The following is a 72,089-nucleotide window of genomic DNA, read 5'->3' on the forward strand; positions in this document are numbered from 1 at the left end:
TCCAGTAGTAGAGGAATTGTTTGATGACTTAATGGGGCTAATTATTTTTGAAGATTGATCTCAAGGCGGGATATCATCAAATTAGAATGTGTAAAAAGGATGTGGAGAAAACAGCTTTTAGAACTCACGAGGGGCATTATGAGTTTCTTGTCATGCCTTTTAGGCTCACCAATGCACCATCAACATTTCAAGCTTTGATGAATAGTATCTTTAAACCTTACCTACGCAGGTTTGTCTTAGTCTTTTTTGATGATATTTTAATTTACAGCAGAAGTTTGGATGAAAATCTTCAACATTTAGAATGGGTGTTAGAGGTGCTGCGAGAGAATAAATTATATGCTAATATGCACAAGTGTGGGTTTGCCAAAATGAAAGTGGAGTATCTTGGCCATATAATTTCGGGCAAGGGTGTAGAGGGTGATCCCGAGAAAATTAGATCTATCAAAGAATGGCCCGTGCCCACTAATGTCCGTGAAGTTCGTGGATTTCTTGGGTTGACAGGATATTATCGAAGATTTGTAATGAATTATGGAAGTGTGGCTGCTCCTTTGACTCAATTATTGAAGAAAGGAGCTTATGAATGGACTGTTGCAGCTGCTGAAACTTTTGAGAATTTAAAGATGGCTATGATGACTCTCCCAATCTTAGCACTGCCAGATTTTTCCTTACCATTTGAAATAGAGACCGATGCTTCTGGATACGGGGTAGATGCTGTCTTAATTCAAAATCATCGGCCAATTGCTTATTTTAGCCTGACATTAGCTATGAGGGGTCGTGCTAAACCAGTTTATGAACGGGAATTTATGGCTGTAGTTTTGGCTGTGCAATGTTGTAGACCTTATCTTTTGGGCAGGAGGTTTGTAGTGAAAATTGATCAACGATCATTGAAACTTTTATTGGAACAAAGGGTTATCCAACCTCGACATCAGAGGTGGATTGCTAGGCTTCTTGGCTACAATTTTGATGTCGTGTATAAACCGGGACTAGAAAACAAAGCAGCAGATGCCTTGTCTCGTGTTCCCCAACTTAATCAACTTACTGTTGAGATCAGTTAAATTGGCAGTCCCCAACACTGAAGTTGACCCTAAATTAGTCCAAGAAATTAATGGGATGGATCTGAATGTCTTGTTCAATGATGAAGATATTCTCCCTATTAAAATTCCCCTGGATTTGCCTAATGATTTAGTGTCTATAGTCGGTGATTGTGGAATCATTATGGCTTAAATTAGATGTGCAACTGCCTTTTCCTCCTCCCAGTCATTATGAAGGTTGTCTCCTGGAGCACTAGGAGTTTGAACGACTCCTCTAAACGTGAAGCACTTAAAAAATTCATCAACTATTGTAGTCCTAATGTAGTCATGATTCAAGAATCTAAGAAGGATACCTTGAACTCAATGCTAAGTTTGACTGCTCCCTTCGGAGTGACAAGTCTCGTTTTTCCCCTAGTGTGGAACGGGGAGGATTCCTCCTATTTTCAAAGCCCTCATCAAACTCAATGCTATGTCTAGAACGCTAAGAGTAGGTGGTCTGCTTTTGGTTAGGCCAAAAGTGAAGTTTCCCTTCATTTTTTTATGGGATTTTTCTGATGTATAATGCATATGTTCTTTGTTTTTTTTAGCTCTTAATTGTCTCGCTGTCTTAAGTTTTACATTTGCAAATCTCTCTTTTCTTTCTTTGGTACGCACACAATAACCGATGGGGTAACCTTTCTATGGTTCTACACTTAGTTTCTAAGTTTGACTGCTCCCTTCGAAGTGACAACAAGATTTGTTAATGCCCACCCTTTCTAAAGGGATTTAGTTCATTGTGGCTAGAGAAGAGGCTCCAAACTCATGTTTGACAAGACAAATTTGTTAAAACCATCTCAATTTCTAAAGAGTACCTCCTATCCTTTTTTAACTCTATCTAGGCTAGGTTTGGACTAAGCGCATCATAGGTAAGTCATGGCAAAGAAACAAAGGAAGACAAAGCTAGAAAAGTATCCATGCACTTATTTATTATATGCATGCAATCAAGCATTCACAACACACATACCATTTTCTCAATCATGCATTCACATCTCCATAAGATATCGCTAAAAATGGGCTTAAACCAAAAAACACTGGCAGCTTATTCTCAAATTTCAGCACATATACTCATCAACATTCAGAATTTTACATCACAAACCCAAGCTCAGTGATCAAGGGTTGCTAGTCATGCTTTTTATGCAAGATCTAAGTAATCTAAGAAGGTATAGTGCTCATTATTGTAAGGAAATTTTTTTTTAGAAATTTTGAAGGGCAAAATTTGAACCTCCAAGTTTAGACTAAACATGCAAGCAATTGCCCACCCCCACTTAAAAAATTGCAAACTTTTGAAAATCAAAATAAAGGGAGAAAAATAAGGGAGAACTTTGGACTCCCCTGGAAGGATCGACATCCTTGGCTTTGGTTTGAAGCTTGCATGGATAAACCTCTTCATTCCTTTTTCATTGATTATTCATCCTTGTTCCTGAAAATCAAAGAAAGTTCTCTCAATTTCATTTATTACTAAAATTAGGATAATTATATTAACTGTATTTTTAACACTTTTGGTAGTTTATGTTTTGAGTGTATTTTCAATGGTATTTTTATATAAAGTACAAAGTTTATGGGTATTCTGTATAATTTAGCCTTGAAATTTCTCAGACATGCATCAAATCAAAATTTCAAAACCATCGGTATACTTATGGAACCTCTTTAACAAAAAAAAAAAAAAATCAAACCCATGAAGTCTAACTAACCGAACACAATTAGATTTCTAGTAGCAGTAATTTACCACAGAAACATAAATTAATAGTTAGAAAATAATTGCATGGCATTTCTATAAATTTATCACATGATCTTTCTTCTTCCTTTTTTTCTTTCCTTTTTTTGATAGAACTCTAACTAAGTTAGTTAGGCTTCTACATGTAGCAGTTAATTAAAATAGAGACAGAAACTATAGATTAACAAACAATTGGAAGGCCTCTCGATCAATTTAATACACAATAAGTTCATACTTGTGTCGTTTTGGAAGTATGAAAAACGAAAAATCGCTATTTTCCCTAAACGAGAAACCTCTTCATTCCTTTTTCGTTGATTATTCATCCTTGTTCTTCAAACCTCAAGCCTTAAAATTGAGGCAGTAGAGGAAATTCTCTCAATTTACTTCAAAGGAAGGATCATGTTCTCTCCTACAAAGGGTGTGTTTCTAATTTTCATAACTTTATGACTTAATATGGCAATGTTGTATAATGCAAATCCATAATAGAAGAAACACCATTTGCAGCACAACCAAGAAAAATGAAGATTGAATATAATGTAATGCAATAAAATTAAAATACTAAAGAATCTTGTGGTCCCTTCCTTTTCTTCTTTGTTTTTGATAAAGTAACTGCATTTATCACACAAACAATTAGATAGAAGACTTAAAACACTAATCTGCATCGGACTAAGCTGATATTTTTCCTCTTTCTTTGTAAGTTAAAAACCACATGAGTTTGACACTGATTACTACCACCACAAGTCATTTAACTTCTTCAACTGCCTCATACTTTTCACACGAAACTGCGTCATACAAATTAACCCATAATAAAGCTACCCAAATTCCAAACCCCATCCGATTGGTTTCTGAAATCAGTAACTCTCATGGAAGGAAAAACTTGGACAGACTGATGCATAAATTGAGAAATGAAAGTTTGAAAAAGATTCTTACATCTTTGTCTATTAGAAAAAAATCGATTTCTTGCAGTAGAATCGTTGTTCCCTGCCATTCTCAAAACAGCCTGAATAGCCATGTTAAGAACACCGAGCCCTGCACTGAAGTTGAAAGAGGAGAAAAAACAGCATGTTGAAACAAATGAAGGTTAAACCAAAAGGATTGAACTATAGTTTCCAAAGTTTTCATTTCTCTTATATTCACGTAATAGTAATAGTAATAGTGATAGTAATAGTGATAGTAATAGTGATAGTAATAGTGATAGTAATAGTGATCAAGTAATAGTTATAGTAATAGTAATTCTTCTTTCAAACAACCACTTTTGTTTCAACAAAGAGGACAAGGCTTATGATCCCTAAAGAGTTAGCAATATTACTATTTGGAGAAAATGTTAAAGTTAAACAGCTGACAATGCCTTCCAACCCCTACCACTACTATCTTTTGGTTAACAAAATCACTCAATGGCCGCCCTTGAGCTCTCACATTTCCAAATAGTTCAGCGAGAGCAACACCAGCAGTTCCCTTTATGAAATGAAATAAACAAAAATGAATGTCCTTTTAAGTAATTATCAACTGCATGAATACAACATGAACTACCCACTTGTATGTCATCGTTGAACATGCAGAACCTCTTACGATAACGTTGTAATGTTTCAAAAGCCCATTTCATTTGAAAATCCTCAAACTGGCATCATTCAAAATCAAATTGCGAGATTACGATACTGATTACTGGCAGTGAACACAGTTAAAAATTTGATATCTTAACCAATAAACCTGAAAATAGCTTTAGGCCAACATGTATGCACGACTTCCATAAATTCATCAACAATAGATAGATACTCTTCTCCCTCCAATCTAGGTATTCCTATTCCCTGAACTCCAAGGTCACCAAGGCCAAGAATACGACTTCCATCTGTCAAGACAATCACGTCAACCTGTAGTTGGAAGAAGAAAATACAATGAACTTCAAATATGGTGTTGCTGGAAATTAAAAGGGATTTTCATTTTTATTTTGCTCAAAATCAATGCTCTTGAGCTTTTAATGTCCAGAGGAATGTGAAAGTTTCCCAATATATCGTGTATGGAATTTTAAACTTTTCAAAGAAAACAAGGGTGATCAACATACAAAAGCCTCTTGTGGATAGAAAATTAATCAAACGAAAATTCGATTGTTCTGTAGCAGTTTGACTTTGTTGTCAAGGAAATTAAGAGTGATAAGAAGGCGAAGGAGTGACTTTAAGTGGTGGCAATTAGACAGCCAAGCAACTACACTCAAAGTTGCAGGTCGAATAGGCAGCAGGAAGAAACGAGAAGAAGAAGAAGAAGAAAAGTTTTCGATCTATCAAACGTGATCAACATACAATAGAAAGTCATTTAAATTATCCAAATATCTTTTGAAGTAATTTTAACAATTTCAAAATAACTCTTAATCATGCTCTAAATATGGAATGAATTATCTATTCAACTACAAATACAAAAGTTTTCCTAAATCACTCTAACTAATTATACAAATTCCACAACACATATATCACATGCTTCCCAAGAACCCACAAAATTATTCAATGCGGCATTTCATCAAACAGCTGGTGGATGGGGACAACAAAAACAAGTGTTTAACAAAATTATCTTAGAAACAAACACATTAATATTACCTGAAGATGGAACTCCAATTGAACAGCCTTGAAAAAGTGATGGAAAAACAAACAGAACATAAAGATTGTGGGACTCCTCAACTCCAATAAATCCTGCAATGGAAAAATGGGTTAGAAGAAGGTGGAAAAGCATAGTAGAGGATGATGATAATGAAAATGGGTAGTAATGTTTTTCAGCAGCTATCTTTTTCTTTTCTTTTTTTTTTTCATGTAGTTGATGGTTGTTCTTGATTGTCTTTATCTTTATTTATTTTTTCCTTTTTTGCTTTTGGGAAAAAACAGTTTGTTGAATAAGAGGTGATGATGCTGGTGAGGGAATTTATTAAAGTAATGAATACTTTTTGGAGGACTTAAACAAGTAAAAGGACGAAATGTATAATTAGTTAGAGGAGGACTTAAACAAGTAAAAGAACCAAATGAAGCAAGCTCAAGCAACAAATTTTCTGTTAAGTAAGCATAAATATTAACTAGAGACTTAAATAAAATATTTCACCACCACCACCGCAACAACAACATAAAACCCAAATATATCGCCATTGACAACAGAAACAGATCAATATAAGCACAATATATTACATGGAAAATATGGAGATAAACGACATGAAGGTTTCCCTTTCACTTACAAAGAGAATCATTAAGTAACTTCTCGTTGTTAGTACCAATATCTAGCATTACTGGAAGAATCTGTCAATTAAACAAGAGTAAACTTAATGAAATTCAAAAAGTGGGGTTAAGAAAAGTTGCTAAAAAAATGTCAACATTAAATGATATTAGTATTCTTAGATAATCTACAAATTTCATGAAGAAAAGACTGCAGACTTGAGAGTTACCCCCACAATCAGGAATACTTGCTGGAACGGGAAAAAGATATCGGCAAATTCTAAACACGGCACACTAAAACTCTCACTCTCCTGGTTCATGCCTAAAATCACATGTACATGTCAATGCTGATAGTGCCTCTTTCACTGAAACAAACCAAATTTCAGTACCAACTAAGATTCAGAAAATAAGGTATTTAAGATGCAGAAAATAAGGTATTTAAGATGCAGGAAATAAGGTATTTAAGATGCAGGAAATAAGGTAGTTAAGATGCAGAAAATAAGGAAACACCCCACATCACTACAGTGCATAACAAATCTATCACATAAGCACAAAGATAAATACTGAGTGTATTAGTTGAAACTTAGCAAAAACAAAAAGGACATAAGCTTATTCTCAAAATTCAGAATCTCATGTCACAAACCCGAGCTTTGCTCAAGGGTTGACAGTCATGCCTTTTATGCAAGATCTAAGAAGTTATGATGCTCGTTATTGTAATGAAAAACTTTTGAAAAATTTTAAAATTTGGGCAAAATTTGAAATCCCCCAAGTTTAGACTAAACAAGCGAGCTATTATCCACCCTTCGCTTAAAAAATTTCTTGGAAGTAGCCCAACATGAGAAGATAAAACAATCTGAATGCAGACGATCCTATAAACAATTAAAAAAATAGCCACAACTGATTGAAATCAAGTTGGATAAACAACCATTGGATGAAGGGAGGGCGTTGAGCTTGTCTAAGAAAAACATACTCTTTGAGGGTTTATGCCAGCAACAGCAACATACATATCCAGCTTTCCTGTAGATATTCCTATTCCCTGAACTCCAAGGTCACCGAGGCCAAGAATACGACTTCCATCTGTCAAGACAATCATGTCAACCTGTAGTTGGAAGAAGAAAATACAATGAACTTTAAAAAATATATATATCTATAAAGCATAACAATTATCCCATTGCTGAAAGAAATAATATTTGTTATGCTATGTATATAATTCACAAATTAATAGACCATCATCTCAATGTACAAATTGTGTGAAGCTAAGGTCTCTTAAACAACTTAAAGAGGATTGAAGAAGAGTACCAGAAGTTTTTCATTAGCCATCAATCCAGGAAATAAATGAAGCATCAAACTTGTCTAATAAACTGATCTGGGTCGTCAATATGTAACACAAATTACACAAAAATCTAGGGAGGGGATATGATTTAGATACGTAAAATACTTAGAGGTTTGAGAGAGAATCAAAATAACTTATTGCATTCACTAAAGAAATACATATACAAGATGTTCTTGTAAACTTAATCCTCAATTTATCCAAGACCCAATTAGAATGGTTAATCGATTCAATAGATGTTCTTGTAAAAGAACCAAACTGGAAGTTTTCCAACAAATATGCGAGTGATGAAACCATAACAACATAACTATCCAAAAGTGAAGTTTCTACTCATTTTTTATGCGTTTTTTTCTGATCTATATTGCATATATATATATATATATTTTAGTTCCTAATTGTCTCATTGTTTTACATTTTACATTTGCAAGTCTCTCTTTTCTTTCTTTGGTACGTACAATGTGGTAACTAGGTCTTCCTAGATCCGGTGGGGTAACCTATCTATGGTTCTAGACTTAGTTTCTAAGTTTGACTTCTCCCTTCGGAGTGACAACAAGCCTCGTTTTCTCCTACTACTGTGGATCGAGGAGGATTCCTCCTCTTTTCAAAGTCCTCAATCAAACTTGACGTTATGTTTAAAACACTAAAAATAGATGGTCTAGTTTTGGTTAGGCCAAAAGCGATGTTTTCCCCCAAAAGCTCTAATAGCTAGGGAACTCAACAGGTTCTACTTGACCTAACCGACTTGACTCTATATTTTTTATGAGCTTTTTTTAATGCATATTGCATATGTTTTTTTTTTATAATTGTTGATTGTCTCACTTTTTTATGGTCTGCATTTACGAGCCTCTTTTCTTTCTTTGTTATGAACTGCGGTAACTAGGCGTTGCTAGAACCAATGGGGTAACATTTCTATGGTTCTACAATTAGTTTCTAAGTGTGATTGCTCACCTCTAATTTTCAAAACACTTAATATCTAAGCACATACAATGTTCACCTAGAAAAAAATGAAAATTGTTGTAGTTAAGATCAAAACTAAATAGTTATGAAATAAGACATAAGAGATTTGATTTTAACAACCTTCCCGTTGTACTTGGGATCCACTCTGGCTTTGTGCTGGAAAATTGGTTTGGAGCTGATTGTAAGCTTTCAGTTGCTCTTCTGTAACCTTTAGATACTCTTCAAAGCTATAAGCTTTGCTTCCTAACGAAGAATCTTCTACTATTACAGTACATAAAAAAATTATATTTCATAAACCCTGTATCATAATTGAGGCTGATAGAATGATTATTCTATAACCCTACCGATAGTTTCATTCTTAACATTCATAGACACGATGTATGGTAGCTATCCAATTCTATTTCATGTTCTCGAGAATGGCTCGGTTTAACAATCATGTTAATTTTTTTTTCTATTTTAAAATAATAACGATGCTTACTAATCTTTTTTTTTCCATTTGGCATTCTACTTTTTCTACTCAACTTTCTTTCCCTAGTGATAACAAATAATACGAGTGATAAAAAACTTAATCACTCACTTGGTTCAGCCACCGAAAGCCCTTCTACTTTAGAAATAGAATATGGGTTTGAGTAGGTAGATTTACTTGCATTGTATGTGCTGTTCATTGAACTCTCAATTTCATCGAGACCAATTTCTCACTCAAACATGGTCTTGCATTCTCTAGAAACGTCCTACAAACAAAAATGAAGAACAAAAAACTACAATAAGGTCTATGAAAAAGTTATAAAGGAAAATCTCAAAAACTGATATGTAAGTCATAACAACCTTAAGTTCTCTATCGTGGGTTAAAATGCACGTAAGGTTTTTCCAAGACTCCGAGCAACCAGCATGTAAATAAGTTAAGTCAACTAAATTTGCTATAAATTTACTCGTATTAACATTATCATTGTTATAGACTTGACAACTTCAAATTTATCAATATAAAATATGCTTTAACAAAACGTACCTTGAGGTTCCTCCAACCTTATTAAAAAAGCAAATAATCCAACAATTTAACAAATTTATAGTGCATATTATGTATATCAATTGATCACAACAAAATAAGATCGAACAAATATCCATGAGTAATATTTAGCCACCAAATGAATAATGATGAAAACCTGAAAACAAAACCGAGAAAAAAAAGGAAACAATTCATCAACAAAACAAATTTAGTGGACTAAAAAATTGCTTACCTTATTACACACTTCAAAATATTAAGAAAAGTGGAGGGAAAAAACCAACCAATAATCAACAAATAAACTTCAACACAAATAGCCATAAATTTTCTTCTTTAAAGGTATCACAAATAAGTCCATCAGTAATAACAAAATAAAAAAGGGCAATGTGCAATTGAATTCTGCAGTCGTAAAGCTATGCTAAAGGCAGTATGAAATCAAACTTGAGCACTAACAAGAAAATTTGCAAAACAAAAATTACTAGACATCATTAACTAAAGTACCAGCACAACAATGAATGTGTAACCTCCGCAAGAGCAAACCCGAATGGAGAAGAACATGAAGAAATATATAAATAGAAAAAACATAAAAGACAAACATGAAACACATGGAAATATACAAAGGGGATAAATAAAAGTACAATTATAAAGTGATGAAGCACAAATATAGGTATCAACAGAACCAGAATACAAGTCTTACCCTATCTCGACTGTCGAGGAGTGTTAACCAACCGTCGGAAGGTTGGTTTTATTTTTTAGAAAAAATTAATGTTGTCTGAATTGTTTTCCAAGCCACTAACCAGCCCCTCCTTATCTATGATCGCGCGATCAACTCCTCAACCTCTAATTACATTTAAAAGAGTGATGCGAACATTGTGTGAAATCCCAAACCTTTGATGGATCCCACCATCACTCTCTTTCTATCCCCTTCAAAACCTCATTATTTTCAAGAGAGGCCTCAAAGCTTCTTCCAATTAACATAAAAGAAGAATGAAAGAGAAGGAGAGAAAGGGAAAGTGGTTCAAAAGCTATGGAAAAAAAAAAAAAGAAAATGGTCTACTCATTGGCACATCTTACACAGATGATAATGTTAGGGCAAGGCAATGAGAGACAGAATGCTTTTGGAGCCTTCTCCTCTACTTTCGAAGATTTTAACAAACTAAAATATGCAAATGTTACAAGAAAGATCTTTGGAGATTTGAAATAATCCAAAATAAAGAAAAAGGAAAACCCCAATATGTACAAATTTCAGAATCTAAAACTTGAAAAGTGATTGAATGATGAGATATGTTTGTACAATCAATTATAGAGACAGTGAAATATTAAAAAAAAATGAAACGTACCAAGATAAAAAGAATAGCAACTAGTATTATGACCTTTGTATGTCTTCAAAATACAAACATCAAAATGAATCAAGAGATCTACCACACAAATAATGGTATCAACACAAATAAAGCAATTTTTTAGTAACAATATTTGAGTACAATTAAACTAAGCATGCTATTGTCCTTGACAAATTTACATTCTTCTAATCGAACAAAATCTGACCTTTAAATAGTGATAGAAACTGAAGATGAAAGCAAGTTTAGCTACAACTTCAGACCGTGATATATATGACGGAACCTATAAAAAAAAGAAGAGTACCTAACTATATATACACAGAGGAGATCTGATGCTTACTAGCACATCAGAGGCTCAATCGATTTATATTTAATTGAAAAACAATCCCTATATTTTAATGCATACACATTGAATAGCCCCTGTTTCAATCCAATTTACAAAACTACCTCCATAAAATTACATAATGGGGGAAGTTCGACCGGATGCACTGTGCTTTACCAGAACCACATGAAATTATTGGAACATAGTTCATTCAATTAACTTTCTATTCAATAATTGAAACAAATGGAAAGAGGTCAATTGAATATTAAATAAAGATGGAATTAATTGGGAACTCACGGAGTAATGCGATTTGTTCGGGGGCTCACCACTGGAGTTGGAAGAGAGACAAGGATTAGAAAGGAAAGGAAGAGGAGCGTCTGATAATCCAGCGGATTCTTTGATGAGTGGAGTACTAGTAGTAGTAGTGGAGGTTCCAAGGACATTGAAGTCAATCCGGTGAGAGTGAGGGAATCCAGAAGGTTGAGGTTGAAGAGAGTAGAAATTGCAACCAAAATCGGTGACGATGGTGGAATCGAAATTGCGAGGGAAGAAGAAAAGAGCATCACAGGTCGAAGTAGAGGAGGAATCAACACTGGAGAAAGGAGGAAGATGAGGAGAACCTGCCATTAATGGAAGAGGGAGGAAGTGAGAGAGAAAGGAGAGGGAATTAATTAATTAAAGAGAATTAGGGTTTGAGAAGAGAAAGGGAAAATGGAGTGTACGAACAAAGAAGAAGAAGAAGAAATGGAAAGGACGCGCTAAGAGAAGAAGATGGAGATGGATCGGTGAAATGGGTATGATAGGGTTTCTTCCTTAAAGAAACGGAAATTGAGAGATAGGCCTTAGGGTTTTGAGAAGAGAAAGGAAAAATGGAGTGTACGAAGAAATGGAAAGGACGCACTAAGAGAAGAAGATGGAGATTGGATCCCCGACTAAGAGAAGAAGATGGAGATTGGATCCCCGACTAAGAGAAGATGGAGATGGATCCGCGAAATGGGTATGATAGGGTTTCTTCCTTACAGAAACGGAAATTGAGAGATAGGCCAAAGAAGACAAGAGAGCAAGAGAGAAGGGGGGAGGAGAGGGAGGAGAGGGAGACTTGGCCGTTAGAGAAGAGGAGAAAGAAATTTGAAATGAGAGAGACTGTACATGTAGGGTTTTTATTAGATTTTTTTTTTGAAATCTTGCTTAATTGGATTTAGAGAATTTTGTGTATTCGGTTCACCGAATCTTATTAGCTGTCCATTGGTCCATTGTTTTGTCATTTTTTTTTTCAACAAACAATCATATTTTTTTACAATATAGGACTAAAAAAGATAACTAATATATATATATATATATATATACACATACAACAGTATTTAGTTAAATTACAAAAAAAATCTTTTGAATTTTGTAGTTTGTGTAAAAAAATAACCTTAAACTTTGAAAAGTTAAAAACAATTGTTTTCAACTTTTAAAAATTATTCATAAATACATCTACATACTTAGGATGAAGGTATTGGCATGCTTCTCTAAAAAATCTTTCCAAAAAGATGTCGTGTGATTTTTGAAAAGAAAAATTACAAGCGGGGTCGTTTTTAAACAAATTAGATATATCAAGTTATATATTCTTTTAGCAGAGTCTATACTCTATCTCTCTCTTTTTTTTTTTTTTTTTTTTTTTTTTTTTTTTTTTTTTTTGAGGTGAGGGAATCAACCTTTCTTCTTTTTTTTAATCCCTTCTACTTTTAGTTTATTTCTTCAATTTTTTTCCTTTTTTCACATATTATCAATCACATCTTACATTTTTCCTTTTTCTTTGGAACCTGCAAAAATAACAAAAACATTTATAATCACATGACTCATGTCACTACATTTTCTAAATTTTAAAAGTAGTAAATTTAAAAGTTGATAACCCTATGATTATTGTCCGATAGTCATCTAATATCACTAATTTTGTCATATTCGTAATATGCAAAAAATAGGTGTCATGAACTATTTTTTCTAAATGTTTTTTTTTTTTGTCATTTGATGCAATTAGTCTTTTTCTTTTAATGTTTTAATTTCTTTATATTATTTGTACTTCTCAACCAAATTCATTTTAATTTTAAAAATCCTAATTTTAGAACTAGAGTAAGTTTCGAATACATCTTCAAAGGTTTAATTTAAAAATGAGTCATTTTGACAAAGTTAGACTTAAACATGCAAGCTAAGTAAGCTATTCACCACCCCCCACTTAAAAGCTAAGCACATATTCATCAATTATATCACAAATATATCCACAAACCTGAACTCAATGATTACGGAGGAGCATACTTTTGCCAACAAGATGTCGCGATCCACGAGATAGGATCCATTCAACAAATTTTGGGCATCTGAATTGGAAACAGATGAGTCCGTTCTCAAGAATTGTAATTGTTGGCATTTCAATTTTATTAACAATAACAACGAGCTAAACAAAATCCTCTATCCAGGACGCACTGATGAAAACTAAAATGTAAAATAAGTACGAAGTAATTAATTAAAACAGAAGACAAAAGAAACCCAAAGTAAGTTGACAAAATGTCCACAATAAGCTTCAAGATGAGTGAGAGGGAACACCAAGAGAAACATGAATAGCCTTGCTAACTTTTCACTACTAGCCAACTACATATTTTTTTACAATACGTGTTAGGGAAATCTTTCCCTTTGCAAAACAGACCAATATATAATCAATCATTGGCTCTTTATGGGAAAATATAGAAGCCCTATACATGTCTGTTTCAAGCCTGTGTTGAACAACTTTTAATCCCCTAAGATAAGGAGATTTATCTGAAGGTTCGAGAATAATGACATGTCCTAAACTAACCCACCATTTCGCAACAGTGAACCAGTTTGATCGTTAGGGGACAACTTTTGATAATAAGCGCACAACCATGCCTCAACTTCAATGTTGCCCAAAAGTAAAGTCTTTTCTTCACAATGCTCCATAAAAAAAGTTCGACTTTCACATAAAGATCTGATTTCTTTTTTATTGCTCCAAGAGATCTAATAGATCTATTTTCACCACGCAAATCCTTTTTCTTATCATGGAAAATGTGTTGGTTGTGCTCAAACCAAATCTCTGCTAGCAACACTTTTATCAAATTAACCCATATTTTTTTTTTAAAAAAAAAAGAGGATATGAGTCTCACTATTATTAATATTGAAAAATGAAGAGACAAAGCTCAATGCCATGAGGATTATACAAAGAGCAATATGATGGAGGATCAACAGACGCACCTGGACATCTCAACTAGGTTGACACCCCTTAGCGCCCTCATCACATCCAAAAAGCGACAACACAAGATCAAAACCAAAAGCCACAAATAGAAGGCTTTTTTGTGTTTGTTTTGCCTTTGGACATTACTCTCTTTGTTATGGGTTTTAGCTTGGTTGGATATGATGAGGGTGCTATGGGGGTGTCAACCTAGTTGAGATGCCAAGGTGCACCCCCTGATCCATGGTTACATGTTCATTGTATAACTCTCTTGTACTATGAGCTTTTGTCTAATTATTATTAATATTTTAATATTAATAAAGAGGTTGTCTCCTTTTCAAAAAAAAAAAAATAAAAATAAAACAAAACAAAAGCCACAAATATAAAACCAAACAAAATGATAAAATAATATGTCCAAAACAAAATCATATATCATAGGTAGCAGGTCGAGAACAAAGAAGAATAAGCCTTGATTGAGAAAAAAATCCCAACAAATATTGAATGTTTGGAGAAGACGGAACCAATATTTCGATACAAAGATAGGCAATAAAAAGGTGCTAAATATTTTTCATGTTATCAACACAAATGGGGCAGACATGAGGTGAGAGGACATGGGAGGGAAGTTTTCTTTGAAGTACTAAAGCACAGTTTAATTTTCCAAACAACATAATCCATATGGGCATATTTATCCAAAGAGTGAGCCAAATAGCCCAATGAGTGATGGTTTTATAAAACATCATTTTGAAACAATAAGTATTTAACAATTAACTCTTAACATAAATGAAATCAAACTCAAACAACTTATCTCAAACTTTCCCTTTCAGTTGCTATACCTAGAATCGTCGAGATGAAAAACAATAAACTAGGCATAGAAGCCTATCCCGTGATACGATACTTACGAGATGAAACTCTAGGCATCAATTGTGCCCTATCTCGTTATAACTACAATGAGATGGAAAACTAGGCATTCGTACAGGCTCTCGTTCCTTGAGATAGGAAACTAAGCATCTTTAGAAGTCTTCAACTCTTATCTAGTACCAATGATGGAAAGCTAGGTATTTACCGAATATCCAAATCAAATGACCTCTATGCACAAGAAAATCTCTCCCGAAGGGTTGCTATATATCTTAGAATATTTTAGGTATAGACTAAAACATGCTAATATTATTTTCAAGCTTAAACATTTTGAAAACTTAGCACAATCATGATTGCTTATAATTTTCATTAGTAAATTCATCAATAAAAAACATGTTTACCAAAATGTTTCTAAATTCATGCTTTGGAAATAGTTTATAAGTCAGTATCCTCAAATATTCAAACATAAAAGCATGCTTGAAACATTTGATAATAAATTTATGTTTAGAAATCAATTTTAAACTCATTTTTGTCACTTATAGAGAGTAGCTTAGACCCTTGGCTTATAAACTTGTTCGATCTCCTTCAGATCTAAAATAATGAAAAATAATGGGAAATAATTCCATTTAATTCTCATTGATTATAAAAATATCAAAACTTTGCTTAAAATTTCCAAAAACCACAAAAACAGCCCAAAGACATTAGCTTGCGTACAAAATATTGTGGCAGGAGTTGGCATGCGCGCGTAGGGCTTGCCTTGCCATGTCTCGTGCTAACCTCATGTGCAGTGTGTCACAATTACAACTTTTCAAACACGAAACAGACTATTGTGCGGCACTTGTTGTAACTCGATGAACACGTCAGTTGTATGAAGTTCGATACATGATGTAGCCTCCCTACAGGTTTTAAGAGAAATTGGTTTTATTACACATGAGAGAAAAAGGAAAGCATTGGAAACATCGTTAAAAAAAACTTTGAAGACTGTCCATTGCAAAGACAACTTAAATTGCAAAGAGTACCTCTGTGATGAGATTGGTTTGTGGAACCAATTGGGATGGGAAAAAGTTTAGAGATATTTGAGAGAGAAACTTTTTTCTTTTTGCAAAGAGCAATAGTGTTAGCCTTATTTTTCTTTTTTTATTAATTCATTTTTTTAAGAAAATTGTTTTCTTCTAGATATTATAACTCTCTTTCCTTCTTGGAATAGAAAATGAAGTAGAAGAGAACCATGAGATTCTATTAATTTACAAATAATTAAATTAAAATATATTTCAAATCTACTAATTAATTAAGCATTAATCAATTAGTTAATAATTAATGAAATCAAATTTAATTAAATAATATTAAACTAAACTATTAATTAATTCTCCAATTAATTAATAACACTAAATTATTTATCTTATATTTAACTTAAATTAAATTTGAATCATATTCAAATATAAGTTTCTCTCAATAATTTTAATATGAATCCAATTCACATTAAATTAATATTTGAACTCATTCAAATATTTTATCTCTCATAAATTAATTTTGAATCATCCCCAAAGTTAAATTTATATAGTAAAGTTTGATAAACTTTATATTATAATGTATTACTATACATTATACTAATTCCCAAGTTAAATTTAAATATTTTAAATTACAACCAATATAAATAAATCTCATTACCCTTTACGAGCTAGGAAGGGACCTAATGGACCTACAGATCAAAAGCTACAACGATCTAAGATTAATTGACTAAACTCATTAACCACCTTAATCAATATTCATTAGCTGTGTGTACACTCCACTAAAGACTCACAACTGAACTCTTCTCACTATAAATATATTTATGTGTCCACGGATATAGACCAATAATAGTAAGTTAGTCCTTCACGAGTGTTTGTAACACCAGTTGGATCAATTTACCGCTTTACCCCTATGTTACCTCTAATCCTTAAAAACCAGTGCTCCTCTAATGAACAACTTATTTATGATCCTACTAGTAAACAGAAACCCCTCTCATGTCATAGAGAGGGTAAGGGCCCTTTGTTCAAGTTTTAGAGACACCATTTAAGCTAACATTCATCTACTTACCCTAAAGTAGGAAATGAGTGAATTCCATTTTGTGCAATTATAATCCCAAAAACGTCAAGAAATATGTGATTTCAAATAAAAAAACGTTAAATTTTTTTTATGAAAGGCCAATTTTCAACTTTTTGACGTTTATTAAATGTCAAGTAAGATGTATTTTTTCTTGACGTTTTTTAAACATCAAGAAATATCTAATAATTTTTTGACGTTTAAAAAACGTCAAGAATGTTTATGAATTCAACATTCTTGACGTTTTTTAAACGTCAATAATATATAGTTTTCCTCGACGTTTTAAAAACGTCAAGTAATTTTTAAAAAATTCTTAACGTTTTTAAAATGTCGAGATAATTCTAAAAAGTTATTGACATTTTTAAAAACGTCAAGAAATTTATAAAAAATTCTTGACGTTTTTAAAACGTCAAGATAATTCTAAAAAATCGTTGACGTTTTTAAAAACGTCAAGAAATTTCTAATTTGTTTTTGACGTTTTAAAAATGTCAAGAAATTTCTAAAAAATTATTGTGTTAATATTCTTTTACAAAACGCAACATTTCACTTAGATCACTTCCCCTTTTCTTAATTAAACCTAATTCGCCGCGACTTTGTCCCTTCAACACCAAAAATCAAAATCGTCGTTCACCTAACCTTCCCTTCGTGTTCATCTGTGTATTCATCTGCGTTCATCACCGAAAAAGACTTCCCTTCGCGTTCATCAACGTTCACCTTTATTCATTTGCATTCACCGTCTGTCACCGTTCGTCTGCTTTGCGTTCCCTTCGCCTTCGTTGATCTGCGTTCGTCTGTTCACCGTTTGAAATGCGTAAACACGTTCTCTGTTCGAAAACGAGTTAACACGTTCACCATCCTTCTGTCGCATTACACTTTCGCTAAACCTCTATTTGTTTCCAAATCCTTCATGGTTATTCATTTTCTTCCCTTTCTAAAGGTAATAATTTTCCTTTTTTCCTTTGTGATTAAAATTTGTAATTTGTAATTTAAAATTGGAATGCAAAATTAAAGAAGAGGAAATATGCCTTAGAGAATGGAAGAAAGGTTTTGCATTTTAGGCTTGAAAAGGGGGATACAAGTTATTATAATTGTAATATATAATATTTTGAACAAGGCTACCAAGCGTGCGAATATGATTCATTGGTTAGTTTAGGGATTGGAAAGAGAAGGATTGTGGAGTTTGTGATAATATTTTGGTACACGGCAGCTGGAAACAGAGAATATTAAAAAACACATACTGTTATACACAGTCTGATAATAATACGAATCACTAGCTTTTCTTCTTCTTCTTTTTCTTCTCCTTGAATTTTTGTTATGGGTTTTGTATTGAGTTTTGTGTTTTAGATTGTGAAGTATGGGGTAGCTAAACTCTTAATCCTAGGGATAGATGTAGACAAAGTTTATGAATTACTCTTTGTAATGCATCTGATTATTTGCTCTTAATCTTTTCATGTTTTTATGTGAATAACGTTTATAATATCTTGATCACAGATTAATTGTTGATTGGCCATGAACCTTAATCTTTGCATGACTAGAGTAGTTATGAACATGGAAAGAGATAATTAAGGATCTCTAAGGAGGTTGTTGAAAGAAGTGGACCTAAAAATTTTTGTTTGTTAATAAAAAGAAAAATGAACAGAGATTCATCTTCGTCAGGGGTCTTGATGTTTAATTTAATTTAAATTGTGTATGAATTTTTAATTACGAGAATTTTAATATGTTGCAAGAGCACTATAGCCAAGGTATAGAGTGAGGGAGATAAGGTTTATATGTCTTAGAGAATGGAAAGATGGAATTTGTGCTAAAATCATTAGTGTTCCAAATACAATTATGAATTAGGTATAGTTGCATTCCCCCTTCTGGATTGCATAGCACATAAATATACGCATACTGAAAAACAATAACATAAAACACAAACTTGATTTAGTTTCATTCACACTTGTACACCAACATGTTTCAAGTAATGATCATATATTAAAAATCATTTTCAAATTTGGTAATATAAAATGGAAGAAGTGAGACCTTGAGGTTTTGACCACCAATACTATCTAACTGATGAGTTTATGATTTTTGTTTCTACTGTGTTCTTTCCTTAAGCTTTAACTTGTTTTAGGGGCAAGATGGTGAAGGTCTAGTCCACAACCTTTCCCAAGAATTTAATGATGTTTGGGTTGGCCCAATTATTGTTATTGGACACCGTTTTATGGTAATTGGTTGTTATGGTTTTTAAGTGGGGTTTTGATATCTTGTGTTAAAAAATAATTGCAAAAAGTCGAAAAAATTTGTTAAAGATTAGGTGTTTTTAAGTTTGTCATTCCACTTTAATTCTCACCAGTACTTGCTGAATGGAAGCCTCTTGTCTAAGACAATTCGAGTGGAATAACTCTCGTGACTACCACAACATTTGGGAACTCACCAAATGTAAGACTATTCCTTTATCCTAGCATTTGATCTCTCTCTATAATTTGGTTTGCTATCGTAAGTTTGATTAAAATAAATGCTGATAATTCAACTCCAATGTTCTTATTTTCTTAACTCCCATTCAGTCAGTTAGAATCATAACTCATTTATTTATCTTGTCTCCATAATTTGGATTCAAAGATTCATCACAACAATCTTCTCAACAACATTCTTGAAAAGGTATTGAATTTTCAACTGTGTGACCTTTATACACAAATTTCTTCAAAGAAATTTACATTCTTTAGAGTTTAGAGCTTTGAATTCTAGTACAACTTATAAAGCTTTTGATACTTGTTAGACTTTTTTGCTTGGTGCGGATAAAACCTTATTTACATTCTTTCTTTCCTGCATGTTCTCTTTTGATATTTGTTAGACTTTTTTGCTTGGTTGTCCTTAGTGTTTTCCTCTTTAGCTGAAATTTCTCTATCTTGAAAAAAATAGAGCTTTAAAATTCAACTTTAACTTTATTTGATACTATCTTAGTCCATACTTATTTTGGTATTTCTTTCATTTCTCACAAACACATCTAAGAGGTTGCCTTCACAATATGGCCAAATTAACAATATGGCAACCTTTTTCATTGCAAAACATATTAGAGGTTGGTTACTTAGTTAGCCTTATTGGGTAAATAATTGACATTTAGGTACTTTTTAGTTTGTATATTTATAGATGCCAAATCGATATGTGAATTTTAATTGTTGCTTATTTGAAACATTGCAACCATTTGATAAAATGTTGCTATGTGAATCCATCTTAACTTGATATATTATTTTATTTTGGTTTAGGTTGTGGAATCCAAGTTTGTATTTGAAGTCAAATTCATCCAAGATCATTGAGTTTCAAAGCTTCTTTAATTAAGATTTTGTTTCTTGAACTAGAATTGTAGTCTTGTGATTTTTGGAATAGCATAGTTGGATTGGTTTTGTAATTTTGGGATTATCATATTAGGTTGGGGTTGACTGAAGTAGTGTTTTGTATATGACAATATCGAACAAACATGTAAAGTTTTCGAAATGTTCATACATATATGATTAAATGTTAATATATGTTAAAGTTTTGGAATTGTACTCGTGCATATTTATGAGATTGTTGGGCCACACTACAGGAATTATAGAGACAATACAGGAACAAAAATATAAATAAATTATAATTTAGAAAAAAAATGAAACAAGCTTGACGTTTTTTAAATGTCATAAACAAATACATTCTTGACGGTTTTTCAATGTCATTAACAAGTAAATTCTTGACGTTTTTTAAACGTCATAAACAATTGTGTTCTTGACCGTTTTTAAATGTCATAAATTACATTCTTGATAGTTTTTAAATGTCATGAATACTCATTCACTTGACGATTTTTAACTGTCATGAATATTTGTATACTTGACGTTTATAAACTGTTAAGAATCGCTATTCTTGACGTTTTATTAACCGTCAAGAACTTTGACTTTCTTGACGCTGGCTTCAATGACGGTTTTAAAACCGTCAAGAATAGTGATTCTTGACAGTTTAAAAACGTCAAGAGAGTCTGTTTTTGTAGTAGTGAATGATAAGCTTATTGAGTCGGCGATCTAGCCACTCTCACTCGTACAAATCAAAGGACAATCTCTCGCGAACAAGAGTTCATAATACACTCAAGATTAAGACTAAGTTATATAGGTCATCCTAGTGAAATAGAAACCTAACTAGTTAACGTAGTAACACCAAGTGGTTACTATTTCACGGTATGGTCTATTGCAATCTCATTGCATAGGATACTTTCACTCGCATGACAACTACACGAACGCATTGGATCATTGTATTTGTATCAAATACAAAGTGAGTCGTATTCATAATGTTACCAGGAAAAAGGTACCTAGTCTTATCCCTATACTATAGACCCTTTAAGCTAATCTCGAACATTGATCCATGTATGTCTCTACATACTATTCAATACTTATTAAACAGTTTAGGATGTTAGTTTATTGGATTTGAGTTATTAAGACAAAACTAATAATATAATCAATAACAATTATTACAATAATAACACTTTATTAACAATGGTTAATGGATTATATTTACAATCTACGAGTTTTAGGACATAAATTCCAACAAACTCCCACTTGGACTAAAACTCTAGTCTCTTTGGGATGTTCATAATAAAGTAATCCTAGCTCTAACATTGAAAATGGTAAAATGTACAAGTGTATTACATAAAATATATATATACAAATACAATAAACTAGGGCATCCTCATACCCATTACACATCTGCCACTTTTCCTAGATTACCTAATGTACATAACTCGCAGATCTAGACTTTCTAGAAGACCCTCGAACACTTTAGCCATGAGAGTCTTTGTAAATGGATTAGTAATATGCCCCACTATTATCACAATATAAAGTGATGGGGCATGTTCATGTTTGGAACAACTTCCAAATTATGCAAGAACTTCCTCAGCAAAACTGCTTCTTTTGCTGCTTCACAAGTAGCAATATACTCAACTTTCATAATAGAGTGTGTAATGACGCGTGGCTCAGGCTGCTTGATCATGCCAGGACATGCTTCTTGCATGTCCCAAGCCTAAATAACCTCTTTCGCTCAAAACACACGCTCATCTCACCTTGTCATCCTGGCAATCAACCCACCCTTGGCCTTGCCTAGAAATATGATTTTTCTACCAGAAACTTAACTCGACTTTGAAGCTTAAATCAATAAGCTTCCTTCTACAAACTTACTTAGAATGTCATCACTAGCTTACCACAAAGTGTCACTAACAAAATCCAAGTATTGAGTTCTGTAGCTCCAAAATACTCTACATTGTTAAATTTTTTTTTTCTTTTGAAAATGACCTTTGAGTCTTTCTTCACTTCAATTCCTTTATTCCTGGCAGCCTTTCTTCTGATACTAGACTCAATTTAGGAGATTTTTGAAGTAGAGTTACCCAATTAACACAAGTTGCTTGTTAACATAATTCGTCCAAAGTTGTACATATAGTGATCCTTGCATGCTCTTTGGTTGACACTTTTATTCTCACCTCTTACGCCCATACTTGCCACTTTCCACCTCATGCAAGACACTTATTTGGCAAAACTTAGGTATCTTGTATGTTGTCCACTTGTACTCTACCGCACATCTTACCTCATATTGCTTAAGTCATCCTTGGATGCATATCCCTTTTTCTATGAGGGTTCTTTAGTAAATTCTTACTGCCAAGAATGCCTAAGACTTTTTTTTCTCGCCTAATCTCCCAAACATCCCTCAATGCCTTCAACAAACCATGCCATCTTGACTAGCATTTGGTTGAATTGCCCCATTGGCCGCATGGCCTATGTCCACATAGCCCACCTCTTTGTTGCATGACATTCCTTATCCACGTTCTAACTTCTTTAGAGTTTCTTGACATTTCCTAGATGCTTAGCTTCCTTGCCTAGCGCATACCCTTGGTCATATAGCCTTGTCTTATAGAGGTTGTCTTGACACCTTTCGGCCATACCACATCTCAACCTTTGGCCACCCAACATGTCTCTTTAGAGGTTCGCTTGACACTTTTGGCCGCCTAGAGTATGCAACATGCCCTAGACAACACTTAGCCAATTTTCGAACACCCTTTATGCCTTTCTTTGTTACGATGACACTTTTCTTTTGTCATCTTAAAAATATTAACACATCTTTCATAACACTTCAACTAAACTATCCAATCTTAAACCATCTTTCTCCTAACATCAACCCCTAATGTCCTATTGAGTTCTTTAGATGAATTAAGGATTATTAGGTATCGGGGTTTACACGCGAGATGTAAGTCTTCCTCCTTGGAATTACGTATAGTAGTGTGCGGAGGGAGAGGAATGTGATGCAGGTCTTCCTCCTCAACCCTAAGGAATTCTTCTTCGCTAACAATGCCCTTTTGATCGGGTAAGGGCTTGTTCGGTCAGGTCGTGAGGTGAAGGATGTTGTTATAATGATGGGGGATTTGGTGGTGAGAGGATAATAGACATGCGAGAAGACTTGGGTAAGATTGATGAGGGGGAGTTTCAATTTTTGGATGAGGACTGGAATTGAAGGATTTGGATTTTGGAGGAGGCGATGAGAGAGTTAGGGGTCGGATTGCAAGAGGTTTAGGGTCGATGGCCACGTCTAGCTTTCGTCTTTTTTCCTTTTTATACGAGTTAGACGCGTCATCGTGGACCTTTCTCCTCTTTAGCAGTGGTGGCAACGGAGAAGCCTCTTCTTCTTCTCTGCCATTCCATTCTTCTCCCTTAACTTTATTAAAGGTTTTGAGGTGTCTCTCTTCTTCTTTATTTTGATGGAGTGTTATGGTTTGGTTGAGATTCGCCTGAGAACATGCATAAGGGGTGATTGCAGAAAAGCTAAAAGCTTAGGAACCGTCGGAGGAAGGGCAGATCATTAATTGTATGTTACGCCTTCCTCTGACGTGGTGGCAGCAACGTTGAGAATAGATTTAGGGATTCCCGACGTATCATTAATTGCGTGGGAATATGTTTAGGGATTTCTGACGTTTAACAAATCAGGTCAAGAATAGGGTGCTATTCCCGACGTTTTCGTTGTGCGTCAGGAGTTCTCTGTCTTTTTTAACTCCATTCTTTACATAAATGAAACATAAAGAGAAAGAAAATGAGAGAGGGAGAGGGAGACCGAGAGGAAGATTAAGAAGAAGAGGGCATTGTCATCTCCATTGCCGTCCCTTTGTTGTCGTCGCCGCCATCGGTAAGTGGTTTAGTTTAGTTATTTGTTTAGTTTTAGTATTTAGATTTCAAATTTGTTTTAGGTGTTAGATTTTAGATTTCAAATTAGTTTTAGTATTTAGATTTTGAATTAGTTGTAAGTTTTAGTATTGAAATTTAATTTCAAGTGTTGTTAGAATTTTGAATTAGTTGTAGGTTTTAGAAATTTAAATTTGAAGTGTTGAAGTTAAGATTGAAGTGTTGAAGTTGAGGTTGAAGTGTTGAAGTTGAGTTTGAATTTAAAGTTTTCAATTTGAATTTAGGAATTAATTGAAGTTTTTTTTTATAAAAAAATAGAGGATCTCCCGACGCATGGTTCCTAGACATCTCTCGATGCTATATTGACAACATCTTCGACGTTCATACAACGTCAGAAGATGTCTAGAAACTCTCGACGCACAACATTGTGCATCGGGAGTTCCTCTCCCGATACATTTTTCCTGACTTGTGTTCCAACGTATATTTAGTATGTCAGAAAAGCCTTTTCTGATGCTTTTTATATATCTCCCAATGATTTTATGCATCGAGAGAGCCCTCATTTCTTGTAGTGTTAGACAAAGAGCTTCAATGTGGTAGAGGGGAAAGGCATGACACCTTTAGGTGCTTTCATCAAAGGGAGGATTGAGGTTCTGATTATGGCGCTAAGGTTAACTGCCATCTTCTTCTTAATGCAATAAATCATCATTGTGCACTCTAGTGGGATGGTGTTGTTGTCAACCAGGCAGGCGGTTTCGTTTTCAAGTCTTAGTTCTTAATCCTTAACAACCTTTGAGTATTGATGCTCTACCCCAACCCTCATCTAAAACGATAACTAACACAATGGTTTGGAAGTTTTTGTGAAACATCATCTATACTTTTTCTTTAATGGTCGATGAAAAAAAAGTCAGGAAAATGGTATTTCTGACCATTTTAAGTGTTACCAAAATATCACATTTGGTGTAGTATGGTATTGTTTTGAATATTTTTGTAAAATAGTGGATCAAGAAGTTTTACTAAGATAAAGTTTCATGTTGGACAAGAGGATAGTGGATGGGAATTAAGTTGAATGGTCCACTTTTTTTTTAAATCCTTTAAGGTTTTATGAAAACCTTTCACAATACCTTTTCATAATCATTTTGTAAAAATAATATCAAATCATTTAAATATACCGAAAAATTATTTCATTTCGAATAAACCTTTCTTTATGCTTAAAAAATCATTTCATTTTGTCAAGGATCCCGAATCATTCTCTACGCTTGGTGTCATTACCTCGCGTTTAGACTACTGTATCAACAGCATCTGAGAACATACAAATTCGTCTTTGTTGCTCATACCGCTAAGCTTTATACGCTCATTTCAATGCATAAGTCAGCTTCTTATTACCATGTAGTTCGTACACTCCATAGTTGCCTTCACTCTTTATGTGCACACAAAAGTTAGCATCATCTCAAAGAAACATAATATTGAAATCATAGTCATCAAATCAAGCTTTAACATTATAAATAATGCTTGAACACATAACTTTTCATAGAAATCTTTCTGAAACATTCTCATCTGAATTCTTCTTTCAAATCAGTAAAGAGAAATCGTAATAAAGTTTCTTAACATAAATTCTTTTGACTGAAAAGCACTCACCAAACTTTACTAAAGAAGTCCTTCTCACAACCATCTTTTCGCGTGGCTAAACCAACAACACTTTAACATTTCAACAAAACTCTCGTCATCCCCTCCTTAGTTACCTAAATTCTCCTATTTTATAGATCCCTTATACTAACTTAGTCATGCAAATCCTTAATATTTAACCTAGTCATGCTCAAATCCTTAATCTTACATGTTAACCCATGTCAAATCAGATTTGACATTTTCTTTACAAACCTTGCTCCCCGCCTAACCCAAACCGTGAATAAATTCAACCACTTAACATTTCTCGTGAATAACCTTATCGCTTGATTATATTTTTATTATAAGAAACGTTCCACGTGAACTAACCAACTTTTACTCGCATAGAACTCTTATCGTGAACTAAAACTCCAAGGCTTTCCTCGTAGACTTCTTTCTCCACGAAACACTTGGTTCTTCTCGCGAAGACCACCCAAAACTCCTAGTCTAACACTCAAAACTTTCATTTCCTAACTTACGCAAAGACTTTTTCGCTTCTTATCGCACAACTTCTTTCGCGAACTACCCACTTATCGCAAAAAAGTATACTTAACCGTAAAAGATCTTATCACTTAATCTTTCCATGGATTTATTTGAACACCAACTTCTTAATTCTTAGCCGAATTTTACTTCCTTACTCGAATTAGAAATGGGTCGCACAACTTCCTTCGCGAACTACCCACTGAATCGCAATAACGTATACTTAACCATAAAATTTTTTATCGCTTAATCCTTTTCGTGGATTTATTTAAACGCCAAATTCTTAATACCTAGCCAAATTTTACTTCATTACTCAAATTAGAAATGGGTCTCACATTTGGAGTGTAACGACCCAACTTTTCTAAGTAAGTCGAAGTCATTAATTTCAAATAAAGACTTGAGTTTACACAAAATCTCAATCTCAAACAATTTCAAAGTCTCAAGAAAACAAAAAATTTATATCTGGGCCCTATTTAAAATAACCAACACTTTCAAGAAAAATTTACTAATTCGTGAATACAGTTCAACTATAAAATCTTCTAAACAATCTCAAGTACTAAAACAAAACACGTGAAACAAAACATTTAGCGAAAGCAATTTAAAATAACCCCTATGGCAATCACGCTTCCTTCCTGCCCCTCGCCGGTTTGCCGTCTTTATTACCTTTGCCTGAAAATTAAACATAAGGAGGGTGAGTATAAAAATACCCAGTAAGAGACCCTCTACTGGTCCCATCAGGGGAAAAATAAATTGTTAACATTCTATTGGGACACCCTGTACAGTCGCAGTCTTGTGATCCCGTAGGATGCACATTTCAGTCTAACGTTCCAAGGGACGTACATTTCAGTCTAGTGTTCTGCAGAGACACATATCAGTCTAATGCTCCCGAAGGTGCAGAATAATTGGTGATCCCGTTGGACACCTACAAGACACACATCCCAATAAAAGCTAACAATTTTTCCCCTCAGTCCATTCTAAACATCTTAACAGTCATTCATAGATAAGTTAAACATTCTCATCACGTAAACTCCTTATTTAACAGCATATCATTACATCAGTTAACAAGCTAAACAATCATAACCTCCTCCTTAGTCACCAAAGGCACAACCATGACGTTTCTTCCGTTCACAAGCACACAACATAACAGTAGATATTATACATTCAGTCTAGACAACAATCAATCTACTAATCAAATCCACACTTTATATAAGCAACATCTACGAGATTCAGTTTTTCCACATCCTTATCTTTGTACACATACATAACCAGACAGTCACAACATATACTCAACCACAGTCCACATCAACCCATGCACATATATGTATTAATTTCTCCCAGTCAAACATAGCAAACATTAAACTTTAAGTCAATGTCCAAACATACATCATAACAGTCGTCTCTACTCAGTTCAAATATAATAATACGGTCCATACAGTCAATACATCTTAATTAGTCATTATATCTTAATTTTGTTGTTGAGTCGAGTAGAAAATCGCTTACTTTCAAGTTAGTTAAGCTCCTTAACCACGTTGAAGTCTACGAAGAACGAACCTAAACATTAAGACAATTTCTCAATAATTCTCTTCAACGCATCAATCATTTAAATTCAACCCAATGTGATTTTTTTTTTACAACTTACCCAAGGAATTCGAGCGTAACCTATAATCGAACAGTAAACGATTTATCCAACCAATTAATCCAGCAATATTACTTGAGTTTATTTGAGGAATTATCAAAAATAGGATAATTTGGAAGGATCTAAAAGAGTTTTGAGATGAATTTTAAAAAAGATGACTTTTAGGACAAATTAGTTGGAAAAAGTCTATATTACCCTCAAGTTAAAAAATATCCTAAAATCAATTTATGAATCCTCTCTTCTCATTCTCCCTCCGTTTTTTCACTTTCTAAAAATGTTTCATTTTTCTCTCATCCCTCCCTCTGGTGTTCCATTTTCCCTTATTTTCACGAAATTTCCTTTTTCTTCCTTTTCCATTCTTTAATTCGTTTTCTTGAAATTTCTTTCTCAAGCTCTTCCCATGGTCTCCCACCGGCCTTTGAAAACCATTTTCTCCATTTTCTCACTTCCAAAAAGAATATTTCATTTTTCTCTCATCTCTCTCCATTTTCATACATTGTGGGATAAATTGGCCTTCCTAATTCTAAGAGCATGAGAATGTTGCTCTCACCTGCATTGTTGTACATTATATAAAAGTTCTGCACACTTTACAATTTTCCAAGATAATGAAATAAAAATTGCATACCAAAAAACAAAAATGGTATTCATTCCATTATATAAAACTATTTATGTACATAGTTTGGAACATATACAATTCCTTCAAAAGTTGGAACTAAAAGTCAATAATTGGATTGTTGGTCCATAATTGGATTGTTGGTCCATAATTCCTACAATTTTCATACATGGGATTGTTGGTCCATAATTGAAATGCCAATTGTTTTCTAAAATATGACATGTTTTCTTGACATAATGTAGCTACATCTAAACCAGAAGCTTCATATTCGAAATACTTAATTGTAAATACACCACAATCACTATTGTTGCGTTGAAGTGGAATGGAGTCGACAATGACAAGTGGCCAAGGTTCCTTGTGTGTTGATGATCCGCCTCTCCTAACAAAGAATCCAGTAGCATCGAGCAAATTTGGCACCATCTCTTGAATTGGCTCTAATATGCTTCTCATATCTTCGGCACTCGTCAGCGACGGAAGCGAATCCCATACCTTAACTTGACAACGTACCAAGTCCAAGCATAATAGAATCCAATGATTGCCATGGATATTGAATGGAGAGTAAATGTAATCAACATTCACCCAAGGATCTTGACAGTCTTATTTTGATCCGACAACATAGTCAACCTGCTTACTAAATGTGATAAACTACTTACTATAGACTGAAAATGATGAGCAGGGTCAATCTTGTACATGGGACCGTTAGTTGATGTCGAAGCCATACTGAAACCTGCATAAAAAAAAACTAATTAAATATAATTGCATAAGAGACTTACTAAACATGGATGCACTAGCATCTTGGGACTTCTACTCAAAATTTTGGAAGGTGAGAGATAGATGCGAGATGCTGGAAAACTTCAAGGCAAAGTTGCTAAGTCTAATAAAATTGCTAACCCTAAAGCCTTAACACCTAGTAGAGTAGCTAAACATGCATTCTAAACGGTATAGGAAGTTTACACTCTTATATTGGGACTTCTACTCAAAATTTTGGAAGGTGAGAGATAGGTGCTGATAGGTGCGAGATGATGGAAAACTTCAAGGCAAAGTTGCTAAGTCTAATAAAATTGCTAACCCTAAAGCCTTAACACCTAGTAGAGTAGCTAAACATGCATTCTAAACGGTTTAGGAAGTTAACACTCTTATATTGAGACTTCTACTCAAAATTTTGGAAGGTGCGAGATAGGTGCTGATAGGTGCGAGATGATGGAAAACTTCAAGGCAAAGTTGCTAAGTCTAATAAAATTGCTAACCCTAAAGCCTTAACACCTAGTAGACTACCTAGACTAGCTAAACATGCATTCTAAAGATTGTATTCTATTGGAACTACATCACTAAAAACATTAACAAAGTAGAGAACAACAATGCAGCTTATGATAATGTCTTTCAACAAATTGCAAAGGAAATGGTCTTTCAACAATGCAGCTTATGATATTCTATTGTACTGGTAGCTTTGCAGAGTTTATATGAGATACCAAATATATGTTCGAATTCAAGTTCTAAACTCCAAGGTATGGTTTTTCTATTATTACAGTACATTGCAAAGGAAATGATGGATACGGCACTGCCAACGTAGAGGAGTGGATAAGAAATGGAGAGGTCCGGTGAAAACAAACCTGAAATCGAAATGGATGGAAGTGGAGAAGCGTCCGCCGGAGTTGAAGTCGAAAGTAAAACAGAGACCCGTGCAGAAGAAATGGAGACCGTTCGGTGAACAAGTTGAAATCAGAAAAATATAGCGCGAGGAGTCGTGGAGAAGAAATGGACGGAAGAGAAAAACGTTCACCGGAGGCGGGAGAGAGTTGAAGGGGGTAACTGTAAACGCGGGAGAGTTCAAATGCTCTGGTTTACGTTTTTCTTTTGAACGGCCTTCTGTCTTTGGGTTGAAGAAAAGGAAAAAGAAGAAAAGAGGAAGGAAAATAAAAGAGGGTATTTTCGTCATTTCACCTCCAATTTATCCTAAATCTCAACTTTTTTACAATCAATCCTAAAACTCTTTTTCTACCCCATTTTTGGCCTATTTTTGTCAATTCCCCAGTTTATTTTGGAAAAATGACTCTTGGCAATGCAGGAACGACAGCGAACAACCCAATCGAATGGCGTGGGTTTGCTACCTGCGGCAGAACGAAGAAGGAACTCAACGCGCAGAAGGTTGGATCTGGGGTCTTTTAGTTCGGTTCACGGCAGCAAATGAAAACCTGATTGCACAGACGTCAAAGGTGTTATTCGCGGAAGAAGTCGAGCAGCAGCTTTGCGAAGAGACGACGTGCAACGGAGAGACTGTATACAGACGGACGGAGAATCGCGCGGCAGTGCAGAAAACGGAGGAGAAAGGAATGGGCGGCTGCTGGGCTTGGCTTCGACGGAGACAGAGGCGATTAGGATGGGGCACGGCGACGCAGATCTGGACGACAGCTGCAAGGCGACGCTTACAACTTGCTTCGCGAACAGAGATGGCGGCCGACGGTTGCAGCGGCGGCTGGGTATGGTAGAAAAGAAAGAGAAATGGAAGAAGAATAGGGTCGGCGGCCGTGGATCAGAGAAGAAAAGAAGGAGGTAGGGCACGGTGAAGGAGAAAATAGAAAAAGAAAATGAAGGGGAAATGGGGGGTTGCGCGCGGGAGGTTTATGAGATTTTTTCTTTTCTTTTATTTAAATTAAATAATAAAACTAAAATATAAATAAATATATATATAATTATATTATCACATTTTCAAATCTTTTTTTCTCCCCCTTCAACATATTTTCTTCAAAAAATAAATCTTGTACAAATCGAATAATTTTCTTAAAATAAATTACCTTCGAGTTCGGGGCGTTACATAGAGCCTATCGCTTCTTTAAGATACATGATCTTACCGATTCAGAGAAATTAACCACAGGCGTTATTAGTTTTGATGATCTGGCATTGGATTGGTACCAAGCACAAGAAGAGTTTGAAGTTTTTAAGAATTGGGTTGACCTGAAAGAACGAATGCTTGTACAGTTTGATCAATTCGGAGAAGGAACTTTGGTTGGAATATTTTTCTCAATCAAACATAAAACAAATGTAGAAGAATACCGCAACCGATTTGATCGCTATTTATCTCTGGTAACATTTCTTCAAACGATAGTGTTAGAGAAGACTTTGATGAATGGGCTTAGCCCATGAATAAAAATGGAAGTGGAAACCGTGGAACCGATTGGGTTGGCCCAGATGATGAAATTTGCATTGAAGATTGAGAATAAGGAACTTAGTGAGAAAAGAGTGTGGGTTGAGCAGTGCGTTTCATGTAAAACTGAAACTCACCCTACCTATTGTGGAAAACAACAATACAATGATGACTCAGGAAGAAACCAACAATGGAAAGTCTGCTGATGAGAGCTATCACCCTGAAGGGAGTTACTGATAGAACTAAGACATGCACAGCAGAAAAAGAATCAAAATTCTACCCTAATTGGGCTTAATTAACGAGACTAAACCAAAAAATACTTACATTCGAAGCTGTGTTTTATTCAAACAACCATTAAGTTTGACTTAGTATCCTCTAGACTCATAATCAAGTTGTGGGACCCATTGGATGAAAGAACCGGACGAGAGAAATAGATGAAAAAAAATGGGCGTGGTAAATTTTCTTTTTTTTTTTAAAGTAAATAAGAAAAAGAAATTTCATTTGGTGTGAAAGCCTAAATTCAATAGTTAACTCATCAAATGAGTTCAAATGCCCCATTTATAAGGATTTTTCATTCAAAATTGTATGTCCATGCAATACTAAAGTCCAACAACTCAAAGTCCACTTTCTCTACCAAGGACTTGATAAAAAAAGAGAATATGAGTTAATAGGAAAATGAAAGGGAATTCCTTGGAAAGTTGGTTTGTGTGTCATTAAAAGTCAAGGTGGAAAACAAAGTACAACATATGGCTAAATGTGAGAGTAGGCGTGCAAGATTTCTAGGCGACTAAGAAAAGCATGAGAACCTCTAAAGAAAGGTATTGGTATGGCCAAGGTTGTGTGTGTGTGTGTGTGGCTGAGAGGAGTGGTGTTGCCAAGATAACCTCTAAGCACACAAGGAACGCTAGGCAAGATGGACATAATAGGTGGCCAAAGGAAAGGCAAAAGAACCTCTAAGGATTCAATTATGTGCCCAAGTAGTAAGGTAAGAACCTCCAAGAACATGTCAAGGCGCCAAGCATGAAGATTTGTAGGTGTAGGCAAGAAAACCTCTATATAAAGAGTTGTCATGAGCGGCCATTTGAGCTTAGGCGAGATGGCTTTGCTCAATGAGATGACTTAAGCTAGGCAGTCATGTGTACATGTCACATCCCAAACCGTACTGCAATGAAAATGTCATAGTATTAGGAATATGATGTGAGTTTGTTACAAGTTTGAAATTTTCTTATCGCAAAATATTATTCTCAAACTCCTTTTATACTATTAATAAAACTCAAAACGCAACGGTGAGTCAACCTAAACAGCAAGTATAATAAATACCTACCAAGATGTTTATTAATAACATGTGTTTGATACATAATTACTACACTTTGACCAAACAACGAATGCTTAACTCTTTTCAAAACGTCTGGTCATCTCGCTGCAAATCCTTCAACCTTCTTCTCTACTTGGCCTAAACACCTTATCTTGGAAGATGAATTTTTGAAAGAATGTCTAAAAGACTAAGGTTTTATGAAATCCTTTTTGCAATACCTTTTCATAAACATCATTTCGCATAAACAACATCAAATAATTTTATCTCGCATAAACCTTTCTTTATCCTTAACATACTCATAACATAACAATTTCACATAAACACACATTAGTTAACATTCATTCCTTTCACCAAGGATTATGAATCGTTCTCTACACTTTGATGTAGAACATCTCCCTTCTTGATGTTTCTTGAGTTTTATCCTATTGGAGGGGTTTGAATTACCATTTTTATAGTTTAGGATTAGTTATTTGAATTACCAATTTTGTATCTTGAGTTAGTTATAACTAACTCAACTCCAAGTTAAACTAACTCAACCCCAAGTTAGTTTAACAACTCTTGTAATCTCCAGCCCCTATAAAATGGCTTCTCATTTTCCTTAATAAGACATTAAAAAAAAGAGGCATTATACATAAAGATTTTTAGCTTTGCAATTACTGCATCAATTGGTATCAAAGCGTGATCCTAGCTCACTCTTCCCTAAAAAAACTTGGATCCTACCACTCTTATCCATGGACGCGGAAGCCTCCTTCAACCAACGCTTGCAGTTGGTAGAACAAGCTGTTGAAGAACTTCGAAAAGGGCAGTCAGATATACAGCAATCGTTAGTAGAATTAACAAACCTTTTTACCCGATTTCATGTCCAACCTTTAGAAGAAGCAATTTAGCCCCCAAGAAACCCAATTGCAGCAAACCACGAAAGACAAGAAAGACCAAGAAACCCAATTGCAGCAAACCAAATAAGACAAGAAAGACCAAGAAACCCAATTGCAGCAAACCAAGAAAGACAAGAAAGACCAAGAAACCCTGATGTAAACCAAGAACTACTAAGAAATCAACCTATTCACATCCACAATAATCGATTGTATGGAAACAACGTACCTGGACATTTCTTAAACGATTCTAACTCTTCCGATGAAGACAACTGGCTGAACATTCATCAAGAATCTCAACAAAGGCTTGGACTTTGACCATACTTTCAAGAAGATTAAGAAATACGTATGAAAGTGGATCTCCCTACCTTCAATGGTCGAATGGATGTGGAAGTTTCTTGATTGGATCAAGAACGTAGAAATTTTTTTCGACTATGCCAATACACCCGAACACAAGAAGGTTCGATTAGTTGCTCTCAAACTTCAAGGTGGCGCAAGTGCTTGGTGGGATCAATTACAAAACAATAGACGATTATTCGGTAAACAATCTAAAGATTAGCTGAATATCTTATAAAAGATGTTGCCGTAGGCTTAGTGGTGACATGTGAGAAAGTAAGTTGTGTCTTTTATGGCTCTTAAACGTTGAAGTCAATCAATGAGTTCCAAATGCAATATTGGAAGTTTTCTTAAATATTTTGATGCTTTTGCATGTTGTTAAAGAACTTGGTTAGATGTGAGAAAGAGGTTTATGAGATTGGTTACTTACTATTCCCTTTTTCACTATCATTGCTACTCAATAGACATGCTATGGGCTCGTGTTTCTGTAGAATATAATTCAAATGCTCTTTCTCTAGAATATAATTTATATGTTCTCTCTACAAATTTGAAGTAATTTCTACTGTTTCTGCTAATATTCTCTGAAGCTTATTCAAAATGTAGTTGTTTAATGACTGTTCAGATTTAAAATATATTATAGAGTTAAATTTAACACAGTTAATCAACTTAAGCATTTGACTCTGGTGTTCTTAAGATATAAATTCAAATCCCTATAATTTTATCATGTTGATCTTTTCAATCTTCTCACATACCGTCTTCATTTCATAATCTTGCCTACTAGCTGCATATCATCAATGAAATTACCATATGAGTCCACATGTGGAGCAAGTTGTTGGAGATCATTTTAAATGATTAACCAGTCTATTGGTGGTTTGAGTCTTTCCTTTTGAATCTATTGGTTGTTCAATGATCTAATATTAACTATGTTTAGATTTATGGTAATTTTCATTCTTTTACAGCCTTAATAACCAAGAAAAGGTATGCTTTGATAATCTTTTCTTTCTCTTCGGCAGGTTGGTAATGTAAAAAGGATACATGTATACTATGCCCATGGACTAGATAGCCCAACCTTTGTTCGCCGGTGTTATTGGCTCCTAGATAAGTATGTTATGGTTGAAAGAAAATTGTTAAATTGCTTTCTACCAGTTGTTTCAGTGGGGTCTATCCCCATCATGCCACAAGCAAAGAAAAATGAAATTAGACAGTGGCAGTATATCGTGTTCTACTTATATAATTTATGACTTGCTTCTACTTTTTGTTCAGGACCCTTGAACACATTGTCCTTGTTCATTACCGTGAAACACAAGAGGTTAGGTTCAGCACAATGCATCTGCCAGTTACTGAAATATTATCTTGAGACAAACTTTTATCATTTGGACTACTACATATATTTAAGATCTGTTGATTTTTCCTCCATGGTTGCAATATTAAAACTTCATCCAAAATAATGTTGTCATGTGTGTCTTTAAATTTTTCTGGCAGTCTGGCACCATATAGATCTAGCAGTTGTGTATGCATGTCTTCCTCTCTATCCTCCATTGAAAAACTGGATAATTACATGTTTGTGTTTTATTTTGATGATTTAATCCAACATTTATTTATGGATAAAGTCAGCCATAAAATACATATGTTTACTACTGCTTTTTGTACATTTTAAATACTAGATTTCTTGATGATTGTTGTCTTTAAGTTGCTCTTAATGTTGTTGCATATCGAGAAATGCACTGTAATTTTTGTACCAATTTTATCACTGCTTTTAACTAAATCTTCAAAAATCAAGGCACCACCTGGATGTAGAGTGCTATATGGTGATTCAAGTGTTGAGAGTTCTCTTTCTTCTGCTATCCATAAATTTATGGAATGGAAAGGCAATGATCATGACACTATTTTTTGTCAGATAAACATTGGTTTCATATGCTTCAACTTTGTGGTGCTTCACAGCACACGGATAAAACTTCCAAACATTCTGCACCCAATATTACCATAATGCATTTGGACACTTCATTAACAACTTCTTACAATTAGCCTTTCTATATTGAAAATAATTCGTTGTCTTAACTTCCTGTTGCTGCTAGTTTCAGAATTTTCCATCCACATCGTTGAACTCAAATTCTGGTTCTGTCTCTAACCCATCAACTCCGTGGCTTTTATCGGAGGAACTTGATTCCAAGGCTACTCATGTTTATTCTCTTGGTGAAAATGAATTGTCAGGTGATACTGGCCGAACCTGTCAAAAATAAATGAGTCATACTTTGTTTGATCATTCATTTTCTAATCTTTCTTCTTTATACTTTGGTTGTGTAATTTCTTAAAAAAGAATTCTGGTTTATTTATAGTATATTTGGTAGTATGCATGCCTCAGCTCCTTTAATGCATGTCTCTTATAGTATATTTGGTAGTCTTTTATAATGTTACACCCTTATTTTTAATTCCTAAAACCTTTTAACTTTCCAAATTTTCATTCATTCTTTTAGAAAATTATTTTCATTATTTACTTTATGGTTACAAAACCATCCATTAACTACATTAATTAGACAATTCACTCCAATAATAAATAAATAACTTTTTTAGATCTAAGGTCTTTTCTCATTCTACAAATTTAAGAAAGAGTTGTGTATTCCTCCATCCATAACTGATCTCTCTAATGTGTATTCCTCCCTCCATAACTGGCTTACTTTTGATTGTTTGGATAGAAAGAAACAATAGAATTTTTAAGGATAAATCAAGGTTTATTGTTAACTTGTGGGAAGACATATGTAACTTGATCGGAGTTTGGTCTAGGCGTCATTCATCTTGTAACTAATATGATGCTACTACCAACTCTTAACTTTAAGGTTTGTTAGATTAGGTTGTTCTGGGCTTCCCTCTAGCCTTCAACCTTGTAACTTTAACTCTATGTTAATAGATAATGACTCTTATCCTAGGTTTATCCTAGTTTGAAGGATTCGGTTTCTTCTTCTTAAAAAAAAAAGTTGTATTTCGACTACTATTTGGGAGGAAAATGTGCTTAACTAACCAAAAATCTAATGACACTTCCAAAACCAGTCATTTCGAAAGATGTTTCCTCAATAATATATTTATAATGCTCTTCGTTTATAGAGTAAAACTGTAAAGCAACAAAACCATTTTAATTCATTATATATATATATATATATTTATTTATTTATTTATTTATGTATGTATATATATATTTATGTATGTATATATATATTTATGTATGTATATATATATTTATGTATGTCACTACTACAAAAAAGGCCTTTCTTGACGTTTGTTGTTTTTCTTTCTTGACGTTTTTTGAAAAAAAACGTCAAGAAAGGGGTAGTTCCAAAGATAAAACGTCAAGAATTTTTATGAAAAGGCGGGGTAGGTCAATTTTCAGATTTCTTGACGTTTATTAAACATCAACTAATATGTATTTTTTCTTGACGTTTTAAAAATGTCAAGAAATATCTATAAAAATTTTGACGTTTTTAAAACGTCAAGAATGTATATATTCAACATTCTTGACATTTTTCAAACGTCAAGTAATATGTACTTTTACTTGACATTTTAAAAACGTCAAGAAATATCTTAAAAATTATTGATGTTTTAAAACGTCAAGAATTTTTATAAAAAGCCGGAGAAGAGTTATTTTTTAAATTTCTTGATGTTTTTTAGACGTCAAGTAAGATCATTTTTCTTGACATTTTAAAAACGTCAAGTATTATTAAATATATATTTATATATATATAAGAAAATATTGGGTTGAATCCTTCGAAGCCCTAGACTTGTCTCTGCCGCATTCGAAAATGCCAAGTTCTCTCTGAGGATCTCTCACTTCTGTCTGTCCGCGTTCACTATGTCGTCTCTGAAAATGCGTACTAGATCCTTCGCTTTCAGTCGTTCACCATCGACTGAGTACGAGATCCCTAAGACTTCCGCCATCCCTAATACTCTGAAATCGTCATTCGTTGTCCCTCAAAATTGTCGTCCTTCTCTCGGAAAACGTCGTCCTTCTTTCGAGTCTTCATTCCCCTTTATGTCGTCCTTCTGTATTTAGAGGTTATACTTCATTCCCCTAAAACTTCCATTCACTGGTTTCCATATTTCAAGAATTTGAAATTTTTATAGGATATTGCTAGTGGAAATTAAGTCAATTCCGTTTGCTCCCAAGCTACCTCCTAATTATGCTGTCTGGTTGGGAGAAATAAAGTCTTTGTCATATTTCAAGGTAGTGTATGTTAACCAACACTTAGTGCATTTTTGTGTTTATGAGCTTATTTTAGTTAATATGTTTATGGCATATTATACGATGAAATTGTAGTCGTTTAACACAAAATTTTGAGGTTCTTTTTCAACTAATTATGCTTTATCTAATATATTTTTCAAATCTTAAAGAAGAACTTTTGGTTTCATTGGAGTTTATCATTAGAGGCATTACAATATTGGCTGCCTCTCAGTGGGCTATAGGTTTTCCAATGGTCATTTGAGACTGGTTGATAATAGCAAAAGTTAGAGCTTGAGAAGAAGGAGCAAAGAAAGTAGTGAAGACAAAAGAAGAAAGAAAGCTGAGTGAAAAACGAAAATTGACAAGGTAGAGATGTGAGATGAAAATGATGATGAGAAGTGAAGGAGGCACGACACAATACTGGTACACAATAACAAAGCCTTGATAATTAAAAAAAGGATGGTGCCAAGAACATTTAAATACAAAAAAAGAAAAAGAAGGTTCTTGCAAGTGTATTGAGTGAATGGGAGAAAGAAAGGATAAAAAAGGTAGAAAGAGAGAAAGAGAAGTCAAGGGTAGAGATACATAGCTTTGTATATAGAAACTTTATGTTTATACTCCATTATACGTTATGGAGAATATAACATCATGATATGTTTGATTCAATTTGAATGATGCAATTATTTATTTTTCTGCAATAATTCTACTTCTAGAACCTAAATTTTGAAAGCCTACTAATTTTGCAGAATTAATTCAAGACCCCACTTTTGCTCCCCTTCCTACCTATGATTACTTTTTGCTTAAACTTTAAAACTTGTTTGAAATTTTTTGCTGAAACTTGTAAAATTTGTTTGAAGTTCGTATATCTCTCACATATTGCAAGTTTTCTTAATTATTTTATTGAATTTCCTACGACCCAACTTTTCTAGGTAAGTCGAAGTCATTAATTTCAAATAAAGACCTGAGTTTACACAAAATCTCAATCTCAAATAATTTCAAAGTCTCAAAGAAAACAAAAAATTTATATATGGGCCCTGTTTAAAATAGCCAACACTTTCAAGAAAAGTTTACTAATTCGTGAATACAGTTCAACTACAAAATTTTCTAAACAATCTCAAGTACTAAAACAAAACACGTGAAACAAAACATTAAGCAGAAGCAAATTTAAAATAACCCCTATGGCAATCACGCTTCCTTCCTGCTCCTCGCTGGTTTGTCGTCTTTATTACCTTTGCCTGAAAATTAAACATAAGGAGGGTGAGTATAAAAATACCCAGAAGAGACCCTCTACTGGTCCCGTCAGGGGAAAAATAAATTGTTAACATTCTATTGGGACACCCTGTACAGTCGCAGTCTTGTGATCCTGTAGGATGCACATTTCAGTCTAACGCCCCGAGGGACGTACATTTCAGTCTAGTGTTCTGCAGAGACACATATCAGTCTAATGCTCCCGAAGGTGCAGAATAATTGGTGATCCCGTGGGACACCTACAAGGCACACATCCCAATAAAAGCTAACAATTTTTCCCCTCAGTTCATTCTAAACATCTTAACAGTCATTCACAGATCAGTTAAACATTCTCATCACGTAAACTCCTTATTTAACCTCAAACAGTCGTCTTACTCTAATTTAGCCCAAGGTCAGTAAAAAACATTTCATTACATCAGTTAACAAGCTAAACAATCATAACCTCCTCCTCAGTCACCAAGGGCACAACCATGACGTTTCTTCCGTTCACAAGCACACAACATAACAGTAGATTATACATTCAGTCTAGACAACAATCAATCTACTAATCAAATCCACACTTTATATAAGCAACATCTACGAGATTCAGTCGTTTCCACATCATTATCTTTGTACATATACATAACCAGACAGTCACAACATATACTCAACCACAGTCCACATCAACCCATGCACATATATATATTAATTTCTCCCAGTCAAACAGAGCAAACATAGCAAACATTAAACTTTAAGTCAATATCCAAACATACATCATAACTGTCGTCCCTACTCAGTTCACATATAATATTTCGATCCATACAGTCAATACATCTTAATTAGTCAATGTATCTTAATTTTGTTATTGAGTCCAGTAGAAAATCCCTTACGTCAAAGTTAGGGAAGCTCGTTAACCAACTATCGTCCACGAAACAATCCAAATAAGGGCAACCCAAAATCAAAATTCACAAATTGGTTGTGAATTTAAGTGATCCAAAGTTACCTTTCACACCTTCAAGAATAATTGATCAAATTAGTCAATTAACCCATCCGTAACGTTTGAACACCTTGAAAACATCACAACCCATACTTAAATTGTTTTGGAAACGACTACAATTTCATAACTTCAATCTTACCAACAAAACTTCGACGGATCTCAGTAAAAATAGGGGTAGCGGCAATCGATTCTAAACAAAAATCATCGTGCAGACAGATTAGAGTGTACGCCGGTTTGTGAATCGCGGTTAGAAGAAAAACACGCTGCTGGAAGAAGAGGAAACGCGCGGCTGGAAGGAGACGTGCGCGCTGCCTCAAAATCGATCGACGATCTGACGCGGTGACCGGGCTTCACGAACGGAGAGGAAAGGAATGGGCGGCGGCTGGGCTTGGCTTCGACGGAGACAAAGGCGATTAGGACGGGGCACGGCGACGCAGATCTGGACGACAACTGCAAGGTGACGCGTACGGCTTGCTTCGCGAACAGAGATGGCGGCCGACGGTTGCAGCGGTGGCTGGGTATGGTAGAAAAGAAAGAGAAACGAAAGAAGAGAAATTTTGGGGTTGCCGGCGGTAGAAAACGAAAAGAAAAGAGGGACGGCGACTGGGTTTTCGTTTTCGGCTTGGTCTGACCGTCGACGTCGAACGAAAGAGGAAGAAAAGAGAAGAAGAATTGGGCGGTTGCTGGAGCGTGCGGCTGCTAGGGTGAACGGAGAAGAAGGAAAAGATGGAGGACGCACGGGATGAAGAAGGAAGAGAATTTTCTTTTTCTTTACTTTTGTTTAATAAAAATATAAAATAAATATATATATATATATATATATATATATATATATATATATATATATATATATATATATATATATATATATATATTTATAATTATATTAATACATTTTCAAATCTTCTTTCTACCCTTCAACATATTTTTAAAAAATAAATCTTGAACAAATCGGAATAATTCTCTTAAAATAAAACACCTTCGAGTTTGGGGCGTTACAGTGTGCGTATACGCACGCGTGCGTGTGTACATGAGTGGGTGTGTGCGCTTTTTGTGCGTTTCTTCCAATTTTAAAATAATAATTTAATTATCTTGATATTCAAGTCATTAAAATTATTTTGAGATAATGTTATTTTAATATAAAATCTATGGTTGAGATTCTCAAATTCTAAAAAATAATAATTTTGTAATTTTGAAATTCAATTTGGTTATTTTGAAATTCAAATTCAATTAGGTTATTTTGAAATTAGTAAGATTAAATAATGTTATTAAAATGTTGAATCAATTAGTTGAGTCCCGAGATTTTAAGAGAAAAGTTATGATATGAGTTGATGTATCTATTTCAAGTAAAAATTAATTGTTTGATGATATTAACAACATGTATGATGATCTTCGTGATGATTCTAATCATCACAATCTGGACAAGAATGATGACCATCAAAACAACAAACATGTGATCATCCATGAGAATCCATCTGTTCAAGAGTCACATCCTCAAGAATCTACTGTAGAAACTCAACAGTTAGTGTTTAATTCATTAGTTACTGCTTTATATTGTTTAAAATTGCTTAGATTATAAATAAACAACAATAATTTTTTTTCTTTTCTGTGTAGGGAACAAAAATGAACAACGCCTCAACATCAAGAGCAGTCAGGCAGTGATATTAGCATAGATGGCAAAGATGCACATTTGATATTAACTATAAGTAATATAGCAGAAAATATGGAAGGTCATACTCAAACAGAAAAGGGACTGCTAGAAATGATTGAAAATCTTCCGTTGGTAAGCCAACCACTTCCACTTTGTGAGATGCTACCATTAACTACTGTCAAAGGTCTTGCATTAGTTTAATTGGTATGTGTGCCCTAAAGGGATAAAAGCTCTTGGCAGTGAAAGACTTTACAGAACCATTCATCAATTTTAATTTGAAAATTCCAAAATACCAGTACATTGACAATATTTAGAATCAAAGTTCTAAATAAAGAACTAAATATGCTTTTAAATTAAAAGATACATAGAACTTACTCTTGTTGACGTATCTGAATCTATAATCCACCGAATTGGGGACACCACCCGTTGGAGACCTTCCTATCTTCGAAGATGAGATTGGTTTGTGGAAAACAATTGGAATGAAAAAAAAAATTTAGAGAGAAACTATGTAACACCCCTAATATCAAGGTATTTCTCTCAAGCTAAATTTTCAAAATTTTATTAAGATTTTAAGGAATTTGGTTGTGGTGTGGATTTAGCAGGAAGTGAAGGGGGCTTTTATGAAAAAATATACTAATACTAAAGGTTAAATAATAATAATAGAATTAATGTTATTATTAATTTAAAATATCAATTCTTTATTGATTCACGTGCAACCCCATCTCTTTCTCCTTCACTCTTCCTCTTCCCCGTGCCCACCACCACTTGCCTCCCTTAGCCATTTTATATTACTCTTGGACGTCAGCCGGCCACGCCGTCACCGATCGCTTCGTCTCCGTTGAAGTCGAAGCACCGTTCGTCGTGAGTTCGAACTCTCGGCATCGCGTCTCACCTCTGTTTTCCAGCCAAGCTGTGATTCATTCGCGCGTAGCTCCTTCGACGTTCACGTCGCCACATTCTGCTCCAGGTGACGAGGCATGTCACCGATTGACCTATCATCTCACTGACGTTGTTACTTAGTTGAAGCAGCCGTCGACCAGACCTGAGCTCGTCGCGTCTGTCGAAGTGACGTCACGCGGCTCTTCACCTTCCAGCCATGGGTTGTAAGCTGAAGTTTGTTTTTCATTTGTTGATTAGATCTGATCTATTACACGCGTCGATTCCAGTTATTCGAAGTTGTTGCCCCCATTTTACTATAATTTTTGGGATTTTTGTGGTAAGTTGTATTGGTGAGTGTGGTGGTTTTACATTGTAATTTTCCTTGGGTTGTAGTTTTGGATAATTAGTTAAATTGTTAATTGATTCTTGAAGGTAGCGTTTGAGTTCTTTGGATTCACAACTAAATTGTAGATTTGTTGGAGTTCGATTCGCCAATACTTTGGTAAGCTAGAATTTACATTGAGGAAATTAAATGAAAGAAAGTATTGTGAAAGTAATTGAGTTCCATATTCTTATTATTAGGTTTCCTTCGTTCAAGAAATTTGAGTAACATTAAAGTAAGGGGTTTCTATTACTGGACTCTTTGAAAGTTTTGAAATGTGTTGACTGTTTGGATCTCTGGACTTAGTATGGTTTACCAATATATGTAGAAGTAGATATGATGACAAATGTATATTATGTCAGACTAGTATATATATATACACATATAGAAGTAGATACGATGGATAATGTATTTGTAAACTGAGAAAGGTGTTATGTATATATATATATCTTGACTGTCTGGTGTGTTGTTACAGTATCAACTGATTTTGTGATAAATGTCCTTCAAATTGCCTCTGCTTTATATTTTTTTTATTTTGGTTTTCTTTAGTAATTGAGAATGTTTTGGGTTTCATGATTGAGCGACTTTTATGTTCTTGAACTTTCTTTTAAACTTTCAAAATTTTATTTGAAATAGAACCAAAATAAAAACTCTTTAATGTTGTTAAAAAATATATTTTTAAAATTATAAAGTCTTATGGTTAAATGACGAATCTAGTCTTGAAGTAATAACTTCAGCTTAATTCGAAAAATTAGGTCGTTACAATCTATTTTGCAGAAAAGAAAATCATTCATTTTATTTTGGTTAAGAAAAGCTGTTTTTCTTGTACATATTTATAACTCTCTTTCTTTCATTGAGTAGGAGACGGGGTAGGAGAGAATCATAGGATTCTATTAACTTAAAAAATATTAAATTAATAGAAGTTTCAAATCAACTAACTAATTAACCATTAATCAATTAGTTAATAATTAATTAAATCATATTGAATTAATATTTCATTTAAATCTTATTAAATGAATATCTCTCCCATATCTTATAGTTTTATATTAATTTGATTAAATAATATTAAACTAAACTATTAATTAATTCTTCAATTAATTAATAACAAAATTAAATATTTTATATTTAACTTAAGTTAAATTAAATATAACTTTATCTCATAATAATAATTTTAATATGAAACAAATCCACATTAAATTAATATTTGAACTCATTCAAATATTTTATCTCTCATAAATTAATTTTGAACTTTATCCAAAATTAAATTTATATAATAAAGTTTCATTAACATATAAACTTTATATTATAATGTATCACTATACATTATACTAATTATACTAATTCCCAAAGTAAAATTGAATATTTCAAATTAGAACCAATATAAATAAATCACATTATCATTTTGTATCATCCATTACTTTGTATTCAGTCATACTAATTGGATCAACCTAATACATAAAACAAATATAGAAAAATTTAAAAAAAAAAACATGCACAAATAGAGACAAATAGACATTGATAGCTATCTATCTCTATTTATCTGAAACAAGCACACATAAATTGTTATATTTCTCTATCGGATAGACAAAAATACCAGTCTATTTATATCTACCTAAGATACAAACATTAAAAAAAAAAAAACCTTACCAATAAAATTCTTGACTTTTCATGTTATTCTAAATGCAACACGTTCTCAGCCCAAGAATTTAAACAACTCTTCATTGTAAAAGTAGCTTTACTTCTTTCATAACCAACACTGCTAAGATAATCTCTAATATTTGGACAAACTAACTCCATCATTTCATGTGGTACTCAAATTCATCAACAGTGTAAGCATAAGCACAACTAAAGAAATATTTATCAAGTAGTGGATCCTTAAAATGGAGTTTCAAGTTATTTAATAGATGTTTTTGTGCACACACAATATTCAACATCAAGAAACACTCTTAAAACTCCTTTAGGGATCCTAAGATGCCTATCAGAAACAATGACCAAATTAGCTTGCTCTGAAAAACTACCTCATATCTTCTCAAAAACCATGTTCATGATACATCATTTTCAAAACCTACAATAGCAAAAGCAAGAGGGAAGATTTGATTGTTATCATCTTATGATGGGGTTGTTAATAGGATGCCACCAAACTTACACTTCAAAAATGTGCCATCAATAAAAATGATAGGTCTACAATATTTTCACCCTTCAATTGATGCACCAAAAGTCATAAAGTAAAACTTGAAGTGACTGTTATCATCCATCTCTAAAGCAGTGGATGTATCCAACACCAACAAAAAAAAAAAAAAAAAACAGATAGACTGTGATAAATGCTAACATTTGTCTATCTAGATAGACTGTGATATTTGTCTATCTAGATAGATTGTAACATTTGTTTATCCCCATCTATCTTCAAATGAATGTAAATTCGATATATGAAACTCATTATACCTGAGATAGATTCAACCAATTTATCAAAGAACCTTGGAATCAACATGTATGATCTAAATAAACACAATCCAGATCAGTGCCACTGAACACAGGCATTTCAACCTTCTTGAATTTGCTATGATCGTTCGAGTTTTCATCCCTTTCAAACTTGTTTGTTTTACCTTCTACCTTGATTTCCTTCAATGTCTTACCATCACCTTCGATGATACTCTCAATCGTTGGTCCTTTGCTCGACGATCCTTCCATTCTTTCGGAGATTGTCGAATTATCCTTCTGCTATTCCTTCGATGCATTTAGCAACCGTTCTTGTTTTTCCAACTAGATGACCAGTCTTTCGATGCTTTTTGGCAAGGATAACAAGTTTTCTTCAATTGCCAGCAACTTGTGTAACTCCACTTGTATCCCCGAGATTTCCTTATCAGAGGTCTCCAACTTCTCCTCGATCCGTTTTTGTGCTGCTCTATACGTTCTCCCAAGTAAAAACGCTCTGATACCAATTTGTTAAGATACTGTAAATATACGGCAAGTGTATTTTACTTTATTGAATTACCTCAATGAATTACCATATAGAGAATAGAAAATCACTCACATCTACTTCCTAAAGGCACACTCTAGTGAGGATCACAACAAAGAACAAGAAAAACTAAGAACAAACCGCAACCATGAAAATGACCAAAACAAACAATAAAAAGAACTTGACTTGGACCCTCTAGTTCTCCTGAGCACGAAAGACGGCAGCCTCTACTTCTTTGGAATATTTTCTCCCCTTTCTCCCTCCTCTTTCCTTCCTTTTATTTCGCTTTACTAACAAACTAATGGGAAAGATCTCCTCCAATATTCTCTCCTCCTATAATCTCTCCTATATTCTCGTGTGGGTCAATATTACCCTTTTTAATTCTTCTACTGTATTTAAATAATATTGGAGACATATACTTCCTAACAAGAACAAGATCTGAATTTATTATAATGTAACTATAAGAAAATACAAGATAAAACCAAGTATAAAGCACTTGGAACCCTCCCTCTTGAGTACTCTCACCCAAGCCTTATATCACTCCCCAGAATTCTCCCCACTTACCCTCCCTCCATTTATAATAACATGTAACCACCCTAGTTACCACATTTACATAATAACTACTAGTAACCACACTTACACAATAACTACTAGTAACTTCCTAAATATCTAATTACCCTTATACCCCAACCCTATACTAATCTAGGTATCTAACAAATTCCATAACATAATGTATTAGGGGAAGAAGGAAATCGAGGATAAAAACACTAGCTAGCCAACAAATATCTTTCATTAGTGAGCTTGAGCCATTTTACACGTAAAATGGGAAAAGTAAGCCTGAAACCCAAATTAGCCTAATGGTTGTCTTAACAACCACTACCCACCATCACGATAGAAACAACTGAAAAGGAAGAGCATGATACAATCCAACTCAAACATAAGAATTGATTTTGATGTTTAACTAAAAGTAAGCAGGCAATAGAATAAGAAACTATGCCCTTTTAGATCTAGAAGGTTCACAACAATTTCCAGCCTAAGCACAACTACGAGGCAATGGAAGAATAACGGCAAAGGCCTTGTGTGCATGGAATCGCTAACTTTGGTGCAAATGAGATGATTATCGGTATTCGAAGGCCAAAAGGACACATAGAAGAGTGTTCGTCTAAGGTTGCAAGACTAACCCTGAAAAAAGAGCAATACAAAAATTTAGAGTTTTTCGCACTTTTTCTGTGATGACTTGAGTGCTTGTACTCCCATCAGCAGTGAGAGAACCACCAAGCTCCTCAATCATCTGAATCAGAAAACAACTGCACATTAGAGCAGTCACAATTTGGAATAAATAGAACTTTTTATTGTTAGAATCTTAGAATATTTATGAAAAGTTTATGGGAATATTTTTCTTAATTCCTAAATATTTTCCTTTTTTATTCCTCTGTATATTCTATTTATTCTCCCTTGTACCTATTGTATTTTTCATCAGAAAATAATAAGAAGAAAAATATAGTGGTTTTTCTCCTGGTACACAGGTTTCCACGTAAAGTTGTGTGTTTGTTTGTCTCCCTTTCAATATGGTATCCGAGCAGGTGGTCCAAGAAGGTCTTGTGTTCAAGCCTCGCATTGTCGTTTCCTCCCCAATTAAAATCCATTTCCAGTTGTTGGGCCTTTCAAATATTTCAAGCCCACAAGTGAGGAGAGTGTTGGTGATATATAATTGAATTTCTTTCTTTTTTTAAAAAAGGATACGAGTCTCACTATTATTAATATAAAGAAAGAGACAAAGCTCAATGTACATGAGGATTATACAAAGAGAAAAAGGGGAGAGGGAAGATCAACAAGCGCATCCGGGCATCTCAAACTAGGTTGACACCCCCTTAGTGCCCCCAAAACATCCAAAAAGCGACAACACAAGATCATAACAAAAAGCCACAAAAACAAAGACAAACAAAATGATAAAACGAATCTTTCCAAAGCAAAATCATAATCAAAGGCAGCATGCTGAGAACAAAGAAGAATAAGCCTTGATTGATTGAGCAAAAACTGTTTGAAGCAGAGGGCTGATCCGATAGTCCTGATCATCAAAGACTTCAAAGTGGGGATGCTGTAAAGGCTGGCCAATATAACACAATATCCTACGTCGAAGATCTTCTTTTGCATTACATTTTCTAAAATTTCCAATCCACTCTGTTAAAGGCCTTTTCAAGGTCTAATTTAATGATCCATCTTTTCTTTTTTCGGATACTATAGACCTCCACAGTTTCTTTTGCTATTAAAATAGGATCCAAGATTTGGCACTCTTCCAGAAAGCCACATTGTAATGGAGAAGTATGTTAGGATTCTAACAATAAACACAAAATATCCTAACCAAATGGCTAAACAGAGGCAGCACTCTGTAATTCTTTATTTATGTATAAGCCAAAACACATTCAACAGTAGTAGATATGAAAAATAAAGGAAGAACAACATAGAAAACTTACCCAGCTCCTTTATACGGGGCTGGATACCCTCAGGCTACAGCAGCCTTTACTCTCCTTGAAATAACCAAAAGAGACCTAGCCTCCCCTACCCAACATTACATATTTATACCTCTCTCTCTCATCCCTCCTGACGGGCCCCACCTGCACGATCCTCTCCCATTATTCTCTCACCATTGGTTGCTAAGGAATTTCCCTTTCTACCCTTCCTTTTATAGGTATAGATAATAGGAGGTCTTACAATACCCCTCGGTTCTAAGTCCACCTTGTCCTCAAGGTGAAACGTGGGAAATTGCTAATTCATTTGATAAACCGACTCCCAAGTGGCTTCACTATCTGCTAATCCCTTCCATTTCACGAGTCATTCATTAGCTCCCAGATCTGTATTCCAGCGTATGCCCAGCACTGTCTCTGGATACAATTGCAATTCGAAGTCTTCAGTTAGGCTGGAATGTTGAAGTTGTACCTCTTGCCGCTTGTCAAGTTTCAATTTTAGTTAGGAGATGTGGAAGACATTATGGATATGAGCTTCTGGTGGTAACTGAAGTCGGTATGCTACTTCTCTCAATCCCTTTTATTGTGGTATACGGTCCATAATATTTGGGCGCCAACTTCTCACATTTCTTCCGGGCGAAGATCGTTGCTTGTAGGGTCTTAAGTTCAAGTAAACCTTATCTCCCACCTTAAACTTCAATTCTCTTCTTTTCAGATCAGCCATTTTTTTTCATTATATTCTGAACTGTATACAAGTGTTCTTTCAAGGCACTAAGTGCCAAGTCTCTCTCCTGTAATAGAGTTTCGACTTCGTTGTTAGGGGTCTTCTTATGTCCGTAGGATAACAGAGGAGGAGGAGGTCTGCCATATACTGCTTGGAATGTAGTTGTTTTGGTGGAGGCGTGGAACGTTGTGTTATACCATAATTCTGCCCAAGGAATGAACTTGTCCCATTTGTGAGGTTGTTCATTACAAAAACATCTCAGATAAGTTTCCAAATATCTATTCACTCTTTCAGCTTGCCCATCTGCTTGGGGATGGAAGGCTGTGCTCCTCTTGAGGTTTGTACCCATGGTTCTGAATAATTCCCTTCAAAAGTTACTAAGGAAAACCTTGTCACGATCCGAGATGATGGATTTAGGAATTCCATGTTTTCTGACAACCCTGTCAATGAATACGCCAGCCACTTGCTTTGCAAAAAAAGGGTGTTTCAAGGTTACAAAGTAGGAGTATTTACTCAACCGGTCTACTACCACCATTATAACATTAACTCCTCCGGCCAAAGGTAACCCTTCTATAAAGTCCATAGACCAATCTTCCAAAATTAGATCAGGAATTGGAATAGGCTGTAACACGCCTGCAGGTTTGGTGGCCTCAAATTTATTCCTTTGGTATGTGTCACATGTTTCTACATATTTTTTCACCTCTTCCTTCATTTTGTGCCAGTACAATTCCTCACTCATTCTCTTATAAGTCCTTAAAAATTCGAAATGACTGCCCAAGATGGAATCATGGAAAGTGTGTAACAAGGTGGGAATCAGAGAGGAAGTCTTCGATAGAACTACTCTTCCTTTGTAAAACAATCTCCCCCCACTCCATTGGTACTTCGCGTGTTTCCCGGTATCTCTCTTCGATTCTGTTATGATCTTCTGAAGTTCATCATCCTTTTCTACCTCTTTAATGACAACTTCCATATCAACAATTCCAGTGGTCGTTATCGTGTTCAGTTCCACAAGTGGTTCCATCCTTCGAAAGGGCATCGACAACCTTATTTTGAAGTCTCGGTTGGTAGAGAATTTCAAAATCATACCCTAACAATTTTGTTAGCCATTTCTGAAACTGTGGCTGCACTTCCTTCTGTTCCAACAAAAATTTCAAGGCCTTCTAGTCTGAAATAATGGTGAATTTTCTCCCTAAAAGATAGTGTCTCCATTTTTGTACTGATAGCACCACAACCATAAGCTCCCTTTCATAAGTAGATTTCAATTGAGCCCTTGGGGATAGTTTCTGGCTAAAGAAAGCAATCGGATGTCCATTTTGGGAGATCACGGCTCCTAAACCAACTCCAGATGCGTCAGTTTCGATGGTGAAAGGAAGAGACCAATCTGGTAGAGCCAATAACTAGTAGTCATTGCTCTCTTCAACCTCTCGAAGGCTACCGAAGCTTCTTCATCCCATTTAAATGCGTTATTCTGTAACAGCCTGGTTAGGGCTGCTGCAATCTCTCCATATCCTTTTACAAATGTCTGATAATACCCAGTTAGGCCTAGGAATCCTCTTAATTCAGTTACCCCTTTCGGTTGAGGCAAATTTACCATACTTTGAATTTTATCACTATCTGCCTCCACTCCTTTCTTAGATATTTGATGACCCAGGTATTGAATTTGAGAATGTGCTATGACACATTTCTTTTTGTTGGCAAAGAGTTGGTTGTCTCTCAGAACCGCAAAGACCATTCCCAAATGTTTTTTCATGCTCTACAATGTCGGTACAATAGACGAGTATATCATCAAAGAAAACTAACACTCATCGTCTTAGGAAGGGTTTAAATATCTGCTTCATTAAAGATTGGAAGGTGGCAGGTGCATTAGTGAGGCCAAAAGGCATTACCAAGAATTCGTAATGTCCCTCGTGGGTACGAAATGCAATCTTCTCAATATCTTCCCCCCTCATTCTGATCTGATGGTACCCTGATTTCATATCCAACTTCGAGAAAATTGTTGCCCCATTCAATTCATCCAATAACTCTTCAAGTGACCATTTCTAATAAATTCCCTATACCAATCTGTTAGGATTCTAACAATAAAACACAAAATAGCCTAACCAAATGGCTAAACAGAGGCAGCACTCTGTAATTCTTTATTTATGTAAAAGCCAAAATACATTCAACAGTAGTAGATATGAAAAATAAAGAAGAAGAACAACATAGAAAACTTACCCAGCTCCTTTATAAAGGGTTGGATACCCTCAGGCTATAGCAACCTTTACTCTCCTTGAAATAACCAAAAAAAGACCTAGCCTCCCCTACCCCAACATTACATATTTATACCTCTCTCTCTCATCCCTCCTGGCGGGCCCCACATGAACGATCCTCTCCCATTATACTCTCACCATTGGTTGCTAAGGAATTTCCCTTTCTACCCTTCCTTTTATAGGTATAGATAATAGGAGGTCTTACAAAGTAATACTTGGCCTGACTTTCTTTAATCTTTCTGCGAGAACCTTTCCAAAAAACTTATAAATTAATGTTGAAACAACTTATAAGCCACACTGTAATAACCTTCCTTCTCTTGACCGAACTTCAATAATCAACAACTTATATTTATCCACATAATAAAAAAAACTCCTAATGTGCCACTAGCTTCAAACAAAGACCAAGCCAATTCCTTTTGAACTCCATAGTGCCTTTATAATACAACTGGCAATCTCTTCTCTTTTGGTCTCCGAAATCAATGCTCTATCTGGATTAGCTTTCTTCAAAAGATTTTTAATAGCCAATTGTTTTGAATGGCCCATGAATCCTCGAGTGTTCCATGATATAGTCTCCATCTTTGCTACCTCTGCCTTATATCAATTCAATTTCACATGCTGCCAAGAAAGGAACCAACTCTTGAGGGGGAAGGATGCTTGCGACCTGCACAAAATTTCTTTTTCTTGGGGAGGAAAACAATTTAATAAAATCTGCACCGAGAGAGTCACTGTCCTCTTGTTTATCTGTCTCTGATTGAATTATTTCTTCCTCAACTGGTTCAAATTCTGCACTACTTACACTGGTGACTGATTCAACTTCCATGAATTCATCTTCTAGGCTCTCAACTTTTTTGAGACAAGAAGTATCTTGCACAAAATTAAAGAATGAACCAGAAAGTTTGGAGGAGGATTGAGAAAATTTATTACTTAAGGAGGAAGGCAGTACTGACCTTTTGCCAACTGAATTTGGAATTTGTATATTCACACAACTTTCCTCTAATAAATCAGAATTAGCTAAGCTCGTCCAAATGTTGCGAAAAGAAGTTCTCCCTTTAGTATAGGTTTTGAGGTGCTTAGAAAAATATTTGGCATGAAATGGAATAACATTCTTTGCTGAGGATATTTTAGTCTTGTGAGAGGCTAGTAATTTTTGTTGAGAACTGAAAACAGGGGATGGCCTGAAGTGAAGTTCCTTGATGGAGGAGAGGACTCTAATTCGTCAGAATACCAAAAGCCATTGGAATTCTGATTAATAAAATTCTTGGGGCCTACCATCTGTGTGTCAGATTTTTAAAATGTCTGCAGATACATTAAGTTTGAAAAAAATCTGGTTGGGGAGGGCTAGGTGAGCTGTTTTTTGAGATAATAAAATGTCGGCTGGCTGCCTTTTCTTCTTTCGAGGTCTGTTTTTCTCTCTTTTCTGTTGAAGTCTTTTCCCCTTCTAAGTACGTGGAGATGCCAGCTATACCCAAATTTGAATTTTGCCTTCTGAAAATTATTTTTTTCGGCGAGGATTCAAGGGCTGAAACTCTTTCCGGCCGGACAAGGTTTTCTTCTTCATCACCCAACTTCCTAAGTGCTTCGAAAGGATTTCTTGAGATGGATGGGGCATTCTGTTTGAGAAAATTCAGGTATCTGAGAGACCATCACTTTGGAGCCTCTTCATCTAAAATCACTGAATTTATTCTACATAAATCAATAGGATTGGAAAAATCACTTTGAAATAGATCAGATTGGATTATTACAGGAGCTTCTAAGGGTTCAAAATCCCCAAAATTAAGGAAAAAATTTCATCAGTTCTCACTCTTTAATTCTATAGTTGCTGGTAAGAATCCGCAAAGATTTTTCCGAACTTTAATTCTTGCTTCAGAGCACTTGATCAAATTGAGTGTTTCTAAGATTATACTTTCTAGTCCACCAAAGTAGCTTAAGCTTAAGGCTATAATTGAATTTTCTTTCAACCACCAGCTTAAACTTTTTGGTGAATCGGTGGTTTAATATTAATATTAATATTTTATAATAAAAAATGTACAAGCTAATGCCATATAAAATAAATACAGAAATACTATAAAATCTACATCCATAAAATATGCATGTGAACACATATCAGAAGATGGATATTCGTAAGTTAGAAAGACCGATAACAAAATGTCATAATTAAACAACAACATTAATATTATGGGTAGTTTCAAGCTTCATTTGTCTATTCTAGGTAGGAATATTGAATAACTCTTAAAAATAATATAAAGATTGAATCCCTAAACTTCATGTGCTTGCTAGTATACAACCTAAAAGTTAAACAATTAAAGAAACTGATTAATCATTTTTGGCAGGATGTCAGATTCGCCTTTCGAAATCCTACATGAGTAGAGCCAGCCAAATAAGCCAAAGCAAGATATGCCTCTTAAGGAATATGGAGAAGTTCAATGACTGGGTATGTATATGATAAACCTTAGCCTCAATTTTATTTATCAATAATGGAGGGAAGGAATCAGAAGCTTCTCTAACTCTCCCAATTATTCTAAGAAACCTGATACAAGCTATGCCAAAACATACCCTCCCCAAACAATCATAACAACATTTATATGAAACCATAAAAGACTCATGGCCCCCTTCCTCTCCTGAATCCTTTCTTGTGCCTACGGGTGTACACCTTCACTACCATGGGCCTATTAGTATTTAGAGATCGTTGGGGTTGTATGAGCCAAGGAGCTGGAAGAGTAGGATTAGGGAAGTGTGGAGTTTTCCGCTCTTTGTTTGGCCAAAAGTGTTTGTGGACTCCCGACAAGAAAATTTCAATTTTATGCCTTATTGACTTCGTATGTCCTAGGCCCTAAGAGTTCAAAACTGTCTAGATTTTACAACTTCTTGAACCACTCCTTGTGCCAAACACCCCTTTAAAGAATACTAAGCCAAGGATATAAAACTTTAATACCATCAATAGAAAATCTCATAAAAGAAACATGAATGATGAATATTTTAGATGACTATAAATTTGTACCGTACCTTCATGAGCTGAGTTTTCTTAGTTTTGTCCGCAATGTTCATCAGCATAATTTTAAATGATTTTCCTAATGTGTTCTCTTCAGAATTGAGGTCCTCTGATGCCACATTTACACTTCCAAATTCTTGACAGAAATTTTGTGTACACTGATTGGTTGGATTTTTAGGATAAATACTTGATAAAATCTCATGCTTTGAATTGGCTAAAGAGCATCCTTGAGAGCAGGTATCGTATACATCACTTTTAGGATCAAGATTTTTGTTAGAGTGGGAATGGAAATGGTCCAGATTGACTCCTTTTACTTTCTTTGACTTTAGCGAAGAAAGTGATGCTTTCCAAACTCTCTTTGCGCTATGTTTAGAGCAAGAACAATGTGTCTCATCCAAATTACCAAGAGTATTGGATAATTCTATAATACTAGTTGTCGTGTTGTTCTCTATTTCTGCAAAAGAAACCAAACCGTTGCTGTCATGCACTGCATCCTGGTTCTGAGGATCTGTTAGCAACAACCCAGGTTCTAAATAATGTGATTAACGTTAGAAAAAAAATTAAGAAAAACAAAACAAACAAAACAAAGCAAACTTTACATCGAATGAGACAATCAGGTAGTGGACAAAAAATCAGATCAATCTTAAATGATTGAGATAGATTCAGCCCAAACTACTTTGTATCATATCGCCTAGTCACTTTTAGATGTAGATATCAAGGTGACCACATGACTTGAGCTTATTCCCTCTAAACCCTTTATCTACTTAGAGTGGTTTTTATGAGCCACTATTTCAATCGATAGTGATACTCTAGGATCTTGACACCTATTATTACTTACTATTTCATGTTATGGTTCATTCATGAACAGAATGGTTTAATTAAACCGTTATGATGTAATTAAGCAACATATGGAGAATAATTTAAATTGTACTATCTTGTGGAACAAAACCTGAATTACACATACCCTGAATTTCATTTTCTTCTCCAAGGGGCACTAAAGTTACAAACTCGTCTGGTTGAAAATTCAAATTTTGAATGGTATGCTGATCAGTTGCATTTGAAACATTGAAACCTCGATTGGCAACACTGATTCTTGCAGCATATGAGGCTTCAGGCTTTAGTAGAGAAAGTAACTTTGGAAAGTCAGCCGAACACATTGAAATTCCTTGAATGTGCGAAATCTATGGATTTTATTACACATCCCAAAGGTGAACGACTTTGAGGCATCTTGGTTATAATCAATTGGTTCTCGAAGTACACCACCGTCATCCCCACTACAAAACTATGTTATGTCGAGCTGATAGCACACTTGTTCTTTAAGAACGTCGTGAAGTTATGGGGAGTTCCATCAAGCATTGTGAGTGACAGGGATGGTAGGTTCATTGGTACTCTCTAGACCGAACTATTCGCCTTCTTGGGGACACGCCTAAATATATCCTTAAGCTGCCATCCTCAGACGGATGGCCAAACTGAAGGATTCAATTGTATACTTAAGGAATATCTACGACATTTTGTTGATGCAGGACAAAAGAATTGGGTCTAGTTGATGGATGTGGCTCAATTTTGTTTTAATGCACAAACTAGTATATCCACAAGAACGAGTCCTTTCGAAATCTTGAGTGGAAGACAACCTATATTGCCTCATATTGTTGATCATCCTTATGCAGGAAAAAATCCTCAAGCTCATAACTTTACGAAAAAGTGGGAGAAGACTACGAACATGCTCGAGCATACTAAGAGAAAGTCTCGAAGCGTATGATAAGAAGCATCATCCTCTCAAGTTTTGAGCGGAAGACCAACTCTTCATAGAGTTTAAAGCAAAGCAAATTTGATTTAGAGGACATCAACATCAGCATCTCACCAGAAAATACGAAGGGCCTGTTGAAGTTCTGAAGAAAATTGGAAATGCATCCTATAGGGTATCGTTGCCTTCATGGATAAAAAATCATCTAGTAGCTCATGTGAGCAACTTGAAACCTTACCATCAAGCTCTAGATGACTAGTAGTGCAACAATGGTGTATGGTCATCTAGTGACCTAAAGCAGAAAGATGATAAAGAAACGGAAGAAATCCTTCCTAAGAGAGTGAGGAAGGGTATACCCATGAAGAGGATACATGAATTCCTACTGAAGTGAAAGAAACTCCATGTGGAAGAAACACGTTAGAAATGTGCTGAAGACCTTGGAGCGTGAAAAAAGAAGATCGAGGAATTCTAGCTTCGCTAGTCGACAGGGACGTCAATTGTTTAAGTGGGGGAGAATGTAACAAGCATGCTTGTCCAGGGCGCTGTTTGCTTATGGTTGCATGCCTAAACACCCCCACTTTACATTGTTTTTATGTTTTGTATTTAGTTTTACTTTTTGCTTTCCTTTTTATGTCATAAACCTTGGGAGTGACTTGGCTTTTTCTTATGCAAGCCTACCACAACTAAAAAAGTCTAAAATGTACTATAGATGGGACATAGTAGTTGAATCCCTACCCAAGCCTTGTTGCACTCTTCGCAATCAAAGTTTTTATTTGCAATTGACAGTCTTCAATGCTTGCTTTAACGATGTTTTCATTGAATTTCTTTCTCCTTACGTTTTATAAAACATTTTCTTAAGAACGTGAAGAGAGGCTACATCGTATCACGTGTTTGTCCGTGGTTTTGGATTTTGATCAGCTGACTTGTTGTCTACGTAAAACAAGTGCAACATAATCGCTCCTCTCGTGTTTGAAAGCTCGCGATTGTGACACAAGAAATGCACTAGCCAAGAATGCTTGAAACCGAAATGTAACCAAAATTCCAAAAGGTTTTGAAACCAACACGAAATCTTTTGCATGCTTTTACCTCACTCACATGCATCCTAGGAAAATTTCCAAGAGGTCACCCAACATAGAATTTCTTCAAGCTAAGCATGCTTAACTCTGAAGTTCCTATGATCGAGTCACTGAAAAGAAAGGTGCACATTGTTGGTATAGGTATTAAGTTCTAATTCTTTTCAGTCTTTCTTAGATAATCTACAAATTTCATGTCACCATTAAATGATATTAGTATTCTTAGATAATCTACAAATTTCATGAAGAAAAGACTGCAGACTTGAGAGTTACCCCCACAATCTTAGTGCTCAAGGGTTGACAGTCATGCGTTTTATGCAAGATCTAAGAAGCGATAATGCTCGTTATTGTAATGAAAAACTTTTGAAAATTTTTGAAATTTGAGCAAAATTTGAAATCCCCCAAGTTTAGACTAAACAAGCGAGCTATTATCCACCCTTCGCTTAAAAAATTTCTTGGAAGTAGCCCAACATGAGAAGATAAAACAATCTGAATGCAGGCGATCCTATAAACAATTAAAACAATAGCCACAACTGATTGAAATCAAGTTGGATAAACAACCATTGAATGAAGGAAGGGCGTTGAGCTTGTCTAAGAAAAACATACTCTTAGAGGGTTTATGCCAACAACAGCAACATACATATCCAGCTTTCCTGTAGGTATTCCTATCCCCTAAACTCCAAGGCCACCGAGGCCAAGAATACGACTTCCATCTATCAAGACAATCATGTCAACCTGTAGTTGGAAGAAGAAAATACAATGAACTTCAAAAAAAAAAAAAAAATATATATATATATATATCTATAAAGCATAACAATTATCCCATTGTTGAAAGAAATAATATTTGTTATGCTATGTATATAATTCACAAATTAATAGATCATCATCTCAATGTACAAATTGTGTGAAGCTAACGTCTCTTAAACAACTTAAAGAGGATTGAAGAAGAGTACCAGAAGTTTTTCATTAACCATCAATCCAGGAAATAAATGAAGCATCAAGCTTGTCTAATAAACTAAATTGGGTCCTCAATATGTAACACAAATTACACAAAAATCTAGGGAGGGGGGATATGATTTAGATACGTAAAAATAACTTATTGCATTCACTAAAGAAATACATATACAAGATGTTCTTGTAAACTTAATCCTCAATTTATCCAAGACCCCATTAGAATGGTTAATTGATTCAATAGATGTTCTTGTAAAAGAACCAAACTGGAAGTTTTTCAACAAATATGCGAATGATGAAACCGGAACAACATAGCTATCCAAAAGTGAGGTTTCTACTCATTTTTTATGCATTTTTTCTGATGTATATTGCATATGTTTTTTTTTTTTTTAGTTCCTAATTGTCTCACTGTTTTACATTTTACATTTGCAAGTCTCTCTTTTCTTTCTTTGGTACGTACAATGTGGTAACTAGGTCTTCCTAGATCCGGTCGGGTAACCTATCTATTGTTCTAGACTTAGTTTCTAAGTTTGACTTCTCCCTTCAGAGTGACAACAAACCTCGTTTTCCCCCCTACTATGGAACGGGGAGGATTCCTCCTCTTTTCAAAGCCCTCATCAAACTCAATGCTAAGTTTGACTGTGTAAGACCCCTAATTATCCATACCTATAGGAGGAAGGGTAGAAAGGTAACTGCACAGGACAATATTATGGAGGAATGATTGGAAGGAAGATCGTGCTGGGTAGGGCCCACTGGGCTGAGAAATATGTGAGCCTATAAATAGGATTATTAGGTATGGAGTAGCTAGGTATATTTTATCTTTTAAAAGGTAGGGTTGCAGCAGCCGCAAGGGTCTCTTAAATCAAGGAGGTCGGTATGTTCTTTTCTTGATTTTCCTTGTTGTTTCTTTTCATCTTGTGACGTTGTAAGCATTTGGCTATATATAAATAAAGTAAACCAGGGTACCACCTCTGTTTAAGCCATTTTTACAGTATTTTCGGTCTAAATCAGTGTTAGTATCCTAACAGACTCCTCCCTTCGGAGTGACAACAAGCTTCGTTTTCCCCTAGTGTGGAACGGGGAGGATTCCTCCTCTTTTCAAAGCCCTCATCAAACTTGGTGCTATGTCTAGAACGCTAAGAGTAGGTGGTTTGGTTTTGGTTAGGCCAAAAGTGAAGTTTCCTCTCATTTTTTATGGCCTTTTTCTTATGTATATTGCATATGTTTGTTTTTTTTAGCTCTTAATTGTTTCATTGTTTTACGTTTTACGTTTGCAAGTCTCTCTTTTCTTTCTTTTGTATGCAATGTGGTAACAAGGTCTTGCTACAACCGGTGGGCTAACCTTTCTATGGTTGTACACTTAGTTTCTAAGTTTGACTGCTCTCTTCGAAGTGACAACAAGTTTTGTTAATGCCCACCATTTTCTAAAGGGATTTAGTTCATTGTGGCTAGACAAGAGGTTCCTAACTCATGTTTGACAAGACAAATTTGTTAAGACCATCTCAATTTCTAAAGAGTACCACCTATCGTTTTTTAACTCTATCTAGGTTAGTTTTGGATTAAGCGCATCATAGGTAAGTCAGGCAAAGCAACAAAGGAAGACAAAGCTAGAAAAGTATCCATACTTATTTATTATATACATGCAATCAAGCATTCACAACACACATACCATTTTCTCAATCATGCATTCACATCTAAGTAAGATATTGCTAAAAAGGGGCTTAAACCAAAAAAGACGGCAACTTATTCTCAAATTTCAGCACATTTCATTAACATTCAGAATTTTACATCACAAACCCAAGCTTAGTGGTCAAGGATTGCCAGTCATGTTTTGTTTAGGGTTTAGGGTTTAGGGTTCTTGTTTTGTTTTTATCGGCTATTATGTTGGGTGAAGAACTCTAAGAACTTGCCGGCTTTGCTTTCTACTTGACCTAACAATTGTATTTTGCTTTCAAACAATCTTATACAAATGTGTATGGCCACAAGAGGGATTTAAAATTAATATAAAAAAGGCAGTAGAATATGGCAAAAAAGGGGGATTAAAATTGAGATAAAAAAGATAACCGCACATATTATTATGTACATAATTCACAATATTCAGAAAATGAACCAAGTGTTCTACTCATTTCTAAGCTATCAATATATGCATTTTCAACATATGTAACAAATTCAAATAACTAATACAATCACAAATCCGAGCTCCGTTCTCATGGGTTAGGCATACATGCTTTTTTATGCTAAAAAGCGAAGTAGACATGGTACTTATTCTAAGCAAAGAGCATTGCAAAAGTTTCTAAATTTTGACATTTTTAGCGAAATTTGCAAAATGAAAATTTCCCAAAGGACATGGAATGTTCAAGGCTACAACCCCACGCCCCACTTAAAAATTTGCATTGTCCTCAAAGCATTTCTAAGCAAGATTCTACAGATGAAAAAAAAAAAAAAAAAAAAAGAACAGAAGACCTCCCCTTGTAACCTAGTTTCTTCATGGAAGCTTGCTTGCAAAGATCCCAAGTTTGGTTATATTTCATTTTCCTTTATTCCTACAAAAAGAAAACAAGAATTTCCATCGAAATTTTATTAAAGAGGTTAAACTAAAAATTTTAGAAAAATGTGCATAATTGTTTAAGCTCGGTTGCATTTTCTAAGTATCACTTGAATTATTAAAACGACCTAACAAATATTCAATACAAGTTCGTAATTCATAACCTACCAAAAAGTTCAAAAAGATTGTTGTGGGTGTTCCACCAAACCTTTTGTAAATTTCATACATCAATAAAATTACTTCTTATGGGGGGAGGGGGGGGGGGGGGAAGCAATTATGTTTTAGAGACAAATGGCTCTAAAGCACACAAACACTCTCCATCTCACTCTCTATCTGCCCTGTATCCAATTTAATCCAGCATTCATTTGGGGTATTTTAGGTTCATATTAAAAAATAGTCATTCATGTTGTGATGCAAAGGCCCTTTTATGTATCTAAAACTAAAATCATGAAAATCATCGTGGACATGCAGCACAACAAACTGAATTTCCATGGGAAGCCTTTGCTAACAAGATGGTAGACAATAATTACTCAGACAAGAGAGAAGGACTATAATTAATTAACAGAAGTACAAATCAATATAGGTGCACAACCACCAAGCCCCCAACAAAAGGAACAATAAACTTCAATAACAAAAGAAATGTAGTATCCGGACTATCCTTACCTTGTTATCGAAGAAGATACCTTGGCTCTGGTAAGCTCGATGCTCTGCCTTACAACGTTCAATTACCTCAGTACTGCAGTGTTTCTTCAAAGTTTGGGAATCTACCTAAAACATAAACATATATTACAACTTGAAAACCTCCATGTCAGAAACTTCACTTTAATTATCAAACCAGATGCTATGCAAGAATTAGTTATCAGAAATACAACATAAATAGTAATGATATTCTTTGGGGAGGGGATAAAAGCATCTTTCATCTTAGAAATAAGCTTCGCAGTTAGCACTAACCTTTGTATAAGAAGTTAACACCGATTTGATTACTTCATAAACTTCAGCTACGAAATCTAGTAAAGAGAAAGACCTAATCCATAATGTTAAAGAGGAAAAGACCAAGTCGGATTCCTTTATTCAAACAGGTTAGTATCACAACTCCAAAGGAAAAAACTTATGGACCTCTACGACGAATTTCCTTGAATGATGTAGCAGCATCTGGTTCTTGAAACACAATTTCATTTATGCTGTGAAAAATAAGATCGATAAATAAAACTTTTGGCTACAAATAGCCACATAAACATAAAGTTGTGACAGGAAAACAAAGTTAACAGATAATTAACTATACAGTTTGTAGGCAAAATACCAAATAGCCCATAATCAAGATCACAACTGAAGCAAACAATAATGTGTAGTTTATCATTTCCAACCAAATAATTCAATAATAAATAAGGTCAAATGGCTAAATAATATGGCCTTTCACATAAATATTTACTCCTGAATTTTTTGAAGGATAATGTTATCGCTTCTCTCCCACGTTTCACGAAGGCCCTCAACCATCTGCCAATTCCAATATAAAAAAATTATTTTACATATTATATATTTTTTACATATTCCTATTGAAGAATCTCATTTGAGCATTTTGTGGTCAATTTGACTTGAAAGAAACGACATAACTTTCAATAAGAAAGAAGCAAGATGCCCAGTTGTTTTTAACTGCTATTTTTCTTTTTTTTTTTTTTTTTTTTTTTTTTTTGCTTTAACTTGCTGTAAATTGGAGATGTTTTCCATAACTACTTCGGCTTATGTAGTTTACCTTCTCCTTAAATGCAACCATAAATCAAACAAACTAGATGAATAAATTTACATCACAGAAATCCATCCTATAAAGACTACAGCGGAGAAAGATGGGATAAGGATAAAGCATAGGAAGAACAAATACCCCATGGGAAGTAAACTGATAAAAAATACTTTGTCTTGAGAGTAATATATCCCGGACCAATTTTCTGCTCTGCCAGCCATTAAGATTTACCCACTGCAACTCTGCACACAAATATTTTCTTATAAACAATAATTAACACAATCTAATTGGTATCTTATGGATATCAAAGACAGCATGGATCCATATTTTCCTGAATGAAGTAAGAATTTAACACATGATTCAAGTTTAGAGGAATGTTGTGATGTTAAAAGAAAGTAAAGCTATTACTACAAGACCTTAAGTAAAAAAAAATAAAAGTATCTCCATGAAACCACAAATATTCGATTTACATGTAGTTATATAGGTGAGGTAAAGCTAATTCAGATCTTTAAACTATAATGCTATTGTGAATAACCGACAGAAAGTTGAATACAGTAAATTAATAATCAAAGAAAAATTTTGGATTTTGTGGTCAAATTCTACCTTTTAGAACCCTAAAATTGGAAGGATTTCAAATTAGTCTACGAACAAAGAATTTGGAAGCATTTGTGATCCACTAAGGAGCTCTCCCGGGGCATCCTTGGGTACTTATCAACCAGAGACTGGAAGTAGTTGTGATCTTCGTCCATAGTAGTCATCCAGCCAGCAAGGGAAAGACCACGACGCGCAGTGGAATAGGAAAAAGAGCGTCGAGCACAGCTTTCGTGTCACCAGCAATCCTTTTTCCTTTATTGGTAGACTGAAAAAGGCTTTGTCAAGCAGGCAGGCATGATTGTCACGTCGATCGATAGTTGAGAAATCTGGCGCTGTTAGGGCTAGGAGAAGAAGATGGTCGTGAATCGGCGATTTTCAGGAAGACGAAGAAGAGTACAAGAAGTTTTTCATTAGCCATCAATCCAGGAAATAAATGAAGCATCAAGCTTGTCTAATAAACTGACAAGGCTAGAGGAGGACTTAAACAAGTAAAAGGACAAAATGAAGCAAGCTCAAGCAACAAATTTTCTGTTAAGTAAACGTAAATATTAACTAAATGCTTAAATAAAATATTTCACCACCATCACCACCAAAACAACAACAACAAAAACAAAAAGCCCAGATATATCGCCATTGACAACAAAAACAGAGCAATATAAGCACAATAAACACAGCTGTCATAACTGATGCTGCATACAATAAAAAGGGTGCAAAATAAAAGTCAAAGTTATTACCAATATGTTGTTAAATCAAATGACTTGCTAAAACCTGAGAACCATATATGGGGTACAAAATTATAGATTATGAAAGAAACATTTTAAACATATCATTCACAGAGAACCAAGTAACTGATTCCATGAATTTTCCATTTCTCAATCAGTGCTAGAACTTTCCTATAACAAGATGACTCCCTGAGTTGTAGTCTTCACCACCCCAGAAGAAATATCTAAACAGTTTCTCTGTACTTTTAATCATCCTATAAGGAGCTTTGATGAGGGAAAGGAAATGCAAAGGCAACCCATTGAGCAACAGAGCAATCAATGATTACCTGCCACCTTTGGAAAGAAACAAATTCTTCCATTTAGCAATCTTACGTCTAATTTTATCGACATCCCAGAAAGCCAGAAAGCCTAGCGAGTTAAGGGTGAGAGGTTTCATCTTACAACCCAACTCAACCGCAAGCCTAAACACTGATAGACCTCCTATCTTATATCAATATAGTAGAAGAGAGAAGAAAAAGAATTAATACGTGAGAAGCACGTGTGAGTTAGTTAGTAGGAGGGAAGGAGAGACTAGTATAAATAGATGAAATAGAAAGGTGGGAAAGTTAGTTAGAGATTCAAGTAAATAGTACCTTTTTGTTCCCTTGAAAGATAGGTTGCAGAAGGTATGAGTGTTAGCTTGTATTTGGGAATTCATTCCCTTGCTACTATCAATAAAATTCCTACGTTAATACCAATTGGAGTTCCATCAAAAACCTTATGCTCCTTCATATTAATCCAAATTAGGAAGAAATTCGCCATATTCAAATTAAAGAATGAACATCCCCTGGACAAAAAACAAAAGTGTCATCAGCATACTGAAGATGAAGGATAGCCACCTTTTTTCTACTGATCTCCCAACCTTCAAGAGCTTATTTCTCCATATAGAAGTAAACTAATCTGTTGAAAGCATCACCACGGAGGGTAAAAAGGATGGGGGCAGGGGGTCTCCTTGTCTTAGATCCCTTTGACTCATGTCACCCATATATTGTGAGCTTTTGCATTTAAGATGCAGACGGCTAAAGAGATGAAGTAAACAATATTGTACTACCATGTGGAGACAGCAAGTAAGACTCTATCGTTTAATAGGGAAGTTCCAATGCTTCTTATTACCCTGGTGAAGAAAAAAAAAGGAGTTGTCAACAGTTCTCTACTTTTTCACAGACTGCAAACACTAGAATGCAGGTAATCACGAGGTTTCACGTCTCAACTACTATTGTTTGACTGTTGTATCAATAGTACCGAGAGCCTAATTTCAAACAAAAAATTTAACCTTTTCAAGAACTTTGAAACTCCAAATTGCTTCATCCAACTAACAAAACTGAAGTAAGCCCCAACTAACGAAAAAAAAGAAAGGATATGTACAAGTTGTGAAATGGCTTAAAAGGAAAGAAGCTTATTCTCAAATTTCAGTACATATACTCATCAAAATTCAAAATCTCACGTCACAAACCCGAGCTTAGTGCTCAAGGGTTGACAGTCATGCCTTTTATGCAAGATTTAAGAAGCTATAATGCTCATTGTTGTAATGAAAAACTTCTGAAATTTTTTTAAATTTGGGCAAAATTTGAAATCCCCCAAATTTAGACAAAACAAGCGAGCTATTATCCACCCTCCGCTTAAAAAATTGCTTCGTCCTCAAAGCTTTTGAAAATCAAAGTAAAGGGAGAAAAATAAGGGGGGGAACGGTGGACTCCCCTAGAAGGATCAACATCCTTGACTTTGGTTTGAAGCTTGCATGGATAAGCCTCTTCATTCCTTTTTCATAACTTTATGACTTAATATGGCAGTGTTGTATAATATACAAATCCATAATAAAATAAACACCATTTACAGCAGAGCCAAGAAAAATGAAGATTGTATATAATGTACTGCAATAAAATTAAAATACTAAAGAATGTGTAAGGATGTGAGCGTAAGCAAAAAGTAAAATCAATAGCTAAAGAAGAGAAAAATTGAAAGACTTCAACAAAAAATGTAGCCTGTAAGTTGCTAATTCTTTTTCTTTTTCCCGCAGAAGATCATCCTTGACCCAAGCCTGTGAAGAAATTATAGAATAAAAGGGTTAGTGAAGAAAAAAACAAATCATTTAAAAACATTCTTATGCAAGCAAATCAAGCATGAGGAAAAAAAAAACAACAGACCGCTTCGTTGTCTAATGTAATTGATTGCAATTCTCTATCTTTATCTTCTATTCTCCTTTCCAGTTCGTGAATAGGTGATCTCTTTCACATAGTTGTTCCTGTACAGCCACAAACTTGAATTTTATTCTTCACACTATCCCTCCTCTTCAAGAACAAAAAAACATGAAGCAATTGGCATTAGAAAAAGTGCATACTTGAAACATTTGAAGGCCCACCAGGCAGGCACATAAGCACTAGCTGGTAACCAAAGAAACAAAAAACAGAGAGAGAGAGAGAGAGAGATCAGTTTCAAATTCAAACAAAATAGTGGTTCACATTAACATAAGTAATGTGATAGACCACCAGTTATTTTACAATATAGTATGAGGAAAAAGGGACCGGTTGCACGTGAATAAGAGAAGGGAAATGGAGAGAAGTGGAAAAAGAAGTGGAAACCACCTTGGTGGGGACCAAGGTTAGTTACATGGGAGAGACTTAAAAGGGAAAGAATGGAGGGAAGAGAGGGGTGGTTAGTTGGTTTCTGGAAGTGGAGGGCTGTAATTCCCTAGAGAGCAGGGAATGCAGAAGGTGTTCAGTTTCTGTAGTCTGGAGCAAGTTATTTCCATTATCGTGAAGTACTTTACTGTTTTGATGTTTTATGTTGAACTTGGTTTATCCTTGTATTAGTTCTTGTGTTGTACTTTGTTTTCAAGACTGTGTTAGAACCTGTTTTCTGTAAAAGTTTGGCTGATTAATAAATTAGTAGAACACACTATTTGGTGTTCTATCATTTTGGCATCAGAGAAATCGAATATGTGAAGTTCTATATCATGCCTCAAAAGCGAATTGAGGAAAAGTTGGAAATGGTAGATCAAGAAATATCCGACATTCGAGCGAATTACATGATTTGTCAACAATCAAGGAAAACATGTCATCTTTGGCAAAGAGTATTGAGAGGTTAGGAGTACAGGCTGAAAAGCTACAACATCAACCAGAAACACTGTTGAAATATATTAAAGGAATGATCAAAGGGAAGATAACGATGGAAGAAGTACTAGAAGGATCATCAAGTAAAGTTGACAGCATGGTTAATGTCTGTGATTCAACGATGATAGGGGGAAAATCTGAGGAAAAACATACCAAGTTGGAGGGTGAAGATTCTGCGGACGACCGAAGCAAATTTTTAAAAGTTGAAATGCTAGTTTTTGTGGGAAATGATCCTGATTCTTTGTTGTTTCGGGCTGAGAGATACTTTTAGATACACAAACGGAGTGAGTCAGAGAAAATGACTGTGTCCATTATTAGTTTTGATGGAGCAGCTTTGGATTAGTATAGATCTCATGAACATCGTGAACCATTTGTTAATTGGGACGATTTAAAGAAGAGACTTATAGTTTGATTTCGATCGGGTCGTGAGGGATCAATTCTGGGAAGATTTTTAAAGATCAAGCAAGAAACTATAGTGGAAGAATATCAAAATTTATTTGATAAATCAGTAGCACCATTACCTTTTCTACAAAAGGCTGTCTTAGAATAAACATTTATGAATGGTTTGAAACCATGGATTAAGGCAGATATGGAATGTTGGGAACCTATGGGGCTTGCTCAAATGATGAAGTTGGCCAAAAAGATTGAGGACCGAGAAGTGATAAGGGGAGAATCAAGTTTCAAACTTGCAACGGATGGAAAACTTCAGGTTTCTGCTTCTTTTAAACCTCAAATTCCTGTGATTTCTAATGATAATAAGTCAGGAGGGATTGTTCCAATGCGGATGATTACACTTCGAGGAGTGGCTTGGTGAACCTAATCGACGAGAAGGACCACTAAAACGACTTTCTGATGCTGAATTTCAGGCTAGACGTGAGAAAGGTCTCTGTTTTCGTTTTGAGGAAAGATTTTTTGTGGGCCATAAGTGTAAAGTGAAAGATCATAAGGAACTTAGAGTTTTAGTTGTTGGGGAAAATGGGGAAGAACTAGAAGTAGTTGAAGAAGAGGATTCAAAAACTGAAATACAGGAGACTGAAGTTGTTAAATAAGAAGAACTCGTGATCGAATTATCAATAAATTCGGTGGTGAGATTATCAAACCCTGGAACTATGAAAATTAAAGGTATGATTCGAGAAAGGTCAGTAGTAGTATTGATAGATTGTGGCACGACCCATAATTTTATATCTGAAAAATTTAGTAACTCAATTGTTGTTGCCGTTGGAGGAAATTTCTCATTATGGGGTTATTTCGGGGTCTGAATCTGCTGTAAAAGGGAAGGGAATTTGTAAACAAGTGGAACTGCTATTAGGTGAATGGAAGGTTGTGGATAATTTTCTGCCATTGGAATTGGGGGGGGGGGGGGAGTGGATGTCATTCTTGGTATGCAATGGCTACATACATTAGGAGTAACCGAAGTAGATTGGTGAAAACTTACTTTGACATTCATACAAAATGGGAAGAAGGTTGTATTAAGGGGAGATCCGAGTCTTACGAAGGCTAGGGTGAGTTTGAAGCACATGATGAAGACATAGACAAAACTTGATTAGGGATTTCTGATTGAGTGTAGATCTTTGGAAGGTGGAATGGCATTTGCAGCGTTGCATGGGGTTGATGAAGTGTCTACCATTCATGAGTCTATTCCAGCCGTGTTAGCTAAGTATGAAGATGTTTTTGATTGGCCTGGAGAGTTGCCACCACAACGTACCATTGAAGATCATATACATCTTCATAAGGGGACTAATCCAGTCAATGTTCGGCCTTATAGATATGCATACCAACAAAAGGATGAGATGGAAAGATTGGTTGATGAAATGATGGCATCTGGCATAAAAACCTAGTACTAGTCCATATTCGAGCCCGATCTTGTTGGTGAAAAAAATGGTAGTTGGCGGTTTTGTGTAGATTACCGTGCGTTGAATAGTGTGATCGTTTCAGACAAGTTTCCTATCCCAGTAGTAGAGGAATTGATTTGATGACTTAATGGGTTAATATATATTAATATAATTTGTTGAAGATTGATCTCAAGGTGGGATATCATCAAATTAGAATGTGTAAAAAGGATGTGAAGAAAACAGCTTTTAGAACTCACGAGGGGCATTATGAGTTTCTTGTCATGCCTTTTAGGCTCACCAATGCACCATCAACATTTCAAGCTTTGATGAATAGTATCTTTAAACCTTACCTATGCAGGTTTGTCTTAGTCTTTTTTTATGATATTTTAATTTACAACAGAAGTTTGGATGAAAATCTTTTACATTTAGAATGGGTGTTAGAGGTGCTGCGACAGAATAAATTATATGCTAATATGCACAAGTGTGGGTTTGCCAAAATGAAAGTGGAGTATCTTGGCCATATAATTTCGGGCAAGGGTGTAGAGGTTGATCTCGAGAAAATTAGATCTATCAAAGAATGGCCCGAGCCCACTAATGTCCGTGAAGTTCGTGGATTTCTTGGGTTGATAGGATATTATCGAAGATTTGTAATCAATTATGGAACTGTGACTGCTCCTTTGACTCAATTATTGAAGAAAGATGCTTATGAATGGACTGTTGCAACTGTTGAAACTTTTGAGAATTTAAAGATGGCTACGATGACTCTTCCAATCTTAGCACTGCCAGATTTATCCTTACCATTTGAAATAGAGACCGATGCTTCTAGATACGGGGTAGATGCTGTCTTAATTCAAAATCATCGACCAATTGCTTATTTTAGCCTGACATTAGCTATGAGGGGTCGTGCTAAACCAGTTTATGAACGTGAATTTATGGCTGTAGTTTTGGCTATGCAACACTGTAGACTTTATCTTTAGGGCAGGAGGTTTGTAGTGAAAACTTATCAACGATCATTGAAACTTTTATTGGAACAAAGGGTTATCCAACCTCAACATCAAAGGTGGATTATTAGGCTTCTTGGCTACAATTTTGATGTCGTGTATAAACCGGGACTAGAAAACAAAGCAGCGGTTTTGGGTCTTGAAGTGCTTTTTTTACACTTTTTGAAATTTTGTTAGGTTGTGAGTTACAAACTTACACTTAAGCATTGTTTGGTCGTTTTGAAAGTTTAAGTGATACGTACACACGTTTTGAATACATTTTAGGTTAGATTGAGTTTGTTGCACTTGGTTGTCATTTTTCGTCTTGAAATGCTTTTTTCAACCTTTCTGGTAGATTATGAGTTACGAACCTACATTTAGGATTTGCTAGGTCGTTTTGAAAACACAAGTAATACCTAGACACGTTTTGAGCACGGTTTAGGTTGGTTTGAACTAAGTTTGTTACACTTACACACTTGGTATGCATTTTGGGTCTTGTAGTGCTTTTTTCACACTATTTGAACTTTTTTCGTCGGTTATTAGTTACGAACCTACACGTAAGCTGTTTTAGGTCGTTTTAAAAGTTTAAGTGATACTTAGACACATTTTGTTCAAGTGATACTGTTTTAGGTCGTTTTCAAGTGAACTTTTTTCTTCTTGTATTGACTGTTTTACTATTTCTTCATGGTTTGTATTCATGGTATTTATTTTCGTAATGAATCTTTCATGTTCTGGTAAACATTGCAGAAACACATAATTTCAGCAATCTGTCAAAGAGTTGAAGGAGAAGACAGAAGAACTTAAAGGTCACATGAAGACCTAAAAGTTAGGTAATTTTTTGAAAACTTTTTTCTTTGTCTTTCTTAGTTTTAGTGGTATTTGTTAACAGGCTGAGACATACTCTTGTATGCCAAGGCTGGGTGGCCAATTCAATGGATGGCCTGAGACGGTGAAATGACGAGTGTAGAACAAAGTAGACAATCGAGCAGATTTACAAGTAGGAGGATAGTGTTTGGTCTTAGTCTAAAGCTACTGCTAGAAAGGTGATTCTCCCTTTATTTACACATGTTATCTATATTTAATTACTGTTTTTATGTGATGGTGAATAAATATTTAAGTCGTTTCAAGTTTGTACATCATGCTTGAGTTAACACATTTCTTAACTCGCATTAATTTTAAAGTTGAGACTAAGTTTGTTGCACTTACACACTTGGTTGCCATTTTGGATTTTGGAGTGCTTTTTCTACATTTTTTGAACTTTTTGGTAGGTTATGAGTTATGAAGTAACACTAAAGCATTATTAGGTCGTTTTAAAGTTCGAGTGATACTTAAACATTTTTTGAACACCTTTTAGGTTGTTACAAACTAAGTTAGTTTTACATACAGCCATGGTTGCCATTTTGAGTCTTGAAAGATTTTTTTTTCACACTTTTTGAAATTTTTGGTAAGTTATGAGTTATAAACTTACACTTAAGCGTTGTTAGGTTGTTTGAAAACTTATACGTGTTTTGAATACTTGTTAGGTTTGTATAGAACTAAGTTCGTTGCACTTACACACTTGACATTTTGGGTTTTGTAGTGTCTTTTTCAAAAATTTTGAACTTTTTGCTAGGTTATGACTTATGAACTTGTATTGAATATTTGTTAGGTCGTTTTGAAAGTTCAAGTGAAACTTAGACACGTTTTGAACTCGTTTTAGGTTGGTTTGAAACTATAAGTTTTACACACATTTGATTGACATGTTGGGTCT

The 72,089-nt window shown here is 34.8% G+C and overlaps 1 protein-coding gene and 4 long non-coding RNA genes across 7 annotated transcripts; 1 reads left to right on the plus strand and 4 right to left on the minus strand.

Annotated features, from left to right (window-relative positions):
• Positions 1-1,558: 1,558 nt before the first annotated feature.
• Positions 1,559-7,034, minus strand: LOC116403389 (NAD-dependent malic enzyme 59 kDa isoform, mitochondrial-like). 3 transcript variants are annotated; one of them, XR_004216168.1, is made up of 7 exons: positions 6,940-6,950; positions 6,200-6,334; positions 5,993-6,053; positions 5,370-5,462; positions 4,514-4,652; positions 4,319-4,402; positions 1,559-2,490 (listed from the first exon to the last, which is right to left on the minus strand). XR_004216168.1 is itself a non-coding variant. In XM_031884511.1 (5 exons), exons 2-5 carry the CDS (start codon positions 6,287-6,289, stop codon positions 4,398-4,400), a joined length of 327 nt encoding a protein of 108 aa, XP_031740371.1. In that variant the 5' UTR covers positions 6,290-6,334; positions 6,940-7,034; the 3' UTR covers positions 4,318-4,397. The 3 variants fall into 3 exon arrangements, 2 of the variants coding, with proteins under 2 accessions (XP_031740371.1, XP_031740372.1); XM_031884511.1 differs by lacking the exons at positions 1,559-2,490; positions 5,993-6,053 and having other exon boundaries at positions 4,318-4,402; positions 6,940-7,034; XM_031884512.1 differs by lacking the exons at positions 1,559-2,490; positions 6,940-6,950 and having other exon boundaries at positions 6,200-6,340.
• A 19,766-nt stretch (positions 7,035-26,800) lies between these two features.
• On the minus strand, positions 26,801-28,008 carry LOC116403400. Its single transcript, XR_004216179.1, has 2 exons — positions 27,872-28,008; positions 26,801-27,040 (listed from the first exon to the last, which is right to left on the minus strand). It is a non-coding gene; the product is annotated as an uncharacterized LOC116403400 (long non-coding RNA).
• Positions 28,009-28,795: 787 nt separating this feature from the next.
• LOC116403398 lies at positions 28,796-30,313 on the minus strand. The gene is made up of 2 exons (XR_004216177.1): positions 30,231-30,313; positions 28,796-29,347 (listed from the first exon to the last, which is right to left on the minus strand). It is a non-coding gene; the product is annotated as an uncharacterized LOC116403398 (long non-coding RNA).
• A 4,984-nt stretch (positions 30,314-35,297) lies between these two features.
• Positions 35,298-36,483, plus strand: LOC116403393. Its single transcript, XR_004216172.1, has 3 exons — positions 35,298-35,387; positions 35,549-35,594; positions 36,361-36,483. It is a non-coding gene; the product is annotated as an uncharacterized LOC116403393 (long non-coding RNA).
• Positions 36,484-39,480: 2,997 nt separating this feature from the next.
• Positions 39,481-41,498, minus strand: LOC116403391. The gene is made up of 2 exons (XR_004216170.1): positions 40,613-41,498; positions 39,481-39,730 (listed from the first exon to the last, which is right to left on the minus strand). It is a non-coding gene; the product is annotated as an uncharacterized LOC116403391 (long non-coding RNA).
• Between the last annotated feature and the right edge of the window lie 30,591 nt (positions 41,499-72,089).

Source organism: Cucumis sativus, chromosome 4 (genome assembly GCF_000004075.3).
Source record: "Cucumis sativus cultivar 9930 chromosome 4, Cucumber_9930_V3, whole genome shotgun sequence".
In the NCBI taxonomy this organism is placed as follows: Eukaryota; Viridiplantae; Streptophyta; class Magnoliopsida; order Cucurbitales; family Cucurbitaceae; genus Cucumis; species Cucumis sativus.

Bases quoted from the DNA above. Each gene is read 5' to 3' on its own strand.
- LOC116403389 (XM_031884511.1), bottom strand. From the start codon at position 6,289: ATGAACCAGGAGAGTGAGAGTTTTAGTGTGCCGTGTTTAGAATTTGCC. The intron at 5,463-6,199 runs GTAACTCTCAAG...TTTCCATTGCAG, and splicing joins AAGTATTCCTGATTGTGGGG to GATTTATTGGAGTTGAGGAG. The intron at 4,653-5,369 runs GTAATATTAATG...TTCCAACTACAG, and splicing joins AATTGGAGTTCCATCTTCAG to GTTGACGTGATTGTCTTGAC.